Source organism: Papaver somniferum, unplaced genomic scaffold, assembly GCF_003573695.1.
Source record: "Papaver somniferum cultivar HN1 unplaced genomic scaffold, ASM357369v1 unplaced-scaffold_24, whole genome shotgun sequence".
NCBI classification, from domain to species: domain Eukaryota; kingdom Viridiplantae; phylum Streptophyta; class Magnoliopsida; order Ranunculales; family Papaveraceae; genus Papaver; species Papaver somniferum.
This window is the reverse complement of record NW_020634374.1, coordinates 3,754,631-3,826,719: the sequence shown is the minus strand read 5'-3', so window position 1 is coordinate 3,826,719 and position 72,089 is coordinate 3,754,631. Positions and strand designations below refer to the sequence as shown.

At 36.3% G+C, this 72,089-nt stretch overlaps 2 protein-coding genes, 7 non-coding genes and 4 pseudogenes across 9 annotated transcripts in view; 9 read left to right on the top strand and 4 right to left on the bottom strand.

Moving 5' to 3' along the window:
- LOC113340974 (adenine nucleotide transporter BT1, chloroplastic/mitochondrial-like) overlaps nt 1-471 on the bottom strand; it is a 4,068-nt gene extending 3,597 nt beyond the window's left edge. The window contains exons 1-2 of the mRNA XM_026586015.1: nt 291-471; nt 1-144 (exon numbers count right to left, since the gene is read on the bottom strand). The exon at nt 1-144 is cut by the window's left edge and continues 606 nt beyond it. Of these exons, the coding sequence (XP_026441800.1) occupies nt 1-36 (36 nt within the window). The 5' untranslated portion in view covers nt 37-144; nt 291-471. The remainder of the gene's footprint in view (nt 145-290) is intronic.
- Nucleotides 472-19,554: 19,083 nt separating this feature from the next.
- Nucleotides 19,555-25,869, bottom strand: LOC113340879 (annotated as a pseudogene).
- A 4,502-nt stretch (nt 25,870-30,371) lies between these two features.
- LOC113340877 lies at nt 30,372-31,727 on the bottom strand (annotated as a pseudogene).
- Nucleotides 31,728-32,141: 414 nt separating this feature from the next.
- Nucleotides 32,142-37,755, top strand: LOC113340983 (annotated as a pseudogene).
- LOC113341116 lies at nt 33,858-33,960 on the top strand (annotated as a pseudogene).
- Nucleotides 34,109-34,199, top strand: LOC113341108. Its single transcript, XR_003355781.1, has one exon. It is a non-coding gene; the product is annotated as a small nucleolar RNA R24 (small nucleolar RNA).
- On the top strand, nt 34,268-34,358 carry LOC113341107. Its single transcript, XR_003355780.1, has one exon. It is a non-coding gene; the product is annotated as a small nucleolar RNA R24 (small nucleolar RNA).
- On the top strand, nt 34,435-34,524 carry LOC113341106. Its single transcript, XR_003355779.1, has one exon. It is a non-coding gene; the product is annotated as a small nucleolar RNA R24 (small nucleolar RNA).
- On the top strand, nt 34,968-35,050 carry LOC113341114. Its single transcript, XR_003355786.1, has one exon. It is a non-coding gene; the product is annotated as a small nucleolar RNA R11/Z151 (small nucleolar RNA).
- On the top strand, nt 35,141-35,222 carry LOC113341121. The gene has a single exon (XR_003355791.1). It is a non-coding gene; the product is annotated as a small nucleolar RNA SNORD25 (small nucleolar RNA).
- Nucleotides 35,294-35,434, top strand: LOC113341119. Its single transcript, XR_003355790.1, has one exon. It is a non-coding gene; the product is annotated as a small nucleolar RNA snoR134 (small nucleolar RNA).
- Nucleotides 35,532-35,614, top strand: LOC113341112. Its single transcript, XR_003355784.1, has one exon. It is a non-coding gene; the product is annotated as a small nucleolar RNA R11/Z151 (small nucleolar RNA).
- Nucleotides 37,191-39,816, bottom strand: LOC113340982 (aspartyl protease family protein 2-like). The gene has a single exon (XM_026586023.1). It carries the CDS (start codon nt 39,556-39,558, stop codon nt 37,900-37,902), a length of 1,659 nt encoding a protein of 552 aa, XP_026441808.1. The 5' UTR covers nt 39,559-39,816; the 3' UTR covers nt 37,191-37,899.
- Between the last annotated feature and the right edge of the window lie 32,273 nt (nt 39,817-72,089).

Here is a 72,089-nt window from a genome sequence, read left to right as displayed (position 1 = left end):
ACCACCTTCAGCAACTTGTATTCTATTCTTAGCCATTGATTGTCCAACCAACCTTCTTTTCAATAACAAGAGACGCAACAAACTTTCTCTGAACCTAAACCTTGGCGTTGTTCAGTGTTTTTAAGCTATATGCCCCATCTGAACCTAAACAAAATACAAACAACAAAAATGGTGTTTCAAACAAATGGGTTTCTGTAAAAACACCATAGAACCTTGAAAAGAACTTTTCTTGTTATTAACAATTAAAAAAAAGCAGAAGTAAAAAAAATCAGAAAAACTATGTCACATACCTGAAAAAGGACCGGTTTTTATTGCAGTAATGGATTAATCTGAGTAAAGGGGGTGGTTTTGGAGAAGAAAAATAGCAGAATCAGGGTTTGGGGGGGACTCTGTTTGCTTCTCCTTCTCCTTCACCCGCACAAAAATTGAGAATATTTTTTTTTCCTTTTTAATTTTATTTTTTTGATCGTCTCGATGGAGATATACAGAGTAGGTGTCCCTTGTGGTTTCAAGAAGTTGTTAGGTTTCTAGTGGAGTGATGGAAATTTACCCAAAAGGGTAATAGTTTTGATTTAATTACAATTTGTGTCCAATTTAATTTCTTACCAAATTGACAATTGGACATGTGTTTTCAACATTTTTGGTGTTTGGCAGGCCAATGATCAACTGAATGGCATGAATCTCTGTGTACTGAGTCAACTGAATGAATGGTACTTGCTTGACTCAGATGGCATCAGCCAGACTGTCTGGTGACTCAAATAGCATGAGCATGGTTACTGGTTAGCCTTAGTAAGAACCGTCCCTCGCAGCTGGGACAACAGTACTTGGTCCAAATCTGGGATAAGAAGTGGCACAATTTAAATGATTGAGATTAGTAGCGGGCTCGAGAGGAGAACTAGGATCGAAGGTTAAAAGTTAAAACTTAAAAGATTAAAGGAAACAAATACCCACAAACCCAATGGGATGTGGTAAATATGGAAGGATAAAAGAAAAAATTATATTGACGGGTGAAAAGACACTTTCATCCTAACAACAGAGTGTTTGGAAACACTTTTAAAAATAATTTTTCAATTTTTAAAAGCAAAAATATTGGAATTTAGATTGAGACATTATTTTAGAATAATTTATAAATGTAAATTTTAGAATAATTTCTAAACGTAAGAAAATCAATTTTTTATGAAGCGAGATTTTTTTGCATCTGATTTTTGGAATTGGCTTTTGCAAGTGGGTTGATTGTTTAGGAAAGTATGCTAGAAGTTCATAACCAATATGGTAATACTTCTTGAAGGCTTTTGGGGTTAGTTGTATGCTTGTATTTCTGGCATGGATGATATTCCACCGCATTTGAATGCTTGTTAGGGCTATAACAATTTGGCCAGAAGAGGAAAGAAGTTGTAGGCATTGGTTGACAAGTTGTAGAAGTGATGGAAAGCGACAAAATCATTCTTAACGTGAAGCTAGCGGCTTGTGGAGTTCTTCCTGCAAAAATTTTGTGCAGTTCTTCTTGCAAAATTCTTGGAATATAGGAGTGAAACCATGCCAAAAACTTTATTTTGAATATAACTGTACATATAAAATGATGACAATCAAGGTGGGTTGGTGGGAGGAATTCTTTATGAGATTCTTTGAACAAATCCTTTCTTTTTAGCTTTTAGATAAACAAAACAAGAGCATTTCACGCTTTTTCCGGTAGCCAATGAGTAGCAAGTCTGATAGAGACTAATGAGTAACAATGACCATGAAAATAAGAAGATGAGAGCTCTTTTCAAAGTAAAATATGGGCGTTTGAGCTTTTTCTTCTAATCATAGTTATATATATATGAAGCTACGCACCTCAAGCCTGCAATAATCAACGGTACGAAGTTACAATCAATAACTAGAACTTCATGACCCTTAGGCCGGTTCCTATGGCAAATGCCTAAACCCTGCATATGCCATGCCAGGTGGTCTGGCAAACTGGCCGAGCCACTATGGGAGAAAAGGTAAGCGGTCGAGTCTCCACCGAATGGTTGGGACTACACCGCTAGCGGTCGTGTCTACACCGGTAGCGGTGTAGTCTCCACCGTTCGGTGGATTTGAAACCTTCAACGGCTCTTTCTCCACCGCTATTAAAAGGGAAAAAATTCCCATAAAAATTTCCATCTTTCTATCTTTCAAAATGACAAAGTTTGAATCCCAACTTGACTTGGCAACCCAACTTGATTTTTCTGGAGTGGTGCTTGAATCCGCCCTTAATAAGATATGTGAAGGTTTTAAAGAAATAGGTAAAAATCAAAGAAGTATACAAGTTTTGGATATTAACCAAATCAAACCTCCAACTAAGAGAAGACCAAGAAAAGTTCATGGGAAGGAAAATTTGAAGACAAAGAAGAAGATAAACAAAGGAGACTCCGTTCAAGAGCGCATTGATTGGAAGTTTGGTCAAATGAAGAAGATAAACAAGATGGAGAACATTGTCCCAAATTTTTAGTTTTAAAGTCTTTATTGTTAGTTATGTCATTATCTAGATGAATGAAAGAGGTACTAATGTAAATTAAAATTCTAAAGTTTTAATGAAAGATGCACTAGTTTTATATTAATATCTTAAAATTAAAATTTGATACAAATGATAGTTGCATTATACAAACGAAAGACGAATCTAAATTATTCGGGCAGTTACTCTAAACTGGTCATATTTGGGCAACACCCTCAAGATAAGATAACAACTCTCAAAGTGAAAATTTGACCAACTCTGTTGCGCCATTCGAGCCAACACATTTGCTCCACATCATTTGCGTTTTGGACACTTTTTCGGTTTCGATAGCCTTCAGCAAGTACAACATCCCACAACTTCACATCCTTACTGATTATTCTGAAGCGTTGACACAACCCATCTGCAGTTCGATTATTGAGGTTCAATGTTTCTTCTTGAAATCTCTGAAATATGCGACTCCATGCTTCCTCTTGATGTTGATTTTGTCCACCATCGACCATATCTTGCATAACAAAAACATAATGCCTGTAAATGGATTCATCTTCAGGTATGCTAAATTTGCGAGTTCGAACTCGAACTGCCATATTGGATTTGTGGAGTGAAAGAATGGAGATTGAATAAATTGTGTGAGTTGAAATGAAATTTGATATTGTATTTATAGGCAGATGAAATGATGATCGTTGGATGACATGATACCAGCGGTCTAGTCTACACCGCTGACGGTGGACATTACACCTAGCGGTCGAGTCTCGAACGCTCGGTGGAAACTTGACCTGGCCTGGCTAAGTGGCAAATTTGCCACTTAGCCAGGCCAGTTTGCCAGTTTTCCCCTCCATAGTGGGTGCTTAAATGGCAAACTCTTTGGTTTTCCAGACCCATAGAAATGGGCCCTAGGAAGATGACCAAGTGGTCATGTATGGAATAAAAGGTCCACACTCCACAGTTATAACTTTTTTTTTCTAAGAGCATCTCCAATGTTTGGGATTAAAGTCTATCTGTATGGAGATCTTATTTTTTTTTAAAATTGGGTTTAAACCCCAAAGGTTATATTAAAGTTTAAACCTCAAAGAAGTATACTACCTACAAGCCCAGGTAGCTAGGAAAAGAAAGAGAAAAATCCCCCACCCAGATGCTGAAGAGTTTCGTACTCAAGTCGCTGATATCATCAGCCAACGACTTTACCACTACACCACAGTGACACTTGTTGCGGAGATTTTATTAACACTTTTTTTAGTGGGTAATTATTAAAAGATAAAAAAAAATTGAAGATCAAATTGTTCACCTAAAGTTCATCTTCAACCTGCAAGGTATTGTCTAGAAAATTTTGCTTAAATTTGGAAATATACGATGATATGGACATAATATCCAAGATTATGAAGAAAGTCTAATATAGACTTTCTCATTTACCCCCACTTTGCCATATCATCATTTTTTATGATCTTCACCTTTGCATTGGAGATGAATCTTTAGAGAAAAAGGTCTGAAATATTAGGTGTCATGCAATTTTAGGACCTTGACCCCTTGTATTGGAGATGCTCTACGGATTAGTCAAGTGCTCTAACTAAAAGTTATATATAACTTAACATCTTACGAAGACCATCTTTTCTCCGATTTAATCGGTCTTATTATTCTTGTACTAAATCGTTTTTCGGAATTTTCTCTCATTTCCTTGTTGAAATTTTCGATCCCGCACCATTTCGGGCATGTTAATTTGATTACATGTATACTTTTAACGAATAGCCGGAACTTTTATATTAAAAAGATAATTAAAAAATTAAGTTAAATAAAAATAATTCCTTTAAATCCTAACCTCTTATAGAATGTATTTAGTTTGTTGGATTGAAATTTTTGGTTTGCTGAATTAAAAATATGTTGGATATACACCCACTATATTAAAGAGATTAAGGGGATTTTTTGGAAACTAGGGGGCAAAGTAAAGCGTGATTTATGTCATTTTGCTTCAGTTTAAACTGTTAAGTACATCTATATAGGTGTAATAGCAGATTACTAGTTAGAAGTTAAACTATTTTTAAAGATATTAAATCTTCTGTCTTTTTCAAATAATAATGATCATAAAACAAATAGTCGATTGGGTTCACCAACCTGATCCGCTCATCTATTGGACGTTGGATTGGACACGGATGCTAAATTTGAAATCCACACAAACTAAATTAGATGTAGATGAGGCTAAATCTAGTAGATTTCGCCTGCTGCTCATCCTTAGCAGTTACAAAAAAGGAATTGGGGCTCGCATGATTCTCTAGTTACAAGCATTTTAAATAAGATCGAGCGGCCCATCCTATTTGTTACATGGTTTGGGCAGAGTAGGCCAGACCATCTAATTAGATGAGTTTGAAAAAATAGTTGTGGTTAAATAATATGTATCCTTTTTTTAAGCATGAATATGCCTTACTTTGGTGGCTTAGGGCAATTACCCTCCAAGAGTATTTTTAAAATTGATCGGCTTTTACTAGACGAAGATACATTTATCATTTATATTAATACCTTCTCATATCCGGTTTTCTCTTTCGCTTGCTGGCTCACTCATCTTCAAACCTTAAGAATGTAAAATTGCTACTCGAAATATTTAAAATCAGAATAGATATCAAATCAGAAACTCATATTAGAGATTCGAAATATTTAGTAATGACACCGAATGAAGAAGAATCTATAGTTGAAACCTTGGAACCATCATCGTCGATTAACGATTATTGATTACATCTCAACAAAAACAATAGATTGAGTAGAATATTAATGGAAAAAATAAATTAGTACATTCAGGTTCTTAATATTCTTCTTCTTCCTCTTCCTCGCCGTCGTCAAGTTGCCTTTAATAATATAGAGATAACAGTGTTTGTTGACTCCGGAAATAGAGGTGACATTGATTGTTAACCTCATAATCGAGTTGCCTTCTTGTATGGAGTCAACGTTGGTTGTTGGATTCAGTAATAAAGGCAACAATATTGGTTGTATATAAAATCCAAAATCAAGTTTCCTTCTCTTCTGGATAATGTCTGTTGACTCCAAATTCGAATTGTTTTTTTTTATGGAAACAACATTGATTGTTGACCCAAAAAATAGCATGGAGAAAACATTAGTTTTTAACTCCAAGATCGAGTTGCGTTCTCTTACGGGGACAACAATGTTGGTTGACTCCAAAACTGGAGCGAACATTGGTTGTTGAATCAAAGATCGGGTTGTTTTCTCTTATGGAGACAACTTGAAGAAGATATATTATTTGTAATTGTAGTCGAAGGACAACACTGACAATTTCTCTTCTTCTTTTTTGAATTCCCAAGTTACCATAATATTGTCATTAACCAAGTGGCTAAGCTACTAAATTGCGTAACGATATATCAAAGTTTTGAAGATTTCAAAACTGTGAATATTAATGAAAGTGTAAAAGTGAATAACTTTTCAAGGAGGGAAAAAATTGGTACACTAAGTTAAGAAAATTCTAAAATACCTAGAAAATGGAGTATATATTTTAATAAATTTGACATGTAAATGCCAAAGTAAAGAATTGGATATGGTTAAAGACGCGGGGGTATTTGTCATTGATAATATGCATATAACATTTAGTTTGATAAATTTGGGTCTTAAGGAAAGAAAACAATAAATGAAAAAAATTGGGCATTTGTCAAAAAGGGAAAAAAAAATTAAGTTGGGTTGAGCTAGGCTAGGAAAATAGCCTAGGGTTCAACAACAATTGAAACAAATTCTCTTACTATTGTCTAATATCTCAGAACCACTCCCAAACAACAATTGTAACAAAATAAAAACTCCTTTTGAAAAAGAAAAAAAAACACCACCAACTTGGATCTAAATCAAGATCAATAAAAGAACATTCAATGATCCAGAACACCCATCATGAATTAAAACCAATGAGGCAAAAAAATCATTAGTTGGATCATAGAGGCAACAAATAAGATAGTTGTCAAATTTTTACATTACAGAATTGCAATCAATATAACAATTCGAAGGTAAATAAATATTTAAAACTAACAGTTATACACATTTATACCGCTGCATATTATAATTTAATTACCCTCTCTAAATTCACGTAAGCATTTTATTCCCTAACAAAGGATTTTCAAAACATCCATATCCGAATGCAAAGACCATCACAAGTCTTCACCAGCATGTAACTTGAAAAAAATCTAAGTTGATTTGATAAGTGATCTAAGTTTGGTTATCATATTTTAGTATCAAAACTCATCTAAAGTCGCATGATTAATTACTAAAGTCAATTTCGTTTACGTTAGACTAGAAAGTCTAGGAATGTTGAGACTTACAAGTATTACTCTGAAGACCTAAAGAATGTGAAGAAGTAACGACTGCAACGAAGACATCATCCTTCCACTTGAGGTTAGTAATACTGACTTGACTTTTTTCCATTCCTAATTTTTTTTCAAGTCTATTTATATTGAAAACATAACATGCGAAGCTATATTTATGACACTTTAGTGATTCGACTTAGTCATAGCATTGCGATCAAAGTGTCAAGGAATTATATTGAATTACGAAGTATAACGCTTATCTTTTGAACTTCGTAAGTACGACATCAACATAATCTATGTATTTATTTACTTGATTATGTGTGAGATATAGGTGTGATTTTAATGTAAAATTAAGAGACCAGTACAACCTGGAGGTTGTAAGAGATGATAAAAAGAAGAACATGATGAGAAACCAGATGAACTATAATAGATTTGAAAGGAAAAGAATATAGAATGTTTTGAAACAGAGTTACATTAATTGGCATGATGATAATAACATGTCTTCCAAGAACGACATAAACCTAATTATATAAGCATGAAAAAGAATCTAAAAATAGAAAAACTCTAAAAGAAGAAATACCAAAAGACCAAAACAGGTAAAGCTAAACTTGATAATCAAGTTTAAGAAGAATCTAAAAATAATGTACAGATGTTCTACCCCACCCACCCACCCACCCAAAAAAAACAACAACTTACCCTCAAGTTGAATCATTAATCAAACGAGATCATTCTCTCCATGGAAGGTAAAAATTTCTTGGACATTGAATATGTTAGAAATATTCCAGTTGGAAGGAAGATCCACGACATAAGCGTTGTCATTTATTTACTTCAAAACTTTGAAAGCTACATATTTATTCATTTTAGTTTTGTTGTATGTGCGAACTAGAAACCTTTCTTTACTAAGGTGTATCATCACCAACTCTCATTCTTTAAGTGTTTTAAGTCGCTTATGTTGATGGGAATTTGCCTTGAATTTAGCATTAGAATCTTTCAACTTAGTTTTAACTTCTTGATGAAGCTGAGAAGCTTTGTCAACCAGTTGATCATCCTTTGCATGAGACTTGGAAGGTTTAGGTAACACAACCAAATCCAGAATATGATTTGGTACTTTATAAAAAACAATAACAAATGGTGATTTACCTGTAGAACGGTTTACATAGGTATTGAATGCAAATTCCATATGAGGAAAAAACGTTTCCCACTACTTTTCTTGAGATTCAGCAATCATAGCCTGAATTAAATTTCCCAATGATATGTTTACAACCTCGGTCTATCCATTTGTTTGAGGATGAGCAGTCGTAGTATATTGTAGTTTAGTTCGCAACTTCATCCAAAGAAACTTCCAGAAATAACTGAGAAACTTGGTGTCACGATCTGACGTGATGGATTTAAGCACTCCATGCAATTGAACAACTTCTTTGAAAAACAAATAAGCTATATTTGATGCATCTGTAGCCTTCTTGCAGGATACAAAGTGTGTGATTTTAGAGTATCTATCAACAACTACCGTTACGGAATCATTTCCGTTAGAAGTACGGGTTAAACCAAGAATTAAATCCATACTTATATCTACCCAAGGTGCATCAGGAACTGGTAAAGGTGTATATAAACCAGTGTTTTGAATAGTGCCCTTGGAACGCTGACAAACCATGCACTTTTGAACAAAGTTCTGCACACCTCTCTTTAAAGAAGGCCAATAGTATCGTTCTTCAACTAAAGTAATAGTTTTATCACGACCAAAATGGCCTCAAAGACCACTACCATGCAGTTCATGGATTAGATAAAGATTCAAAGAACCTTGTAGAATACAAAGACGAATACCTTTGAAGAGAAATCCATCTTGGATAAGAAAATCATCAACCCCAGAAGTCATATTTCCACATTGCTCCCATATTGTCTTAAAATCTTCATCATCAACATATAAGTCTTTGATATAATCAAAAGCTACACTCTCATTGCGAAGAGTGATAGGAAAGTGCGCACGCCTACTCAGTGCATCGACTACTTGATTGAATTTATCACTCTTATGTTTAATAGAGAAAGTATATTGATTTATGGCATATATCCATCTATCATGCATACGGTTTACTTTAGCTGATGTTTGTAAAAACTTCAAAGCTTGATTGTCAGTGTTGACAACAAACTCACTATGAAACATATAAGGATACCAATGTTTTAATGCTTGAACAATAGCATATAATTCAAGCTCATAAGTGGACTATTTCTTCTTAGGTTCTGAGTTTTTTCTATATGAAAAGCAACTAGGTGATCACTTTGAGATGGTATAGCTCCAATTCCCACAATGGATGCGTCACAATAACTTTCTAAAGGTTTAGTGACATCTTGCATTGCAAGTACTGGTGCGCTTTTTTCCTTAAGAAGATTAAAACTCTTATCTGCTTCTTCAGTCCATAGAAATTTTCCTTGCCTCAAATAATCAGTAACTCCAGTAGATATAGAGCTAAAATTGCGAATAAAACGTCTATAAAAAGATGCTAAGCCATGGAAACTTCTAACATCTTTGATGCACGTTGGAGTATTCCATTCAGATATGACTTTAATCTTTGAATCATCATCGGAAATTCCTTGGTCAGAAATAATATACCCTGAAAAGGTGATTGACTTGGATAAAAAGTTATACTTCTTAAAATTCACGTAAAGTGCATTATCAGCAAGTGCTTGAAATACTTGAGAGAGATGAAAGAGATGTTCCTCTTAATTACGATTGTAAACCAAAATGTCATCAAAATATTGTCGATATTATTTTGATGACATTTTGGTTTACAGTCATAATTATTTTATCGACATTATTTGAACATGTGCATAACTCTTATTATTAATTGTTCAAAGATATTCCTTGATGCCCAAGGTGATCCCAAACCGAAATATTGTAAAACATTTAATTATGATTTTTAATTTATATGTTTTAATTACCATCAATTAAAGCATAACCTCTAGAAAAGGATTATTAGTTAAATACGTACAACCTGTGATATTTCAATTATAAAGATAAAACAATATAATGCGGAAAAGAAATAACACCGACTCCAGAGATTTTTGTTAACGAGGAAAACTACAATCTTGTGGAAAAAACTTTGGACCTAGTCAAGATTCAACAATTACCTACTTCCAAATTTTGGGCTAGCTGTGATACCAGCTTCAGTTGTATTCGCACACTTGTGACGCTCCTAGCAGAACACCGATTCTATTTAGGAATTTCTCTTGTAAGTCTTCTAGAAGAACACAAATTCTCTTTAGAAGATATTTTTGAAAATCTTCTAGAAGAATGTTAATTCTCTTTAGAAGATGCTCCCCACCAATTAGGTTTTACCGTTCGGTAACCTATTGATTCTTCCCTCACAAGATCACCTAGAAATAATCTAGAGATATCTTCATCTATCAAATCTAGGGTTTATGAGAAACACCTAAAAATAGCTTCCGTCACTATCAAAGAAGATAGTAGGGGTGTCAAAGGACCATACTGATAAGGTTCCGATAATATCCGGTGGAGCCCAAAAATCCCAATCCGACAAGGTTAAGGTTAAGTCCAAAAATCCCAATCCGACAAGGTTAAGGTTAAGTTATCGTATATCGAATTTTTTCCGATAAAATCCAATAACTGGGAAAAAAACTGAAAAGAAACATAGTTTTTGAGTTCAAAATGTTGTAAAAATCCACAGGAAAAGTAAGAAATTACAAAGCAACACAAACACAATTTTTACTCCCAGGTCTCTCACACATCACCACACATGAAAAGAAAGTACAAACTAGAAAGCCGCACAAAAAACAAATGCAAACTGAAGTACACAACATCAATGTCAATAGGCTAGTGCTTGGCTGCATCAGTGCATCAACTTCAATCTGTGATTTCCATATCTGCATTAGTACACAAACATCAATTGAATTAGCCTCATCTCGGGGTTCCATTCCATTGGATATTGTTATAAGGATTTCTGACCAGGATCTAAGTATAGGAGACTTTTCTGTAGCACAGTGCCAAATCCGAACTTGAAAATCACTAGATCTTTTATAAGGTGAGATTATAGCAGTTGTAAAATTTATATTACATTGTTATATACATGATCTTGCAATTGGGGGTTATATTGTGTTAATCATAATACAATGGCGTACATTCCATATGTCCTATACAAGTCTAGCTTCATTGTTACTATAAACTAAGAATCATAATGATACAAATACCAAAATTATACTATTATAAGTCAGTACTGAAGAAAAGATGTTATATTACTAAGTCACTCAACTTCCTAATAACACAAAAACCAACAAGGCCATTGTATTTGTAAGCGTATCATACTTAAAGGATATATGAATTTGAAGATGGCAACTATCCTAGCAGTAATGATTTTCAATGGAGGAAACCTAAATATTTTCAGAAAGTTTACCTTATGAAATAGGTGACACTGAAATATAAAGCTTGAATATGTTTGCGTTCTATCACTAACACTGAATGACCTTTCTCGTGTTAGAACAACAAGCTAAATATTTTTATTCTATAGGATTTAAAATATAAATCCTTTACAAATACTCTTTTCCAATTTATTTAAATACGCCTAAGGGGTACATTTTAAGTGGATAATGAAAATGAACTAGTATTTTTTTGGATAATGAAAATTAACTAGTATGTTCTTGACGCGTGAAAACGTCAACCCAACCTCCTTCGAAGATTGAATTGACTTAATATAATTATAGATGTGTCAAAAACTAGACCCTAAAAACTTAAAATATATCCCTTAGGGGTATTTGTGAAGACTCTTGGAAATGAGGGCTATTTATTCAATTTCCACATTTAAAAATGTGAAAATAGACGCATCATTGCATTAACAAATTATCTACCATATAATACATTCTTCTAAACAGATAATAACACATTTCCACATGCCAAGAACCCAAAGCTACGGAAAAATCAACCAAGGAAGAAACGAATACTCCAGCAACCATTACTAACAGTAACACCCTAATTTGATAGTAAAAAGAAAACAAGTACTCAAATTGATAAACCCATTTCTCAAAATTGTTAAATCCAACTGGACCAACTTTCCCTTGCTTGCATCAAACATGAAACACAAAATCTACATAGTAATCATGTCAATTTCATGCTTAACAACAATAATAACAACAACAATCAAACACCAGGCAAGCTTCAATCGATTTGTGAAAAAAATCAGAACCTAATTTCAAAATTCTCAATTTCAGATATCCACAAAACCTAATTTCAGAAACATCAATCATGAGTTGATTTTAACAGATATAAACAAAGGGTTTAGATTGGTTACTTGTTTTCTGAATGAAAAAATAATCTTCTCTGAGAATCTCTGACCAAAATCAAAACATCACCGTCTATCTATTTAACTCATGAATCACGATTCAATCTTTCTCTTACTCTCTAGCTAGCTTCTGATCAAACCCTCTATGACTCTATCGATCTTTATATACCTCTCTCTCGATCTAACTGACTAACTCCCTCAGTTTCTTGATCTCTCGATCTCTTTATGTTAAGAATGAGAAGAAAAAAATGTTAAAGACCAAAGAGGCTAGCAGGATAATTATCGATATCTAATACATGGGGTTGGAAACTACAAGCACACCCCTATGCTATTAGATGTCAGATATTAGCCTTACATAATGAGCTTCATCCGGTTCCGATAAGGTTAAGAGGAAATATCCGATAGCATATCTTGTTCTGAAATCCGATAAATCGGATTAAATCCTATAGGATGTCGAATTTTCAGAAATTCGGAGATATATTGACAGCCCTAGAAGATAGCTTTCCTACGCTTTACGATCCCCAAGTAAAGTATTTTTAAAATCTCACTCTTGTTCGTGAAGAACAAATATATGGAAAACAAACGTATACAATACACACATAATTTTACAAGGGATGGTTTGTGTGGTTACACAAAACCTCTATTTATAGTGAATGATCAAGCCTAGGTTGCTTGGAAACAAAGCTAAAGCTACCTTGTCTAGTAAAGGAAACACCAAGTACTTGACTACAGATTCCCATGAACGAGGAAGACTATGCAACAGAGTAGAGACTTGCATCCTATCAGGTATGGGGTTTCCTGCAGCAGCTAGTTCTTTTGCAATCACAGTCATACGGCTACATTGATCAATAACAGACTCATTTTCTTTCATGCGGGGTAGTATTAAACTTCTCAATCAACAACTGTATATAGGTCTCAGACTGTCCCCCATAGGATTGAGTGACAGCCTCAAACATATCTTTTGTTGTTTGATAGCCTTCATATATAATTTCTAAATCTTGATCCATAAATATTAACATAGTTGATCTAGCTAGCTTGTCATCTTCTAGAAAATGATCATAACTATGTTTAACAGCGGGACTGGGATTAACAGGTTCTTCGGGAGTAGGAACACCAAGCACATATTCTACTTTATCTTGAAACAGTATATGCCTAATACGTCTTTTCCAAGAAGAAAAATTAGAACCATTCAAACGTTCAGTTTTGCTCAATTCATGACTCACAGCTTTGGATCCCATAGATAACTATTGACACTAGTTTTAGTAAAGGGTGGATTACTGACCTCAATTTGGAATAAAATATAATTCCAAAAAAACAAAACCTTACTGAGAGTCTGAGATGGAAGAAGTAATCAATTAAGCTGGACTCCTATCGTTACGCTGCGAGAAAGAAGGAATTAAGCAAGACCCCAACTTGAATGTTTGAATTGATCCTTTGTATAATCAAAAATGTGAATGAATAAAGAACACCACTTTCCCCTTTTCTCACCAGTACACCTCTTGCAAAAATCAATGAAAATAAAAAATCACTTTTCCCTTTTCTTTTAATCACCGGCAAATGACTGAACAAAATCAATTAAGTGATTTTGTCTTTGATTCACTCAAACCTCTCTCGCCTAGATTAATTGATTGAATTATTGATTTCATTCAAAACTCCCCTAATCCGACCTAGCTCTGATACCAATATTGGATCAACAATATTGATTAGGGAGTAATGAAACAAAAAGCACAATGAAAAATGATTCAGAGAGATAACAAAAGAAATTAAGAAAAAATATATTAGAGATGGATCGGTCGGTTCTCTACAAAGCATGGATTTTTGGTTTCTCAGGAGTGTGAACTTTATAGTGAAGGAAACCTAACACGTTCCCAACTCTCTCATATTATTTCTCAGGATGTGCAATCGTACTATATTGTAGTTTAGTTCCCAACCTCATCCAAAGAAACTTCCAGAAATAACTGAGAAACTTGGTGTCACGATCTGACGTGATGGATTTAAGCACTCCATGCAGTCAAACAACTTCTTTGAAAAACAAATAAGCTACATTTGATGCATCTATAGTCTTTTTGCAGGATACAAAGTGTGTGATTTTAGAGTATCTATTAACAACTACCATTACGAATCATTTCCTTTAGCAGTACGGATTAAACCAAGAATAAAATCCATACTTATATCTACCCAATGAGCATCAGGAACTGGTAAAGGTGTATATAAACCAGTGTTTTGAATAGTTCCATTGGAACGCTGACAAACCATGCACTTTTGAACAAATTTTTGCACATCTCTCTTTAAAGAAGGCCAATAGTATCGTTCTTCAACTAAAGTAATAGTTTTATCACGACCAAAATGACCTCCAAGACTACTACCATGCAGTTCATGGATTGGATAAAGACTCAAAGAACCTTGTGGAATACAAAGACGAATACCTTTGAAGACCAATCCATCTTGGATAAGAAAATCATCAACCCCAGAAGTCATATTTTCACATTGCTCCCATATTGTCTTAAAATATTCATCATCAACATATAAGTCTTTGATATAATCAAAAGCTACACTCTCATTGCGAAGAGTGATAAGAAAGTGACCACGCCTAGTGCATCAGCTACTTGATTGAATTTACCACTCTTATGTATAATAGAGAAAGTATATTGATTTATGGTATATATTCATCTATCATGCATACGGTTTACTTTAGCTGATGTTTGTAAAAACTTCAAAGATTGATTGTCAGTGTTGACAACAAACTCACTATGAAACAGATAAGGATACCAGTGTTTTAATGCTTGAACAATAGCATATAATTCAAGCTCATAAGTGAACCGTTTCTTCTTAGTTTCTGAGTTTTTTCTCTATGAAAATCAACTAGGTGATCACTTTGAGATAATATAGCTCCAATTCCCACAATGGATATACCCCTAGGCTATCGGATGTCAAATATTAGCCTTACAGAATGAGCTTCATCCGGTTCCGATAAGGTTAAAAGGAAATATCCGATAGCATATTTGGTTCTGAAATTCGATAAATCAGATTAAATCCTATAGGATGTCGAATTTTCAGAAACGGGTATCGGATTTCAGAGGTATATTGACAGCCCTAGAAGATAGCTTTCCTACGCTTTACGATCCCCAAGTAAAGTCTTTTTAAAATCTCACTCTTGTCCGTGAAGAACAAATATATGGAAAAAAACGTATACAACACACACATAATTTTCCAAGGGATGGTTTGAGTGGTTACATGAAACCTCTATTTATAGTGAATGATCAAGCCGAGGTTGCTTGGAAACAAAGCTACCTTGTCTAGTAAAGGAAACACCAAGTACTTGACTAAAAAAACCCTTTATTCGTGTATTTCCCGTTTTACTTCACGAACTTTTGCCAAAAGTTCGTGTACGATTTCCTTTTCACGAACTGCCTTAGCGACACATAATAAGTGTTGCTTTAATAAATCACTCATTACTTCTTCGTTATAACTCAGAATTGAGTGATTCTTGTCTGACTGAATTCGTATTCTCACTCACTACAACATAAGGACCTCTCTAGGGATAAATGTCACTTTCATAAAAGTCTTAGGCTCAAATAAGCTCTAGTGTATACATAAATGTACATTTACCGTCATGTGAACTATTCCATAGAGTGAGCACTTGTTTTTCTAGATAGAGAGATAGAGTAATCAAGAGAATCAATTATTTGTTACTAACTTTTAATGAAGTTCTACAATGTGTCTTCGTGTTGTCTTCAATCTCCATTCTTCAAGAATATACTCTACTACTTAAACCTAATCTAGTCCGAAACTGACTTTAGTGACTAAGTCAAGAATGCATTTTGGCATCTAAATTTGATAACTAACTTGACATACCAATACTAGTGGGTTCAACCAAGAAATGTTCTAACACTAAGTACTTATTTATAGTTTAGATATGTAAAACTATTACCTTAACTAACTAAAAAATTTGATTGTATCATTAGGGTTTACAAACTGTTGTTTGTTTCGTTACTCTTTTTCTATACACCTTTTTAGCTTGTTAAAGTCCATTCCCATACACATTTTTGTTGTTAATTCATTTTTGTGGTGTCTGAATGAATAATCTAATTATGCTTATGCCATCGACTAAAAATTGGTCTATCAAGAGAGTGAGGATTGTTTTTGACAATGGGCAATGCAACAGGTTGACGTACAAGACCAGGAGGAAGGTGCTCTCTATACTATATGGAGGTTACGAGAAACACGACAACTCGGAATGAAAGCTCTCATTTAATAGGAGCACGCATTTGGTCGTCATCGCAACTGGATTTGTGTTTGACAATATCTGGATTTTTGTTTTTCATCCCCCACCAGAGAAAAAATATCACAATCTGGCTCCAATTTGTTTTAAGAATGTGAAAATAATCGTTATGAAAAATCCATGGAATACAAACATTATGTTTATTTATTCAGTCAGATTTATATTATAAACCAAAAAAAAAAAACAGTCGATCGAGTGTTTGGACACTTAAAACCGACCCCTAGTAAAATCTATACTTTTTTCTGGTGGATTTCAATCTCGCGGGACCACTCTCTTTCAATACGGGATACCATGCCAAAAATCTCATTACGTATAAAATAATAATGATCAAGAAATGGGTTGATGGGAATTTTATATGCATTTCTCTATACAAATTTATTCTTTTTAGCTTTTTTGGATAAATAAGTCTAATAGAGAACCATCAAGTGGTCTGATGGTTCTCATGCTCCCTCCCACTGCGGAGGCCAGGGTTCGAATCCTTATAATTGCTTAAAATCCTAAATGAATGAGATTTAGGAGTAGTCTAGGGACCACTGTACCAAGCTATCAAAAAAAAAGAAGATAAATAAGTCTAATAGATACTAATAAGGGCTATGAAAGTTAGAGACGAGTGTCATTTTAAACGTGAAAGATGGATGGTTGAGCTTTCTTTTCAGAGGGGTAACTAGACTCATGTTTTGCCATATATGCACCCATTATGGGTATGTCAAACTGCCAAACTCATATGCCTATATGTCAGAAATAACATATAGGTATATATGACAGACTTTCCAGCGAGCGATAGAGTGTCCATCGCTCACTGGTCAATCCAGCACTAGCGATAGTCAAGATGTCGCTCACTGCTCTGACCAACTCTTATCAAATCTTCAACCAATGGCTACCATTATTTCCCTCGATAAATACCTAATTTTAAACTCATTTCAACTCACACCAGAATTTCTAAATCTCTCTAGAATTTCTCAATCTCCAATTCCTTTCATCACTCTTCCAATTCTTCAGAGAGCATGACTGATAATATGAATTTAGCTGAGTTCGTAGCAAACAAACATGCTGTCAAAAATCAAAGAGTTGTTAATCGTGCCAGTGTGACAAGTGAAATTAGGAGAAGTAAATTTAGGAGAAGTCAAATTAGGAAAGTCAAATAAGGCGAAAACCAAAATTCACTATTGCGGAAGATGAATGTATTTGCAAGAATTATATTTCGTCTAAATGCATTACATCTCGAAATATTATGGCAAATGATTTTTGGGAAATTTCAAGGAAAAACAATGAATCTCAATAATCGTGATGTTTCAGAGTTGATTCAACGCTTCAATATAATCAATAAGGAAGTTACTAGGTTTGTTGCTTTACTTCATCAAGAAGGTCCAAATTTGAGGAATGGTGAGCCCATGATGGAATTTCAACAAAGGCGTCGTGCGGATGGTGCAACTATGATGGAACTTCGACATAGGTGTCGTGCGGAATATCGTCGCATCTACGAAAAAGACTTCCAATTTGAAAATTGTTTCGAGATTTTAAAATATTTGCCCAAATATTGTCCAATATTTATGTTTTAATTTCTCGATTGTCCACTTAAAGTCTTATGTTTTAATTTCATAATTGTCTAAGTATTAAGTTTTAATATTTGTTTAAACTATTAAATGTATCTCTAATTAAAATATAAGATTGGATAAGAATAAAATTAAGCATAATTTTCAACATTACTCGTCAAATTTCAAATTCATTAAACTTCGGTATAGTCATTAAATAGTCATTTTACAAGACATAAAACTAGACAATAATTTGAAACATAGACTTTAAAAATAAAAATTTGGGACAATGTTCTTCATCTTGTTAATCTTCTTCATTTCACCAAATTTCCAATCAATGCTCTGATGGACAGAGTCTCCTTTGGCTTCAAATTTGTTTTGCCTTGATTTTCCTTGCCTTGAACTTTTCTTTGCCTTTTCTTAGTTGCGGTTTTGACTTGGTTGATATCCAAAACTTGGAGACTTCTTTGCTTCTTACTTATTTCTTTATAACTATCACATATCTTCTTGATGGCACCTTCAAGCACTACTCCCGAAAAATCAAGTTGTGTTGCCGAATCAAGTTGGGTTTGAAATTGTGCCATTTGGAGAAGTAGAAAAAATAAATTAGATTGAGAAAGAGAGTAATTAGATGGAGAAATGGAGAAGAGAAGTTTTTTGTGTAAAAAAATTTGGGGTAAGTTTTGCATTTTAAAATTACTTATTTATAAGCGATGAAGAACTATCCGTTGGTGCTAGAGATAATATCGTTGGCGTTATTCATAGAAGCGCTGGCGATATAGTCTTTTTGCTGGCATTGTAGACAATATCGCTATCTAGAAAGTCCGTCGCTCAGTGATTTTCCCATAGTGGCACAATTGGTTTGCCATGCCACCTGGTATGCCAAACAGGTTTTTTTGCCATGTGCATAGGAATAGGCCTTATGATTATAGATAAAAGTACAGATAATTACGAGTGAACATAAGCTAGAAGATAACTACTGCAGCCACATTGGATACAGTTTCTTTAACATTTAACTTCTGCCTCTCAACAAGTACTGAAGTTACAATAAATACTTTTCAAACCCTAAAGAAAGAGACTAACATTGACGCCTTACACGTGGGCTTATCAGTGCCACTGATTCACTAATTGGCTTAAGGCCTAAGTAACATGATTAACTAAATTTAAACGGCTAACTGTCTTAATCTAATACACTGGCATCCCAAAAACTGTTATGGGAAGTCATGTTCCACAGACACATGACAATACTCCCATCTTCAAGTCACTCTTATCCTCAAGGATGAAATTTGGGAAAATGAGCCTAAACATTAGCGACATCCTCCCATGTAGCATCAGCTGCAGATGTATGTGACCATTACATGAGCATTTTAGGAACATTCATGCGTCCATGTGTGATTTCTCTAGTGCCAAGCATAACAACATGCTATATAATAATGGCACCATCAGTATCAGTTTGTGGGAGAGTTGGAGCAGTGATGGCAGCATTGCCAATGCGTTTTTAAGCTGAGAGACATAGAAAATAGGATGTATATGTGAAGAGGAGGGAAGTTGAAGTTTATATGCTACCTGATCCACCTTTGCAAGCACAGGGAATGGGCCATAATATCTTGCTGAGAGTTTAAAATTCCTGCGGAAAGTAGTAGAAGATTGTCTGTATGGTTGAAGTTTGAGATACACCGAGTCACCCGCCTCAAAGGTTCTGTCAGATCTCTTCTTTTATACAAACACCTTCATCGTCTCTTGCGCCTTGTGGAGAGAATCTCTTAGTAGTTCCAACATGGTATCTCTTTGTTGGAGGTAATCTTCAACAATAGACACAGAAGTGAGGACTTTATTGGGAAAAGCAAGGTGAGGTGGAGTGTAACCACAAAGGGCTTGAAGAGGGTCATGTTCAAACTGGTATGATGGTTGGTGTTGTACCGGAATTCAGCCAGAAAAGGCCACTTAATCCAGTGCTTTGGTTGATATCCAGTCATCCACCTAAGATAGTTTTCCAAACAAGCATTAGCTCTTTCTGTTTGACCATCATCAGATTGTGGATGATAAGCAGAGCTCATGTGCAAGTGGGTACCCATTGTCCTGAATAGTCCCTGCCAAAAATTGCTTATGAAGATTTTATCTCTATCTGAAACAATTGAAGAAGGGAGACCATGCAGCTTGAAAATATTGTTTAAAAATTCTTGAACCACTTTACAAGATGTAAATGGATGAGTAAGATCAATGAAGTAATTGTACTTTGTAAGCCTATCAACCACAAAAAGAATAACATATTTCTTATAGGATAGACGTAAGTCTTCAATGAAATCCATGGTGATGTGTTGCCATACTTGAAAGGGTACTGGTAATGGCTGAAGTAAACCAGCTGGAAGAGTATGTTCTCCTTTGTTTCTTTGGAAGATATCATCCGTGAATAACAAGGATCTGATGTTGAAATGAGTCCGGCTGATGTTGCTGAGCACTTGATGCCCAAAAGCATGAACAAAAATTCTCAAGAAGATTGCTTAAACAACCTTATTAATTCTCTTGAGATGAAACGCAAGGAGGCTGAGATAAAATCGAATACATGATTCGCAAGTTTTTTCTTTACTTTCATTTCCTTTGTGGCAGTTTGTTTTAGTTTGAACTAGTACTAGTTTCTTTTATTTTAGTTGAGATTTTCTTTACGAAATGGAATAAAATTCGTACTTCATAAATGTGCATTTATTTTTATTTTTCTTCTTTTTCGGATATCTATTTGATGAAAGGAATGACTGCCGTCATGTCTTTCTTTTGTTTCGCCACCCTGGTGAGAAGCAATGGAGAATAAAGAAAATTATTTTTGTATTGTAACATTTGAAAGGGTAGATCGCTTCCAATTGGCCCAAGTCAACGGCACAAGAGCTTTACTGGTTCAGGGATTAGCCGAGTATTTTGGACAAAACCGACTCCTCGTAATAAAATCGACTTTGTCTGGTGGATTTCATAATTGCGGGATCACTCTTTTTCAATACGGGGTACCATGCCAAAAGTAACATTTTGGAACATAACCGCACGTATAAAGTGATTACAGTCAAGAATTCGATTGGTGGGAATTCTATATGTATTTATTTGTACATATCCTATATGAATTCGGTTGGCGGGATCACCCTTATTGTTTAGCCAGTAATCCAATGAGCAATAAGTCTAATAGATACTAATAATGGCTATGAATGTAGGACATGGGTGCCATTCTAAAAGTGAAAGATGGATGGTTGAGCTTTCTTTTCAAATGAGTAATTAGACTTAACTCCACAATGGCAGACCCGTGATAAAATAGAGCCTAAAAAATATTAATGAAGACATCACAAAAATGAGAATTAGATTAGATTAGGGCTGCCAACGGGTACCCGATTACCCGGAATCGAACCGGATCCGGATCTATCGGGTCCAGTTCCGGGTCCTAAGATTGGACCTATTAGCAAAATAATTAGTCGAGTAAACCCGTTAAGAACCGGTAAGCTTTCAGGTCCTAACGGGTCTTATCCGCCGGATACTCGTCGGGTATCGGGTACCCGAATATTTATCTTTTACTTAAAATTGGAAGACTTTGTGTAATTTCGCTAATTTTTTTTCATTTCTCCTCTATTCTCTTATGTTTAACCTTAATTAGGACAATTACATACATATAATAATAATTTTATATGAAAAATTATTAGATTCAAGCTAATGTAAAAAATATAAAAATAGATTATAAAAAATTTTGGTTGATTTTAAAGGACCCGATAAATACCCAGATCCGACGGGTATTTAAGGTTTTTATCGGATCCGGTTCCGGGTCCATCAAAATAGGAACCGGACCCGGAACCGCTAGGACCCGGAACCGATTAAAATTACCGAGTCCAGTTCCAGTAGTATACTACCCGGACTCGTTGGCACCCCTACCCATTGATGTGATACAGTTTGAATTGTATCCTTTCCTCCTCCTTTTATTGAACCTTCTTTATCCATGACAGTAAATTTGCTGAGTTTGGAACCCTAGAATGATTACATGACTGTTTCCCATTAGTTTAGTTTCATGGACTTGAACGTCGGATATATGCAAGATCTTATTGCTGAAGAACATTCCCTGGCTTTCGTAAGCTTGCTTCTCTGCTTTACATCTCTCAATTAATTCAGCACTACAATTCTTCTTCAGTGTTTCCACATCACCTTTGAAATAAGCAATAAGGGTCGTCCTGATCATTTCTTGAACTTCTGCAACAAAATACGGTAACGAGGAGGACGGGTCCCGACGATGTATTTCCTTGAGCGTTATGGCAGCATTTGTTTCTCCAAAAACAGTTTCATGAATTTTGCAAACAACAGGGTGATCACTTTTTTCTATTGCGTCCAGCACATCCTCCTTAAGCTCTTGACTCATTGCTACAACAGGCTCACTAATCCCACTTATACGCTTGTTTACAGGGTTACCTTGCATCTTTTCTTTGAATGCTTCCCAACGTGATTGCTTTGTGGGTACAATTACAATGTCAATTTTTGTACTTGTTTCTCCTTTGGGGTAAGAGGAGGCTTCTTCATGTTGCATATAACTTCTCTTACTAAGTTTTCCACTTAATTCATCTTTCACCATGGCAAGTACCTTTGTTTCCTTATAATAACATGTATGTACCTTTGCGTTTTCTCTTACATTATCTCAGGTTAGTTTGGTTTATTTCGAGTTTGTGTGCGAGTGACTGTGCGTGCAAGCTCAAGTCGCCTCTTCAAGCCCCCTTGAGCTTGAGGGAGGGTAATAACATGTATGTAAGTGTGCGAGTGACTGTGCGTGGTGTAGGTTGTGAGTGTGTGCAGCACGTGTGAGTGCAAGAGAGAATTGAGTCGATAGAGAGTATAAACTCATGTCTTGTATCTGTATTTCATTATCTTTCTTATTATCAATCAATTGATTAAACCGCAGCAATGTAGATATCAGGTTTTACCTGTGTTACTATGGTATCAGACTCAGAAATCAATTTTTGAGGGTACCGATCCTAGCCTGTTTCTTCATCAAAACCACCATTACTTTATCTTCAATAATCTTCACCACCATTAATCCATCATCTTCTGTTGCTGCTACTGTAAATCGAAATTCGAAGGCTGATTTGATTGAATCATCTCAGATTTGCGACTAATTTGACGGATCTATTTGTTTTTATCTACATCAACAGCATCAATAGGTAATTTTCTTCATCCACCTCCATTAATGGTGTTTTCTGGTAGAAATTAAGGTTTTGATTTGGTTTGATACCTCTGCTACGTCAACAAACAGAATTAAGCATGTATTTTAGATCTAAAATTCCGTTTAGGGTTTGAGCTCTTGGTTATTTCAATTTCCTTTTTGGTGTTTGGATTGAAATCTCTTACCTCATCAACTAAAATTGAGTCTCTGCTGGTAATCTCCAATTTCATGTTTAGATTACTTTAGATGTGTTCAATTTCTACATCACTTGCTCAACTACATCCAGTTTCATCTTCAACTGCTTTATACATCATAATTAGCATGTATTTTGCATATAATTTCTTCATCAAGATATGTTGTTCTTGATTCCTGATGCTGAGATAGTCTGAGCGCGTTCTATTCCGCTACACCAAGGTCTAGTTAGAGCGAAAACTTAAAGTCGTTCCACCGATTGGATTCAGCAGAAGATTGAGAAGTTGTTGGTCTCATATCTTACTTCAAGGAAGTCCTCACATATGTGTTGAAGAATCTTGCGTTTTTTAATGGTGTTTCTGCGATTGAACATCGAATTGGAGTTGCTGAGTTACATTAAGTACAGATTGGAGTTCTTTGTTGAGTTTGTATACACTCAGTATGCAACCTAGTTTTCAGCTTGCATATGTGTTCAATGTGCAACCTGTGGTTCTTCTATTTTTCATACTCTTCGAATAATTCAGTTGAAGTTCATCTTCAATACCGGCAATAAATGGATTCAGCTCATGAATCTGTTCTTTCCTTTGTGTGTTGTTTACTTCTTGGTTTAGTTGGCTGAAGCTCCCTATCTGCAACATGTAGTGAATGGATACATACAATAGCTGGAATAAGTGAGCCCTGCTGCAATGACTAAATAATGGGAATCATCTATAATGTTGTCAGTAATCTATGGTATCAGCAATAATGTTGAGAAGCTCTTCAAAGTGATTCTCTTTGTCACTGTATTATTAATTCTGATTTGAAGCTTCTTCCAGCTAAGTGAAGCAAATCTTATTTGGTTTGGCTGCTTATTGCTTCTTAATGCTCAATCTGCTTAAGTCATCAGGTGTGAGTTCAAGTCCTCAGTATTGTCTGCATTATTTTACTCTCAATCAGTTCAAGGCTAGCAATGTATGTGGATGAATATTATGTTTTGGTGCGAGATGTTTTATCGGCCACTTGTCCAAGTGCTTCATGTCAGATTCATCTTATTATACTAGCTGCTACCTCATGCTACTTGATATGGTTCACCTGATCCTGTTCTACATCACCTATTATTGTTGTACCTTTATTTTGATGTGCCTGTGACTGTGCCGAAAGTGTTGTTTTCTGCTTATGCTCTGAAGACAAATGCTGACCACCTACTGCAGCACTGGCATGCTATTCCTATCTCTATACTTCTATATTCCATTTGGTTCAGGGTCTTCAGAATATATATACATGCATTTCTACTATGAGCAATGATATACTTCTATCAGATCTATATGTGTGTACTTCAGCTGAGTTGTTCAATGCTGCTAAGGCTATTACTGTTGGCGCTGATCATTTTTCCACCGTATATGTCTTAAGTTCAGCCACGTTTCTTTTGCTAGCAAGATAGTGTGGTTACAGCTTTGGATGAACTTGCAGCTCAATTCTGGCAGGAGTAATGTTACAGAATACAGTGGTGCAGAATTTCTACGTATCATACAGGGGTGCCAATTCTTATGCAACTCATGATGGCCTTATTACACTGCAATGAACTATTTCTATTGGAGCTTGATATTTCCACCTGCAACTACTACATCCACCTACAAGTGTGAAAGCTTCCTATATACTTCAGTTGCTACGTGCTACTGTTAACATTTTCACACCTCTGAAACAAAGATTATGCATCTACAACCTCCAATTTGGGCCTTGGTTTGTCACAACTGCACCACCTACTATTGTTGATGCCTGAATACTTTTGGTTTGCCTTTTCTCTTACATTATCTCAGGTTAGTTTGGTTTATTTCGAGTATGTGTGCGAGTGACTGTGCGTGCAAGCTCAAGTCGCCTCTTCAAGCCCCCTTGAGCTTGAGGGAGGGTAATAACATGTATGTAAGTGTGCGAGTGACTGTGCGTGGTGTAGGTTGTGAGTGTGTGCAGCAGGTGTGAGTGCAAGAGAGAATTGAGTTGATAGAGAGTATAAACTCATGTCATGTATCTGTATTTCATTATCTTTCTTATTATCAATCAATTGATTAAATCGTTGCAATGTAGACATGAGGATTCTCAATGTTACTACCTTAATCTTTTGGAAGGCCGAGGAAACTGTTGGAGCAGCAGAAGAGACGGCGGATTTGAACCTGTTGAAAAATGATTGTTGGGAATCACCAGATTTAGCATTCTGAGATGTAGCTTCTCCGGATCCTGGAGAATCTTGCTTTCCAAGCCCAAATGTTTCTTTGACCTCCCCTTTTAGTTTCTCAGAGAATTCATTGAAAACAATCAATCGACGTCGAGAACCCAGTAAACCATTATTCGTTGAAACCAATCGTAATCTCGAACTTACAACCTGTCGACATTGCAGTGGAAACACAAGTTGAGATTGCAGTGGAAACACAAGTTGCTTATCTAGGAATCTTCTTCCCATTGATTAAAAAAAAAAAATCTATCTTCGATCGTAAAGGTCTTTAAATCTGTGAAGAAATATCTCAAATAAAGATTTAACCTTTGAACATTGGAGATTCATACAAGTTCAGATAAACCCTTGTACAAGGTTAAATCAATGGGGGGAGTAGAGAGAGAAACAGAATACCAGTTCTGACCTTCAACGAGAGTATCAGACAAACAACCACTCTTAAGACCCATATTAGCTGCCGGACCATGCCGTGTTCATGCCAGCGAATATAACGTGATCACATTTATGAAATATGAATTTTATTGTAGAAATTGACGTTTAATCCCATATTAGTTGGGCTTTAGACACTCTAGTCCTGTCCTCTTAAGCCTAGTACCAAGAGGTCCAAATTTACATAATGAGGAGCGATTTCGTCCTTTTATTAACGATTCGGTCCAAAACTCTCTTTTTTCATGCCAAAAATATCCCCCGAAAAAAAATCGTATACTGTATTCATTTTTTCACAAACTAGTTCTTCACTTCGTTGTCATCAATCAGCAGAGCTCTGCAGCGATAATGAAATTTTATTACTCCTTTTTCAAATTAAGGATTTGTTTTTCCATATCTTGTTCTTATCTGTGTAGTTTTTCTCTGAAACTATTGAAATCGATCGGTGCTGAGGTTCATGTACAAATTAGAAATGAAGAGATTCAGATCTTCTTCATGTGAGAATTAATGTTCATTTGATCAATTAGTTTTGAGGTTATTATTTTAACTACTTTGATTACTCTTTATCCGTTAATCTTAATTCGATTTCATTTTCTAATCGATTTCGGATACTTACTTTTCAACCTTCTATCACTATTTTCAATTTAATTGAACAAAACGTTGGTTGTTTTTGTAACTTGATGATTCAATTGTTTTTTGATTTTTTTTTCCTGATTCGATTTTTGATTTTAGGTTTTTTGATTTTGATAAAACTTTTTTCTCTTTTTAAAGCTTAATTCAATTAATAGGGATTGGAATTCTTATATGTGATTGAGATCCTTTTTTTTAGTAGCGTGTTTTGTTGATTTTTAGATCCAATTGGTTCTTTTTCCAGGTGGAACTAGAAGAGGAATATTATGCGTAAATTATTTAACCGGATTTGGTCTTTAAGTTGCCTCTTAAGGTCACGGGAAAAGGGAGACTGGCAAAAAAATTGCAGACACCAAAGATGTCTCAGAAAAACAGTGGGAACTCCCTTGTCTTGTTTGGACTTCCTTTCAGCAGAGGTACATAAAGTTTCCTATCACCTTGTAATATTTGAATTCAGCTAGATAATCAAAGTATTGAATTACAATACATTATATATCTTAATTTATACGAATGATTTAGTGACTATCAAGTTAAATATATTGATCACAATACTGGAAGTTTTTATATTAGTCTCCAACACTTGAGAGAATGAGTTGTCGGGATCTTATTTTGGGTACCCATTTACACTAGCTAATGTTCATGCTTAATCGTTTGGTACACATGTTTCATTATTTCATAATGGTCCAGCGAAAGAGGGAAAAAGCAGTGCTCTCACTAGCTAGTAAAATAGCTCCAAGTGTTATCTTTGTTGATGAGGTATGTTGATTAGTTTTGAATTTTCTCGTTAGAGCTGGCAAACAATTTGAGATTAACTCATATGAGGCTTGTTATTCATTCCATGTATTAATCAAAACTTAGTTGCTCACCGTTGACTTTAACTTATAACTCAAAGCAAAGTAATCGTTTAACCCACGGGGAACAACCAAATTGACCAGGGGGACTCCCTGATACTGGTTGGTCACTAGTTCGAGTTTCATGCCGGCCTTTGCCAACAATTGAAATTCCGGGTTCGATTCCCATGCTAGGCATTTTCACTGTTAACTCCAATGACAACAATGGTTCATAGTGACTTCTGTTTCTTGGTTTTGGTGATTAAAACAGTATGTTCTCAAGGTCGGAGAGGGAGCAGCAGCTCAGTGCATTAGTGGATTTACAGCTTTCGATATACCTGCTCCATGTGGCCCACTCCTTGTTAACTCTACTTGATCTTAATTATCCTAGAAATATTTGTTCAGTTGGCATTTTAGCTTGGTGGAGGTTAAGAACTGTTATTTATCATTCTTTGGGTGGGATTCTTATTCTTTGCAGGATCTTGGGAGATATTTTCATGGGTAACTACCACACAGTGTTCGACTACGGCAACATGAGGATTCGATTTGCTGAAGCATCTTGATCAATTTTATTGAGTGGGTTCTGTCTCTATGGGCAATAAGCGTTTCACGTATCCTCGTATATATATATATATATATATATATATATATATATATATATATCCCTACTCATCTTCCTTTCTTCCTTGTTTTTGTGGAGAAGATTGTCATCAGGGTTTTAAAATTGTCGTTGCTCGACTGTTAGGAGTATTGTCTCTGACATGCATTGTTTTATTTTAGCTAACTTTTTTATGAAAAAGTGATCCCACAGTTTATTTTCTCAAGAATTGCTTTAATTTGGTCTCGATTGGATTCTTCTCGTATAGGTTGACAACATGTTGAGTAGACGTGAAAATCCAGGGCAACATGAGGTTATGCGCAAAATGAAAAATGAGTTTTAGTAAACTAGAACGGTCTGAATACGGAGGACAAAGAACGTGCACTTCTTCTTGCTGCTACCAATAGGCCATTTGACCTTGACGAAGTTGTTATAAGGAGGCTTCTTCGGAGGTAAACTCGTCTGGACACTTAAATATTTTATCATTTACCTTATTTTTTTAATGAAATGCTAGCTAACTACTCATTAAGAGAGTAGAACAGTGCTCCCTTTATCCCATTTATTTAACATAGCACCCATGTGTCCTCTGTCAATCACGTGCTTAGGTTTACTTCCTTAAGATAAGGAGCTGCTACCTGTTCTGCCGTAAGAAGTATATTTTATGTAAGGCAATATGTGAGCCAAAGTTATTAGTGTACACCAATTGATTGTTAACGTGTACATAGTTGTAAACCTGTTTGTCAATGTGTACATAGTTGTACACCTGTTTATTGTCAATGTTTACATAATTGTACACATGATTTTTAATGTACACATGATTTTTAATGTACACATAAATGTACACATGTTGACATAGCTGTGTACAATCTAGTGCACATGATTTTTATTCCTAACTATAGGTCGGTCTTGATCAAGATGTTTTCTCCTTATGGAAGGATCGAGTCAGAGAATTTTTTATGGCACACTCGTGGTCCAAAGCGAGGAGATCCACGAGGTTTTACCTTCATTCAGTTCAGTACCAAAGAGGTATATCATTCATTTCTTTCAACTACTATAGATTGTTATAGTGTGTACATTCTTTCTAGGAAGATTGGAATGCTTGAATAGCAATGTAGAAAGAGAGCGAACAGGTTCACATAAACTATAACCAGGGTGTACAATCTAGTGCACATTTGAAAAAATGACTTCATAAGCTTTTCCTGCATAAATAACTTGGGTGTGCAAATATGTGCACATGAGAAAAAGGTTGACTTGATAAGCTTATGCTGCAGCTGCATAGATTTTTACCTTTAAGTGTAGTATCCTTTTCTGGAGTTTTACAGATTTGTACATAGCTGTACACCATTGTTCATTCTCATGGATGTATGTCATGTTTAGTTGTATGGACGTTGGATTTGCTAGGATTTCTGTAGAGGTGTACATGTCTGTACAGTAGTATATGTTTTTGTTTATATAGCATGTACACTTTAATGTACAACGTATATATTTTTTATTTATGTGTTTGTAATATGTAGGGTATCAACCATGTTGGAGAAGGTTGTGTATGCTATTATGAACCATGGTGAGCGTTCAGTCATATTTTGGTAGACGTGTGCATATTTTCTTCACTGAAATTCTCTGTGGTGAATGCAGGGATTGTTTTGTTTGAATAAATACGCTACTTTGTTTTTTTTTGTAGATTGTACATACTTGTACGCTGGTATTCTCTATGTGTGGCCTTTTCCATAGACCCAAGTAGATTGTGTCTCTTTTAAGTCAGTAACTGATTAACTTTTTTACTTTGATTGTTTTCTTGCTTTGTTTTTTATATGGTTGTTGGTGAAAGGTTAATCCCTTCTTTTTCAACCCGCGATTTCTCATGTTTTATCGTTTTATCCTCTATACAGGTTGACTGCTAAACCAACTTCTGGAAATACGGCTATTATCTAACTAGAGCTTGGCGTGGTTGATATTTTTGTCGGTCTATATAGACTAGAGTGGGCAATCTGGCTATCATTGATATTGGATTTTCTGATTTTTTTGTAGATGTGTATATAGATCTATACTAGTGTATATTAAAAAAAATTAAAAATGAAAACTATATAGTCATATGGGTACTCTTTTTGTAGCTCTTGGAAAGAGCTTTCCGAATATATAAAGTTTGTGAATTTTGGACAAACGATTCGTAAGATAAATTGATTTTTTTTTATATTATATAAAACTGATGACATCATCATGAGTCACTTTGGACTAAATTATAAATCAGGAAGGTTATTTGTGTACATTTCATAAATACCTAGTTGAATGGGTCGGGACTAACTGATATATTTAGATGGATTTTGGACTGAACCGTATTTTTCCCAATTTTATTCCATTTCGTTAAGAAAAGCTCAACTAAAATAAAAGAAACTAGTACTAGTTCACTTCAAATTAAAACAAACTGCCGCAAACAAAGCTAGGAAATGAAAGTAAAGAAAAAACTTGCGAATCAAGCTTTGGATTTTATCTCATCAGTCTCATTGCATTTCATCTCAAGAGCATTAATAAGGTTGTTTAAGCAATCTCCTTGATAATTTTTGTTCATGCTTTTGGGCATCAAGTGCTCAGCAACATCAGCTGGAGTCATGTCAACCTCACGGATCAGTGAACCAATCGGTTCGAACAAGTCGTGCGAGTCAAGGTCTAAATAGTTCTTTGCCAGTGTCTTGAACCCTTCAAAGCAACAGTATGACATTTCAATGTGTTTGTCCATTCGGCCTCTTCGGATTAGGGCTGGATCTAACGTCTTTACATGGTTGGTAGTGAACACTATGATCCGTTCTTTATCGGATGCAGACCATAACCCGTCGATAAAATTCAATAACCCTGACAAAGTAACATTGCTTTTCTTGTCATTACTTCCTTCATTTTCCTTATCGTCGTCTGACTCGTCCTCATCTGACTCGACCTCATCTTCTTTTTGTTGCTTCTTGCGTTTACCCGTGAGATCGAGAGAACAATCAATATCTTCTATAACGATAATGCATTTATCTGTTGTATCCTGCAACAACCTTCTGAGCTCGCTATTATCCCCAACAGTTGTAAGTTCAACATCATAATTCAAGAGATTCGCCATCGAAGCTATCATACTCGATTTACCAGTACCAGGTGGTCCATATAGGAGATATCCACGTTTCCACGGCTTACCGACTTTGGCATAATATTGTTTTCCATCTATAATTTCTTTCTTTTTCTCTGGATCCATGGCAAGGTGATCAAATGTCACCGGATGATCAAACACCCCGTTACTCCATATTGATGGATTATCCTGAAATCTACCTGTATTTGGGTTATTTGAGTAGAGCTTTAACTGTCGGCTTTCTCGAGAAATGGTGGTTCCTTCTCTGATGACATGATCTAGATAATCATTCATAATGGTTTCACGATGTTTGTAGTGAAACTTAAGCCTCAATTGCCGTCGTTCGATCGCATACTGGTGTTTGACGTCCTTTCTGTGTAAATACCACCAGATTTTGATACCTCAGAACTCATCGAGAATTTCTTCATAATCATCCATGCTAAAGATCAGCTTCTTACCCTCCTGTGGCAGTTGACACTTGATTCGTTTCGCGGGTCTGGAACTTTTAGGATTAAGATAAGCTTCCACTAATCCATAAGCACGATTTATGCTCAAAAAATTGGTGTCAACTATTTCGTTAATGCTAATATCAATATATGGATCTGTTAACTTGGAAATACGACTTTGCAGCAATGCGACGTAAGAATAGACTGTTTGCGGGACAAACTGCTTAATGAGTTGCAGGATGAACATAAAACTACTCAGTTGCATCCACATCTGATGCATGTTCGACATCATCATGAACAAGAAAACGAGAGCAGCTAATGAATTTTTTGCGCCAAGAAAACCTGGAGAAGCGAGGTTGAGATGTATCTGACTAGGTTCTGTGAAGGGGTATTTATACACATCAATAAGCATCTTCCTATGCAAGTCTGAAATCAGACTTCTTCTTATGCAAGTCTGAAAATGTGCTTGTTAATTCAGAGCCTGTTAAGGAAACATGGAAACCTCCAGAATCTCATTTTTACTTAAAATATAAATACTGAGGCGTCTTTTGATAAAAAGAAATACTGGTAATTTAGTTGGACCATGGTGCTGCCTTTGGCACCGGTAAAATGTGTCTGCGCTTAAATGATCTCGTCTGGCCCATATCACAATAGGCCTTTTCCTGTGTTGAAGAAGTAGACGCCGGACCAGACCATTATTTGTCTGCTAGGTTTTGTTTTTGAGAAGGGAGAAAGAAAGAGAGATGAAGATCGAAGAAGTTCGGTCAACAACAAAGAAACAAAGAGTAGCTACTCATACTCATATCAAAGGACTTGGTCTTGAGGTATATCCTCATCTCTTGTTACTTTCTCTTATAGAAATCAGATTTTTTTTTAGGGTTCAGGGTTTATGAACTTGGTTTGTTCTTGGTTATCTGCTCTGGGTTTTCTTTATTTTGTTAGATTAGATGAATTTTTTATTTTTTAGGGTTTAAGAAATTTTTTAAAAAAATGGGGTTTTAGGGTTTTAAGAAACTGAATGTCTAAGAGTAATTTGTTCTTGTTTGTAGCCCAATGGGAATGCACTTCCTATGGCTGCTGGGTTTGTAGGTCAGATTGGTGCAAGAGAAGCAGCTGGTCTCGTTGTTGATATGATTAGGCAAAAGAAAATGGCCGGGCGTGCTTTATTACTTGCTGGACCTCCTGGTACTGGAAAGACAGCATTGGCTCTAGGGATATCTCAGGAGCTTGGAAGCAAGGTAATTTCAGATTATCTCTATATGTATTTACTTGTGGAGAATTCATTTTTTTCTGTCATTGTTCTGTATTTGGGTTGAACATTTGTCTTAAGATTTTGATTTCCGCTTGGAAGGTTTTACAGTTTTGTGAAGTTTGGTCCTCATTCTCTGTTGCATAGTCAAAACTTGTTTTGGGTTTGCATTTCTAGTTGTTGATACTTGATGGGTTCTCTGTGTAATCAACTTTTACAGAAATTTTGTATTTTTATTCTATGTAGGTTCCATTCTGCCCAATGGTTGGATCAGAAGTATATTCATCAGAAGTAAAGAAAACTGAGGTTCTGATGGAAAATTTCAGAAGGGCTATTGGTTTACGTATGAAGGAAAATAAGGAGGTCTATGAAGGGGAGGTAAGATACTCGCTAATTTAGCTTTGACTATTCTTTGTGATGTGAACTGAAATAATCATAAGACTATGTGCTGTTGTCTTAGGTCACTGAGCTCTCACCGGAAGAAGCTGAGAGCATCACTGGTGGGTATGGGAAGAGTATTAGCCATGTCATTATTAGGCTGAAAACTGTCAAAGGAACTAAGCAATTAAAGCTGGACCCAACCATTTATGATGCTTTACTAAAGGAAAAGGTAATGGCGTTTAATTCCTACATTCCAGTCATTTTTGTGTATCCACATCAAAAGTTTCAGCAAAGTACTTTCAGCTTTCATGAACTTTTACTTATACTATCTTTGATGAGATTTAGAGTTCATCAAGATTAATTCTTACATGACATGTTTATCAAATTCTACAATTCAGGTTGCTGTCGGAGATGTTATATATATAGAGGCCAATAGTGGAGCAGTGAAAAGGGTGGGTAGAAGCGATGCTTTTGCTACAGAATTTGATCTCGAGGCAGAGGAGTACGTTCCACTTCCTAAAGGAGAGGTCCATAAGAAAAAGGAGATAGTTCAGGTTAGTTCTAAATTTCATGCAATTTACCATGTTCCTTTTTTGCGAGCATTATGGATGTATGACAACCCCTTGATCTGCATTAGGGTTACCCCTTGTGTAACACTTGATCTGAGGAATTTGTTTCCCTTGATGTTTAATAGTAAATTTCTGAATCTGTTATCTAAGTTTGACATTAGGGTTTGATTTTTTATTTTTTCTTTGGGTATAGAGATTGGATTTGTTTTGTGTCATCAAGTGATGAAATATGAAAGTTATAATCTTAGGACACCTTCCTACACAGCGTAAGCCAATGCTGTGAATGAGAAAAACATTTCTATTCTGATGATGATTTATAAATAAATCCCTTTTGTTTCGCTTTGCAACACTCTTTGATTATTGTTCTAATGTCTCAATTGACAAAGCGATAAGGGTACTCTTACTTAATTGGCTTCGTGCATTCTTAGTTGAAATTTACTTGTACATAAGGGTTAAACTTATTAAGCGGTGATGAGCAGCTAACATGTAAGGAAAGCTCATGTAGGAAGTGAGGTTTTCAATGAAATACTCTTACGCTTGGCTTCTGAGCTTTGATTCTTTTAAACTTCCTTTGGCAAGTGACTGTAGGCTGCATTGTAGTTCTATTCCGATATGTTTCTAAAAGCAGTGATGAGCAGCTAACATGTTAGAAGATCCCATGTAGGAAGTGGGATTTTCTATGAAATACTCTTACGCTTGGCTTCTGAGCTTTTATTGTTTTGACTGTTATATAGGATCTTATTTCATTTCATATTGGATTAGTTTATAAAAAGAAAGTTTTTCTGTTGTAAGCAGTGATGAGCAGCTAACCTGTAAAAAGAACCCATGTAGGAAGTGGTTTTTCTATGAAATATTCTTACGCTTGGCTTCTGAGCTTACATCCGATCAATATGTGACATGTTTCTAGCCAGGTTTTCTTTTGGTAGAGTCACTATTGAAGATCTTTGGTTTTCGTTATTTGAATGCAAAGTCTTTAACTGGTAAATTTAGTTAATTTAGCTGGGCATGGTTTTTATCTGAGCTTTGCCATCCTGCACTGAACCCCATCGATTTTATTCAGTTTCAAATTGAACCACCATCACCATCAGTGTCCTGTCATCAGGGATAGTTTCTTAATTGTGCTTTGGTACCAAGCTCTCTTAAATCTAGCCTGGAAAAACACTTTATATCCCGGGTGTTTACTTATAATCTGCCTTGCTAAATATTTTGGTTAGCATTGTAAGTTTTCACTAGCAACGCTCTATACCGGTGTCTGAAATACTATGGATTAACTAGGTCGTCATTTCTCAAAGAAATATTATGTCAATAAATCAGATTAAAATGGCTAATGATGATAAATTTTATATCTTAGCGGATTTCAGTGAGATTTTATCAATGATCTGAATGTTACACACACTGAAGCCTAAATCTTTTCTTATTGAATCTACTTCCAAAACTTGCTTCAAGGTTATATTCTTCCAGACACTGGGTTTTTATTTTGTTTAAATTAGTAAAAATGCCGATGATGACTACACATAGACTTGTAATGATTGCGGAGATGACCGCACAATTTGAACATCTAAGGGGCTGAGGCATTTATAATTATTCCACTTTTTTTTTTTTTTGCATTTATAATTATAAATGAGGCATTCATTTATAGAATGCTATTTGCATGTTGCACCCCGAGCTTCGCCGAAGTATACGATGACGAAAAAAGCCCCAATGCTCATGCTAGATATATGCTGTTTAGTGTTGCAGGTTCGCTTAGTTCTTCAACAGCTTATTTGTGTCAAAATAACTGCCACATTCCTTATTGTCTTTGTCTTAGAGAGCTTATTGTGTTTGTCTTGGAGAGTATTGTTAAAAGTTGCGTATTCAGTTCATTTATCTGTCAACGTAGATTAAGAGGCTAACGATGATAAATTTTATATCTTAGCGGATTTCAGTGAGATTTTATCAATGATCTGAATGTTACACACACTGAAGCCTGAATCTGCTTTTGGTCTTCGCCGGGCTTGAGAGCTAATGCTGCTTTATTCCTTTCTTGGATGTCTGAAACATCTCTTACAAACTTTACTTTGTATATTCTTCAAGCAAAATTGGCTTCTTTTTATAATATTTTATGTACTTTGTTGTTTAGAGTTCTCGAGGCTAGATGTTGAGGCTCAATTGCTCAGCAATCAGTACTTGAGATGTCGAGCCTTTGGAATCCACATTTTTCCTGTGTTCATTGCAATTGCTGATGATAATTTTTTTACTTATTCCTTTCTAGACGGTAATTTATTGATTTTATTGATTTATTGATTGCCAAGATGACTGCACAATTTGAATATCCAAGGGGTTGATGCACAAGGGGCACATTAGGGTTACACTCCCCAGGGGTTAGTGCACAAGGGGGACATTAGTGCAAAGAAATTTATTTGCACTGAGGTAGTCAACTGGTTCATTTTGGTTGACATGACAATGATAGATAATCAGTGTTACACTCTGTTTTGGCTTTAGTTTTTAATCGCTTCTTGAAATATTTTGTTTTCTAATTAGTCTTATATTCTTACAGGATGTGGCGCTCCACGATCTTGATGCAGCAAATGCTCGACCACAAGGAGGACAGGATATATTGTCTCTAATGGGACAGATGATGAAACCAAGGAAAACTGAGATCACTGATAAGCTACGACAGGAAATAAACAAGGTACACATCCATAACATATATCTGTGATCGTTTGGGAGATCTCAACCTAATGTGTGGCTTCTTGAGCAAGTCCGAGGATGAAAATGAGACTGGTTTAACTAATAGTTCAATGTTCCTGATAGGTTGTTAATCGCTACATTGATGAAGGAGTGGCGGAACTTGTGCCTGGAGTTCTATTTATTGACGAGGTCTGTACTCAAATTCTAATCTGAACTTCTTGTGTCTGCTAATTTAAATCTTTTTCATGGTTGAACATTTTTTTACGTTGCAGGTGCACATGCTGGATATGGAATGCTTCTCCTACATGAACCGCGCATTGGAGAGTTCATTGTCTCCAATAGTAATTTTTGCGACGAATAGGGGAATTTGCAATGTTAGGTAAGATAGTTCAATTCTAGAGGTTGAAATCTGAGAACTCTTCACTCTTACCAGAAGTGTATTATATTGTGATATCAAATCTCACCTCTTGTATTTTCAATTTGCAGAGGAACTGATATTAGTAGTCCACACGTCATACCTGTTGATTTATTAGACCGTCTTGTTATTATTCGAACTGAAACATATGGACCTGCAGATATGATACAGGTTTGTGATTTATCACTTCAGTAAGGAACTTTATATAAATTAGAGTCTTAGTCATTTACTCAGATCTCTTCTGTTACTTGCCAGATTTTAGCTATTCGGGCACAGGTGGAGGAACTGGTTGTAGATGAAGAGAGTTTAGCTTATCTTGGGAGATTGGGCAGCAGGCATCCTTAAGGTATGATAATATAAGCAATATGGTTGAGATTTCGAGACAACATCTAAACATTTTTTAAAGCCTTAAGATGTGAACTTAAAATTGCAAAATTAGTGCAGACACCTACAATAATATCCACTAACATTGGCTTGGCATCAATTGAACTTAATTCGCCTTGTACATTTAGAGATCTTATTACTCTTAGTTGTTGTGGGTTGGTTGATGGATTTTTGTCTTGTCCCCCCCTCCTTCAGGCATGCTGTTCAGCTATTATCGCCTGCCAGCATCGTGGCCAGAATGAATGGTCGTGATGGAATACGCAAGGTATGCACCACTACACCAAATATATTGTGTTCAATCATATTTGGCCTTTGTTAATCTGTTCCCCTGATCGACTTTTTTCTTTTCTTGGAAGGCTGATCTTGAGGAAGTGTGTTCCCTATACCTGGATGCAAAATCTTCAGCAAAGCTTCTACAGGTGCAGCAGGAAAGATATATAGTAACATAGACTATCTTCTACTGACTTTATTTTTTTGGCGGAGGAGCTGAAAGAAACAACAAGTTATGTGATAGATAATGTGGAGAAACAACAACCAAGAAAGCTAGCTGGTAATTTAGTTGGACTAGGTCTGATTTTTGTATATGAGAGTTTAAGTTGTATTGAGAAAACAAAAATTACATAAAAATCGAACAACGAAAGAAAAAAATAAATAACGAATCTATTGTCATAAATCCTCTTTGTGTCACTTCTCTTTAGAGAAGGATCTCGTCTGGACTAGTTGAAGTATTCTGTACATGGAGTTGTTCTTATTATCAAAGCTGCACCTCCCTCCTCTTGAATGTTTAAACATCAGCACATTTCATTGGTGCAAAGCCTAATCTAGATTTCTTAGTGTCATACAAAATATGAAAGTTTTGTTGTTGATAGTTACCCAATATCGAAAGAGACGATCTAGGAGTACCCAAGATTGCAAGACACACAATTTCCTCAGGATCAAGTCGAATGAAGTAATTCTCCACGGGGAAATCCCACACTGCTCCATCTTTGAAAAGAATAGCAAATTCAGGCAATTCAATCCTGTTCACACCAGAAACATTATAACAAGGAGCCAGTACAGGGAAATCCTTCACCAATGGATACTCCTTAATCTGCTTCACAAATGCCTTCCTTATCATCTCATATGCAGGATCAGCAAAGTAACTAAGAGTAGTGCCCGAATCGATTATCGTTCCGCCGGCCCCTTGTTCTGACAATTCCCATGTTCCTGCTGGAATTTCAAGCACTTCATCTCCAACCCTGATGCCTTTGATTTCGACGTAGTAAAATGTATCGACAGAAGAAGCTTCTTTGTCATTTCTTGTTGCTGAAACCAATGTAGTGTAATTCAGACTGGGATGGCTCAAAAGACTTGGATCTTCACCAAAAATCAGTTTACTGCTAACACTCAAATCGCTGTTTCTATCAACAAGACAATAAGAAAATGTGTGTCCGTAAACCGATTGAAGCTGCGAAGAGAACGATAAAGGTCCTCGGCCTAGGCCTAATAATCCAGAAGCTCCATGGAATAAACCTCTATTCCAATGCCCGCAACCAAACATCACATTCTCAGCTGCTTTGAATTCTGATGCTCCAGTTGGTGTTGTTACATTTACTGTGAAGGTTTCCAGTGAGAAATCTCCAGTGGTATTGGAATTGTCGCCGTACCAGTAGTAATAAGGACATGTCTGGTTGCTGCTGCCGGAATCACAAGTTTGTGGAGGATCTGGTGATGAAACGAGATTACATCTTGGATCATGACAACTGATATTTCTGTAAGATTTTGATTCGTATGGATTATAATGAGGACCGTTTTGCTCGAAACAATCATGACAAGGTGTGCATTGAATCCAATTGAGATCACTACCAGTATCAAGAATCAATGAGTAGTGTTTTGGTGGAGTTCCTATATAAACATCCATGAAATATTCACCTGAACCCAAACTTACTCCTGATTCAAGTGTTGCAGTTAGTTGTTGATAATTTGGTGCTGCTGCTGTTGAATTTAATACCTCTTGTTCCTGCTGCTGATGGTGGTGGTGGTGGTGGTGGTGGTGGTGTTCTTTCTTTTCTAATCTTGAATTTCTATTCTGATTCTTCTTTTCAGAAATTCTTGTATGAAGAGTTTGAATTCTGGAAAGGTCTCTAATTGTGGAATGAATAACAGAATCCTTTTTCCCCATCTGGGTTTCTGCTACTGATCTTCTATGTCTAAGAGGAAGCTTTACTAGTGGTTTATTGAGATTTGATGATTCAGGAATTGGGATTTGAAAATCATCACAATCTGAACTACTACCTGTACTGAAACTTGGGTGATTTGGGAATTCAATCCCAGCTAGTGTTGATTCATTAGATTGAACTGAAGAAGCAGAGACATGAAATCTACTACTACCTGCTGCTAACAAGAAACAAGACAAACAAGACACAAGAAAACTGGCAACTAGTATCTTGTTGAAGAAATACATGGCTTCCGTTGTTACTTCTTCTTTTTTCCTACATGAAAACTCTTCCCAGTCAGAGAACTCCGAGAATTACAGAAAATTTATTCTGAAACAGAACCCAAATTGAAGAAAGAAAAGGGTTTTTTTTTTCTGGGCTTGGGATTGCAGAAAGAAGAACAAAAAGAAAGAAATTTGAGACGGATCAGAGAGATGAAGAGGAAAAGAAGAAGAAGAAGAAGAAGTGGGAGAGATTATAATAAATAAGAATAAAAACGCAGTGTGCTCTATAAAGAAGAGAAATCAAAGAAGGTCTAAATGGAAGACCATTGAATGTCAGAGAGTTAAAAGTCAGTCAGTAGTCATTACTATTGAAAAACGCGGTTTTGATTTGAAAAACATATAAAAGAAAAGAGTGTAAAGTTAGAGGAAAGCAGCAGAGAAAAATTTGATTTTTATTTATAAAATGTGCTGGTAATGGTAGTGTTAGTAATTAAACCTGCTAATTTTCTTCGTCTTCATCTTCTTCCAATTCTGATTTCTGAACAATTTCTTCTTCTTTTCTTTTTCTTCACTTTTGTGGTTTTGGTAGTAGGCTTTGACCTTGCTTAGATTCTTTGCTTTAAATTACTAAGTTTGAATGGATGGAGGCACCCAAAACAACATGCACAGCTCAGACACTGACCGACTCAACAATTTTGAAAAAGAGGACTATTTTTTTGGATTCTTTTGTCCAGATTTATTGACACGTGTGATAATTGACCACATCGACACCGTTGGTTGGCTCTGATTCCTTTGTCTTTTTCTTCATTATGGGAAATACAGCGGCATTATTGTTGGTTAATCAATGTCCAAAGCTTAATCTAAAGTCCACCAATGAAAAGTCTACTAACTTGGTGCAACTGCAAACACTCGAAAGTTCAAAGTTGATTAGTACATCCTGAATCTACTGTTTCAATGTGGGTGCCCCTGCCTGTGGTCAGTCTAAGACCCACCGCCGGCTCCTAAGAGTTCACCGTCACCGGGGGAACAATGGACTGTGGTCCGGGATGATAGGCCAAGGGGTCTGTCAGTATTGCTGCTGCTTCAAGTACTCCTAGGAGACGCTGTAGGACGCTTGGACCAATGTCTTGGTAAATAGTATACCATAAACATTTTACACCGTCGGAGGGTATGTGCAAGTACAACACCTAGTATAGGAGGTTGCGCCATAAATGCAGAGGTAGGAGGAGGGATGTCTGCCATTAACTCGCCTTGATTTTCGCAAAAACCTCAAATCTCACGAGAAATAAATATAGTGGGAAGCAAGGAAGAAGATGGTGAAACATCGGCCCATGTGTGAGCGAGTTGTTTTTGGAGCTTTTGTTGACATCGAAAACAAAACTGATGAACTAGTAGTTTTCTCAAAGGAAAGGAGGAAAGTATTTGCGGGATTGGATTGAAGAGCCAGCAAAAACAAAAAACATTCCCACACTAGGAGGTTGGTTGTCCATCCATGTGATACTTTATTTTCAGTTCCCCACATATCTTCTTCAAAACAAAACACGAGAATGATTTATACACAACCAAGTGTATGCACCGTGTGAGAGGAGGTGGGATTCACTCATGCCTCATCCTATTCCAATGCAGAGAGGGTGACCTTACTACCGTTACGTGAAAATGCCAGTTATGTATGTAGCAAAGCCGAACAAAACAAATGCCAGTTATGTGAAAATCGATATTGGGAAACAAGTAAAGTCTGATATTAACAATGTAGCCGGCATTTCAGCAGCATGCTCTGTAAGGCGGCCCCATTGATCAAATATATGTACAAGACAAAGTCACCACCTATAATTTAATTCAATAAGGGTGTGTTTAGATGGCACTAGGCCACTAGCCTTCAAACAATGATATGCTGCCGGAAACGATTGAAAAACAATATGCAAGGACACCCGGATTTTATCTTTTTCATTTAATGGAAATGAACATGTTCAGACTCCACTGCACACAAGTGAGGAATTTTTCCCAACCAGTGTACAAAAGAATTTAAAAATGCCAGAGAATATAAAGGTAAAAAGTGTATGAGGTGGACGTGTATGTAAGATTAAGCGATAGCGCAGTCTCACCAGGGACGGATTCAAGAAGGATAAATTTCCTTTTTCCGTCTTGAGCAGATTCTCACCAGGGGCTACAAACCTTGGTTGAGCAGATTCTTTTTTTTTTCCGTCTTGTGTACTGGGAAGGCTACCGAGGCTAAAGCCATCTTTAACCCAATGATAGGTCCACCCCTGATTCTCAGTGTATGCAACGGTGCATCTTTGTCATTTAAGATGAAATGTTATTTAACCCCAGAATTCTGAGGGACTTAACAAAACCAAAAATAGACATATTAAACAAGGCCCCAACAGGTTCCTCAGATGAAAGGTGTGCGTGCAGCTGTAGTCTTGTCTATAAGATCTTTGCAATCCTTTTTTTTATAAGAAAATAGGCAAAACAGCCCTCAGGATTACATACTACTAGTTATCAGATGTCCTTCAGTCCCCTCATTTAAGTGCTGTAATAAGGTTTGGACATCCTGATTTCCCCAGTTCTTAGAAATATTACAGACTGAATAGATTTTTGCTAAATTTAAAGCTAGAGAGTTCTGTAAAGAGTTTGTAGTGCTCCAAGTGTAATCTCAAAATACATTTCTTTCTTTTCCTTAATTTTGAATCTTCTTCCAATTTGCTCAGCATGGATACTTCTGGTCAGCTTTATTAGATTGCAGGACTTTGATTCTATCTCCATTCTGCTTCCCAGCTCTGCAACCCAGTTGTATGTCTCCTGAGCAGCTTTCCTTTGGATGTCTATTGTGTTTCCCTGAAGTTTCCCAAAGATCCTAGCCCCTGTGTAGTTCCTTGTAAAATCATGAAGAATTAGGCCTATTCCATGGCAATTTTGTGTTTCATTGTAATACATGGCCACATTTATTTTTAGAGTGAAGATTTCTGGAGGCCTCCAGTTTAGTCTAAATTCTATGACTTGTGTTTCAGACTCGTTTTTTGTGTAGCCTGTGTGCATGAAGTGTTTCCTGTCTTTTGCTTCAACAGCAGCTTTTGTATGCATGAAAGTTTTTATAGCTCTTACTATTTGTGGGATATTAGAGCTAGGTTTGTTGAAATTTATATTACATCTCTCTTTCCATACATGCCACGGGACTGTGACACATAGTTCAGCCCAATTTTCATGGGTATAGTTGTTGTTTCTTCCATTCATCAAATTTGAGAGCCATCCATGGAAATCCTCATGATTACCATAGACCTCATCAGGATTGATTCTTAAATCTCTCCAAACTTGGTTCACTAATGGGCAATGCATAAATAGGTGTGTTAGAGTTTCCCTTTGACAGTGACAAATTTTACATATGCTATCAATGTAGTGGAGATGTCTCCCTATCCTGTCATTTGTTGGCAGGATGTTATCAGCATCTTTCCAGGTGAATATTCTTATTGAAGGGCTAGTTTGTAGGTTCCAGACAACCTTCCAATTCTTTTTTGTTCCATGATGGTTGGATTTGTTCCTTGTCAATTCCTTATATAAGGTTTTGACTGTGAAGTTTCCATCCTTTATCAGAGGCCAAACCACTCTGTCTTCCTGGTTAGGGTTGATATTGGTGCTCCTTATCTTTGCAGCAATATCATTGCTGAAAAGATTTGTTAGCATAGTTTCATTCCAGTGAGTGTTGTTAACTATTAAGTTACTTACTGTGATGATATTTTCATGACAGTTTGCAGGTTTTGCAATGGATCATGTATGGTTGAATATCCAATTATCAGACCATATTAGGATTTTATCTCCTCTGCCTATTTCCCATTTACTCATTTTCTGTATGTTTTCAATGCCAGGTAGTACACCTTTCCAAACCCAAGATTCAATTGGCTTTGGTTTAGTGGACATGTGCATTGTGTCCCCTTCTGGGAAATATTTAGCTTGCATTATCTGAGCACCTATAGTCTCAGGTTGTTTCAACATTCTCCAACCAATGTTAGATATTATTGCACTGTTGAATTTTTCCAGGTTTACTAGGCCTAGACCCCTTCCTCTTTTGTTGTACATACTGCCTACCAAGCTTTTGGGTAGATTCCTCTACTCTTTCCTTCCTCTTTTCCCCAAAAGAAATCTCTCTGATTGTCATTCATTTCTTTTATCACTGTTTTTGGTAGTTTGAAAGTACTCATTTGATAATTTGCCATAGTTGATGTGACATGTTTTATCATGATCATTTTCCAGCATGGTTTATTGTAGTCCCTTTCCAACCAGCAAACCTTCCTTTCATTATTCCAATGATAGGATGAAAAGCTTTTATTTTGGACTTATTTGTGAAAAAGGGTGACTCCAAGTATTTGTCATCTAAAAGAATAGGAGCAATTTGAATTACCTCTATAACCTCCTGGAGCACATCTTTGGGGGTATTTTTACTAAAGAAAGTCCCAGATTTGCTAAGGTTTATCATTTGCCCAGAACCTGAGCTGAATTTTCCGAAGAGGTGTATAATGTTCCTAGCTTCCTCTTTGTTAGATTTGCAAAAAATGATGCAATCATCTGCAAAGAGAAGGTGGCTTACTGAAGGGGTCTTTTTGACTATTTTTATGCCATGTATTTTCTTATGTATCTCAGCATCCATTAGAGTTATAGATAAAACTTCCATACATAGGATAAATAGGTAAGGAGATAGGGGGTCTCCTTGCTTCAATCCTCTTGATGGTTTGTAGAACTCACATGGTACTCCATTTAGAAGTATAGCCAGATTAGTGGTTGAAATGCATTGCATTATTAGATTACACCATTTTGAGGAAAATCCCATCTTGTCTAGAACAGCTAATAGGAAATTCCTTTCCACTCTGTCAAAAGCTTTTGACATGTCAATTTTTAACCCCATCCAACCTTGGTTATCTCTCCTGGTCCTCATGTTATGAATTATTTCATGTGCAACCATGGTATTGTCATTTATTTGCCTACCTGGTATGAAAGCAGATTGATATGGGGAGATAATCTTGTGCAACAGAGGCTTCAACCTTTTTGCCAAGATTTTAGATATAATCTTATAGGTTGTATTGCATAGTGCTATTGGTCTGAAGTCTACTGGAGCACATGGGAATTGCAATTTAGGAATTAAAGAGATTAAAGTAGAATTCATCTCTTTTAACATGAAGCCAGAGGTGAAAAAATTTTGCACCATTTTTATAAGGTCTGGCCCAATGGTTTCCCAGTTATCTTGAAAAAAATTTGGTGGGAAACCATTTGAACCAGGGGCTTTGTTTCCTTCCATGTCAAATAGTGCATTCTTAATTTCCTGTGGAGAGGGGATTTCCAGAAGTTTTTTATTTTCTTCCTCAGAAACCACTTTAGGGATAAGGTTTATCAGATCATTATCCAAAGTAGGATTTAAAGTGGTAGCAATTTCCTTGAAGTGTTCAGTGAAACAATTAGCTATGGAAGTCCTATCTTTTAGACAAACTCCATTTTTTCCTTTGATGGAATCCACTCTATTTCTTCTGTATCTTGTTCTAGCAGAGTTGTGGAAATAAAAAGTATTTCTGGCACCCAAATTTATTTTGTTGTTTCTACTCTTGGTTATCCAGAAGTCTCCTCTATGTCTTTCCATTTCTATAGAGATACTTCAAGATTTTTAATAGTAATGGGACATCTATTAATATTTTGAGAAAGTTTCTCTATACTCTTTTTTAGCTCAGAAATTCTGTGCTTGATGTTTCCAAAAACATTTTTGTTCCACTTTTTAAGAACAAACATGACAGTACACAAATTTTTGGCTAAGGAATAGCTAGCTGATCCATTTTGGTTTGAATTCCATGCTTCCATTATTATTGTTTTGCAGTCAGGATGTTCCATCCATCCTCCAAAATATTTGAATGGATAGGAACCATCTTTCCAATTTGGATTAGTTTTTAGAATTATAGGGCAGTGATCAGATCCTCTTGCCACTAGATGGAAAAGATTTGATTCTGGAAATAAATCTATCCACCCTTCATTACAGAAGGCTCTATCCAGTCTTTCTTCCACTCTAGTGTTATCAGGTCTTTGATTACACCAGGTGAAAGGGTAACATGTGAAGCCTATGCCTTGAACATTCATGTTTGATATGATATCCTTGAAAGTGTCTGCCTCATTTTTATCAAAGGGCCTGCGCCCTTTCTTTTCTTCATTGGAGAGAACAACATTGAAATCTCCTATAATGAGCCAGGGTAAATTGTTGGTATTTGCTATCTTTCTCAAATGTGTCCAAGACTCTACCTTTTTAGAGTATGGGATGCCATAGAAGGCTGTTACTAGATAGTTTCTTTCAGTTGTTATATCAATTATCTCAGCATTTATGATGTTATTCCCATGATCTTTTATTGTGACTTTCATATTATTTTTCCAAATGAGTGTCATCCCTCCTGCTCTTCCCTTATGAGGGACAAGCCAATAGTTTTGAACATTCTTTTTTTTTTTAGTATGATATGCATGTTCTTGTTTTGTTTCCATAAGGCATAAAACATCAGGATTCTCATAATCAAGGAGATCCTTTAAATAATTCTGAGTTTGTTTTTTTCCTAGCCCTTGACAATTCCATGCAAGTACTATGACAAATTCCCAGAAATTAGATATTATGGGATAATCTAACACCTCCTTATAATGTATGATATTGCTTAGATTAGATAGGTTTTGGTTAGCCCTATGAGTGGCCTCATAAATGACTTTATAAGAGCTGGTAAATTGATAAAGTTTAGGATTACCTCTCCTGCAGTTGTGCTGTACCAGATATTTGGGCTTTCAATCTTTGGTTCTGCAAATTCAGGCTTCTTATTGAGCTCTTGTGTGCTTTCAATCCCATTTTCTATCTCCATGTTACGCCTTTTCTTTTTTAGACAATTTGGATTAGTTTCCCTTGGATCTTTGTCTTCAAAAGTGGTGAGAAGGTTCCTTGGTCTTTGGTACTTTTGGATACTTGGTGAAACATTGCTGGCTAGATGATCTGGTACCATCTCTTCAAAACCAGGTGGTATTGATGGTGGGCTGCTTTTTAGCAGCTTTTTTGATTGAGTTAGCTTTGATGATTCTCCTTGCTGTTTTGGTAGTGCTAGTTGGTGTAGTTGAGAAACCCATGTTGAACATAACTTCTTTTTCACTTTGTTCATAGTGTCTCTTGTTTGGAAAATTGAGGAAAGGATCTGCTAGATCAGCAGGCTTTAGAGGAGCTAGCATATCTCCCACCGAGCTTTCATCTTCTGAAATGATATTTGCAGTACTGTTTTGTTCTTCAGCTTCCTCTGTGGTTCCTTGGTGTTTTCCAGTGAAACCCACAATCTTTAGAGCTCTTGGTATTTCATTTCTTGTAACCTGAACTGATATGTGATGGGAGTCAGAAGATGATGAATTAGTGTCTTCCTCCTCTGCGTCATTTGCAGTTGTTGTCATCTTTTCCTTTCCCTTAAGTTCTTGTAGAGATTTTGCTTTTGCTTCCTTTTCCTCACAGATTAGCAAGCTGTGATCTGGGATTCTGCATTTTTGGCATAACTTTGATGTGATTGCATAAGAGTACTCAATCCTGGTTTTTGTAGCTCCCACATTAGCCCACATTCCTGTTGGCATCTTCTCTTTCAGGTTTATTAGGACTATAACATCTACATTCTTCACTTCATCTTCTCTTCCATAAGGCTTCTTAGTCTCTTGTAGAACCCCTGCAGGTCTGCAAATTTCATATAAAGCTTCCCATGAAGTCATTCCTGTTGGAACTCTTTTGAGATGAATTCTCTAAGTATGTGGTTGAAGTAGTCTAGATTTATCTCATTTGGACCTTTGACTAGGATGGCATGAATCACCATGTAGCTGTTTAGAGCTAGCCAAGGTCCTCTAGTTTGGAGGTGTTGCTTGTCATCTTCAGTATTAACTTTGATTATGTAGAAATTGAATCCCTTGTTGTATCTAGAGAGATTGAACCCATTTGCTAGATCCCAGGTTCTTTTGATGCAGTTTGTTAGATCCATCATGAGGGGTGTTTTTGGGTTTGCAAATCTTCCCAAGAAAGATAGTTTCCAGTCTTTTTTTTCAGGCTTTTTGAGAAAAGATGGATCAATCTCAATGCATGGTTCATCATTCTCATCAATCTTTGCTGCTTTCTCCATTTGAGTGGCTAGATCAGTGATATTGAGCTCTTCTCCTTCTGTTGTCATTAGGATGAAGATGAATTTGAAATGTCTGTTTTTGGTGTGGGTAAGGTTCAAAGAATTGATCTTACTAGAGAGGATGATATGTGTAATTTATTTGTGGTTTTGAAATTAGAATTGGAATGAGCTAAGAGGGTTGTTGTTATTTCCCACTGAGTTTTCATAGTACTTCTGTTTACTAACAAGTTTTTTTGTTGTTGTGCATTTTGTGGTTTTGTTTGATTTTCCTTGCCATAGGGTTGCTCTTCTGTTGAAGCTTGTTGTGTCTCTTTCCCCAGGCTTACCCTAGTCAGGGCTTCAGTGTTTGGGTATTTTTTTTTTGTCAGAGCTTTGAATGATACTGACCATTTCTCCTTGGATACTGTTACTAGTTTTTTCCTCTCAGAGTGAGGAAAAGTGTTGCCAGTTTCAGAATGTGTGGACTGCCAGCTAACCAGATTACTTTTCCATTGAATTTGGATTTTCCAGTTTCTGCTTTTACTTGTATTCATAATGGTAAAAGTTTCCACCATATGTATGAAGATTTTCACCATCTCAATAGCATGGATGATTATTGTTTCAGATGTTATGCTCTTGTGAGCTATAGTGGTTTTATCTGCATTGCATAAATAAGTTTTGATATTGTAAGAGCTGTGGAAATTATAGTATTCATTAAAGTCTACAATGCCATTTGGGTATAAATATCTGATCCAATACCACAAATATGATTTCAGCTTTATTATATCATTATCTTGTTTCAGATAGATAAGCCAAGCGTAGTACTTCATTGTACTCTTTTGATCAGCATTGCTTACATTTCGAGTTTGTCTCATGCCTCATGTGGTCCCAATTTGGTGCGACCTTGAGCATAGATCAGTTTTGTTCTTATTGTCGACTATGGGCCCAAGATCTTTAAGATTAATTGGATTTACCATATTACTGGTAAGCCAGAGTAACAACCTTAAATAGTATATTATTTTCTTTCTTAGAAGGTCATGATTTTGCCGTTGAGGCCAATATGTTGAAATTGTTAGGTGAGGATTTCCCCTCCATCTTAATTGAATTACCCCTTGTTTAGCAGTCCACCCAATGTGGCTTAGTTTAGATACCAGTCCAGTGGACCTGATCTTTGGCATTGTGTACTGCTGGTTTTTGATCGTTGGTTCCCTTAGACCCGTACTCCCTGTGAAGAGAGTCGTTGGGTGTTGCATCGATTCACCAACTCTGAGTTTTGCCGGTTTTAGGAATGAAAAGGTTTTCCGGTTCAAGTACCGAGTTATCCCATCCTCCATTAATGAGGTCTGGTTACTCAATAGCGTGTACAACTTCTCAGTTTTAATATCATTCATCATGAATGTGGGCAGGTAAAGAATCTTGAATTTGTCAATGAATCGATTATGCTTCAATTCATTAAGAGTGTTGATATAAACGATGAGAGTTAGGTTTGCATGAGCCCTATAAATTGAATTCCTCTGATTTTCCTCAGACTCATCCCCAAATAGGTAGAAACAGTGATCTTTATAGAGTTGTCTCTTAATTCCAGTACTAGAAATGATGGTGTTGAAAGTAGCACTGAGAGTGTACAAATACTTCCTCCCCCTTCTCCTTCTCCCCCAATTGAGATAAGTGATGGTGAGGGAGATTAACAGGATATTGAAAGTAGTAGTACTTACCTCACTGGTGCTCCATCGACACACCATCATTTCTCCAGTGAGTGGGTGAAACTTGTTGGTACCGCTTCTAGAGGATATCAGGTAGTTGGAGTTGGAGATGCACTGCGTGTTCATAGTGATTTTTGGTTTGGTGGTCCTTCTTTTCTCTACCTGTCCCCTATCATTCCCAATCATACTTCCTATGTTGAATCCTCTATTGGTGTTTCTGGTAAGATTCTTGATGTTCTTGATCGTAACGGGAATGGATACTTTCAGGGTGTTCTCCCAGAAGTGAATCCCTCTCCTCCTCTTCCTCCTGCGCCCGAATCTGTTACTAATGGTAAGGTACGGGTTTCCACCGTCGAGAAAGTTTCAATGAGTCGTGAGGATGCTATTTCTTCCAAGACTCGAAGCCGGTTTGTGCTTGCAGTGATTCACCATACCAGGGGAAGGAAAGGAAGAAAGGGAGGCAACAAGAAGAAGAAAGAATAGAGAAGATGAAAAGAGCCAAAACCAGTGATGGATCTTCGCAATCCAAATGACCCCATAAAGAGAGAGAGAAAAAATGATGGAACATAAGTAACTTAAAATGGTAAATGGTGCTAATTTCGACCATAAATTGGAGAAATTTTTCTATATAAACAAATGCAAAGGCGGCTTTTGGCGGTTTCGTAAAAAAAATTGTAAACATGTTAATAGGAACCGTAACAAGGCTGCGAATAAGTTCACAAAATTAGCTTAAAAAGTTCTTGTAACTCAGGTATGGCATAATAATCCTGTTGATTTTATCACTGCTAATCTACATCGGGATTCGGGAATAACATTTTTATATTTCGTTTTCCTTCAAAAAATATGTTGACCCCATAGATAAAATATTTTGTTTTCCTTCAGATTGCAAAGACCACTGCGTGGAAAGATGACGTTGCCCACTCTGAACCCGCAAATAGGTGCATGAAAGTCTCTTCATCAGCTGAATATAGAATGAAAGCATATCCCATCGACAAATCCTCTTTCTTAAAGGAAGCGTCAATGAAGATTATCCAATATGAATTTATATTGGACCAAGAGTAATTGGTTGAGGTTTTCTTTTGAGTTTTCATATTACTTTGAAGGGTATTTGACGGGGAAAAATGTAAGAAACTATTGATTTTCCCTATTAAATTGATTGGGTCTGGGATTATTTTCTCAAAAACTATCGAGCATCTATATTTCCAGATGAACCAAAAGTATGGTAGAAATTTTTACCAAACCAAACAGCTCTTGCAAATGGGCACTCACAGAAAATATGCTGACCCCATAGAGAACAATATGTCAAACAAAAATTATTTGCAATGTTGATGTTATGCACCTATATAATGTAGGTCGATTCCCCAATCAGTATCTACCAAGGAATAGACCATATTAAGGTATTTGCTTAAAGTCAAGATCTAGGTTTCGAGAATATTTTCTTCAATCTTACTGAACTCTAGGTGATTTTAATTAGGCTATTTAATGAACGCGCAATTGAGGGATATCAAAACTAATTGGGGGATAGAGGGAAAAGACAAAAATTGGATCCAAATATCAAATCAGGATCACCCCTTATCTAAGTATTTTTTTTAAAATCCTAATCCACCCCTCACTAATCAGGTTTAGTGGTTAATAATAATTAGTAAAAATCTTAAGTATTTGTTAAATGATTAGTATGTATTTGTATTTAGGTGAGTGAGATGAGAGTAGAAAGATGGGAAAAAAAATTTGAGAGAGAATTTTTTTTGGTGAAAGTGGAGGATGATTGTGAAGAGAGAATTGCTGCTGAGAGGTTGAAAATTTGATTTTTCTTTCTTTGAATCCACCATTGTTGCAGCTGAAATAGCTCGGTGCCGGCATTGTATTCAACCGAAAAAACCATGTCGGCATTTGTTGGAAATTTTCATAAATGTTTGCCACTATCCGGGGGGTCCGGGGGGGTAGCCCCTTTTTTGTTTTAATCAGTCCACTTCCGGCACAATCAGTTAATTCTCGAGCATGTCGGTACCTATGCCGGCATAGTATGTTGGTTAAATTTCTATGCCAGCACATGATGAAAAGTATCCAGAAAATTGATTTTTTTTCACTTGACTACCGGCATTGATAGATTTATATCGAGCATGCCGACATTTAGTTCCGGCATTGAATTCGTCAATTCCAGCATGGTCTTCATCACTTCCGGCGATGTAAAAAAATATATTTACGGCATGATCTTCATCACTTTCGGCATGGCCTTCGTCATTCCCGACATGTTCTTCATCACTTCCGGCATGGTCTTCATCACTTTCGTCATGGTCTTCATCATTTCCAACATGTTCTTCATCACTTCCGGCGTGGTCTTCATCACTTCCGGCATGGCCTTCATCATTTCCGACATGGTCTTCATCACTTTCGGCGTGGTCTTCATCACTTCCGAATGTGAAAAAAATAAATCGTTTTCAAAGTGAGGAGCCGACAGAGAAGAAGAAGAGAATTTGAAAGGGAATGGGGAACATTTGGGTTTCAAAGATTTAACCCTAAAGGAGATTAATAAGAAGTGGAGATGGAAATGGGGATATGATTTTGTTTTTTGATTTTAAGTTTTTTGATTTTTATTTTGAGGGAAGGGTACTTTAATATTTTTGCCCCCAAAAACACCCCTAGGCAGACACTATTGGTTGGGGGAAGTAATTCATATCCCCCAATTGGAGTTCAATTAAATGTTTGGAACTCAGAGAAACTCGAATACCTAGTTTTGCTACCTAACATTTAAGATATTAAGGGTTGATCGTCAAAGATCATCGTTGACCTTACTCGTTTTTAATCATAAACTTTATAATTTCTTTTTTATTAATTGTTATCCGTTTTCCCATATTTCCCAACTGGTGTACACTATTCTTTTTTAGTACACAATTCTAATTAACTCTGTCTCCTCCAAGTCAAATTTTCTGCACACTACTTTAAAGAGTGTGCACAAAACAAAACAACCAGGTTAGTTGTTTTAAAACAGACGTTTTCTACTTAATAAATTTAATTTTTTTTTATGTAAATTTAATTTTTAATCTTAAAAAAAGGACAAAAAATATATATCATATCTAAAATAACTATGGGTTACAAGTGATCCAAAAACGTGATGACTAGTTTGATCATCATGCTATTAAAAAAAAGTATTGACATTGGTATCAATAGTAGTACTTCTTGAATAAGTAATCTGATTTATCCCACTTGAAACAAAACCAGTGGTTTGGGTACAATGAAATAAAACAAAATATGATTAAGGTGTAAGATGTTTGATCAATCAAAAGTTGATGCTCAAGTCTTACCGTGATGATTTCACAAATACAACGCGCTTAACTTTTAAACGACCCTTAAAAAGGGTCTTTATTATTCATTTGGCGAGATCAAAGTAACATCATGATGAATATTAAAATGTCTTCGTCATAGTTACATACTAAGTTGATAATAAAAGTACAAAGGTAATTGTCTTTTGTCATGATCAGCAACAACTAACTGATAAAGGTAATTCAGTTTTGGTCTAATCAAAAATTCTCCAATTGTTTGCAGATAATGTTATGTTATTTGGTAATACTGATACCAAAACTATAACCTCAATCACTTCAGTCCTGCAACAGTACTACAACCTCTCTGGCCAACTGGTTAACTACTCAAAATCCTCTATACACTTCAGTAAAAGTGTCTCTGATACTTATGCAGAAGAAATTTTTCCAGAGCTGGGGGTTAAGAGAATGCAAAAAGAAAAAAAAAATACTTAGGAGTAAAAATTCTTCAACAAGGGAATAGGGTGTCAAACTACAACTTTCTTATACACAAGTTTGATACAGGTCTTGCAGGTAGAAGGAAGAACAACTTATCTCATGCATGAAGGAAAATACTCATCCAATCTGTCCTAGCTCTCATTCCAATTTTCTAAATGGCAACTACAATGATTCCAAAAACAGTTCACAACAAATTAACTCAGACAATTAGAAACTTTTGGTAGGGTCATAATAGGGACAAGAGGAAAATGCATTTCTTAAATTGGGACTGGTTTAATATGCCAAAGGAAAAAGGGGGCTTGGGCCTAAGATCATTGTCAAAGCTAAACTATGCTCTTGTAGCCAAATTAACATGGAGGTTCCTTCAAGAACAAGATGCCTTATGGGCACAAATTTTGTGTGCAAAATACCTAAGAGACATTTCTTTCTGGGAGGCCAAGAAAACAAATAAATGTTTCAACTACATGGGATGCAATGCTTGACATCAGAGAAAAACTGACGAAATGATGCATTTGGCTAGTGGGAAATGGTCAATCTATTAATATCTTTTCAGATCCATGGATCCATACTGTACCGGGATCTGTACCTGACAAGTTATCTGATGGAAACATGGATTTTTCAAAAGTCAGTGAACTGCTTAAAAGCACAACGGGACAATGGAACTTGAATGTACTTCAGCAAATTACATATCAACACACTTGTAGCCAAATTCAATTAATTTCTCAAAATGTTGCGTCTGAGGATAAGCTGATATGGAAGTACACTACTCATGGAAATTTCACACCTCAGTCTTTTCAGAAAATGGTACAAGAAAACCAAGGAGAGACATCAGCTTCAGGTGAGAACACTTTCCCATGGAAGAAGTTCTGGGCAGTAAAGAAAGTAGCTCCAAATATTAAGACTTTCATGTGGAGAGCGCTCCATAAAGGTCTTGATGTTTCACAGAGAACCGACAGATTCATAGAAGGAGTTTCGACCGGTTGCAACATTTACAACACTGACGAAGAATCTGTAGACCATCTCCTTATTCACTTCATTTTTGCCTAGTTGTCTGGTTTGTCTCCCCTCTCGGCTTGAGGCTTAAAGAAAATCATCAGATGACCCTCACAAACCTTGTGGAACTCCTTCTCATAAGAAATGACAATGAATCTTCTCCTGCACTTGGAATGGCTATCTGTTGGGCCATATGGAAATGTCGTAAATGCAAAAGTTTTTGAACATTAGACCATGAATGTCCATGATGTTCTGACAATTACTCTTTACTGGTACAACCTTTATTATAACTTCAGTGAGGAAGGTGACCTTCTCGTGGTGGAAAGTAATCATCAAGTTGATGCAGAATTTACCAACGCAACCTGGACACCTCCCAACCATCCCATCACTAAGATTAATGTGGACGTTGCTTGAAAAGATGAAGCTTATGCTTGCGCAGCTGTGGCAAGAATTGCAATAGAGTCTGTCGTGGTGCTAGCACAACTTTAAGAAGATCAGATTCAGTGATTTATGCAGAAGCAGTTGGATTCCAGTTAGCTACAGAATTAGCTTTGTGGTTGAATTTAACTAACATCATCATAGAAGGAGACAGTCAAATAGTTGTGAAGAGCTGAAAAGGGAGAATTGTGAAAGACCCCTTGGAAAATCTGGAGGCTGAAAGATGATATACCGATAAGATGGCTACTCTCAATAGTGGTGGTGCTTACAGTTTTGTCCCAAAGCCGGCTAATAAAGCTGCTCATTCACTGGCAACTTATGCACTCACTCATAACGTCCATCACAAGTGGACCAGTTCGAACCTTCCGCCTAGCATTGTTAACCTCGTTGTAAACAATAGATAATCCTTCTTTTGTCTTTCCCTTTTGTATACCAAAAAAAAAAAAGAAAAAAAAAAACTCAATTTTCTCTGATCATTCGTTTTTAATCATTCGAACTCAAGCATTTTACTTTGACATTGTTTGTAGTGATTATCCACTCATAGTCGCTCTTCAATCCATGTATCTCATGAAAACATATTGTTACTTCCCCTTTTAAGATGGAGAAGTTAATCATCAATTTTCTTTAGGTAAAAACTTAATCATAAATTTATATGTAGCCTCATTTATATTGATCATATCGTTGATATAAGTACTACTTACTTCGATGGTTGATCTTATGGTAATTATTTTTAAGGGTTTTTGTCTTTCGATATGCTACGTATATGTGTAATCGAGCACGATAATCAACTGATCATCAGGTTTTGTCGTATAAATAAAATATAGATGATTAACACGATTCATTTTAGGTTATGGTTAGGTATGATTTATCCTCCTTACCTTTTAAAAATTAAAATGATAATTGAATTAAATAGGAAAAAAATAGATAATTGTATGTTTAAAACAACTTGCTTTGTTATGTGCACACTCTTTAAAGGAGTGTGCACAAAAATTGGACTCGTTTCTGCGTCCTTCTTCCTTGTCGTCCCTCCCTCTTCCTCATCTCTCTTCACCGCACCCGAATCTTTCTTTTACCAACTCATTTACATATGATTCCTTCTTCCTCATCTCTCTTCACCGCACCTTAATCTTTCTTTTACCAACTCATTTACATATGATTGATTTAAATTATCTTTGGATGAACCCGCATCAATTCCTACATTTTTTCTGAAATTTGGTGATCGGGTTTTGTGATCCTTTCTCAATGGTGATTGATAATTTGGATTTAGGAATTTGGGATTAGAAGTTTTTGCTGGTTAAGTATGCAAATAATAATAAATTTAAGAGTATAATTGTAAAACCTTAAAGTTTGCTATAAAATCTGAATTAATACCTGGTCAAACAAAGACTTTGACGGTTTACCGCTACCAACCCTTAATATTTTAAATGTTTGGTACCAAATCTATGCATTGGACATTTGTTGGGTACCTAACGTTAAATAGCAATTTGTTCAAGTGACCTTCTTCTTGATTATAGTCTCTCACGATAGGTGTTGATTCATTTTTTCTATATTGATCCTTTAAAATGAATACTTCTAGTGAAAATCGCACTCCTTTAAAATGATTATAATCTCTTTTTTAGTTCAATTTATTCTCAATTCTACTTCTTATTGAGTCTTATTTATCTGATTCAAGGATATTGTTTAGTTCAAGTCTCACTTCTTAGCTTACGAAAAAAATTCGCTAGCTCAATTTTAACCTGGCATTTTTAGGGGCCACTGAAAAGGATTTAGGGGCCAACAATAAGACAAAAAAGGTCAGCCAAACGAAAAATATAGCCAGCCCTTATCTCGCGTTTTTCGTAATGGCGGAATTACCCTTACACATTCGGACGCTAAAGTACCATTTGTATCTCCCGAATGAATTCGGGAGATAAAAAAAACCCAGACTTCCGATTATGGTCGGTGAAATATTAGAATGTATTTTGTCTCTTTTTTTTTCATTTCTTTTCATTTTTGAGTAATAAGAGTGAGAGAGAAGAAGGTGGAGGAAAAAAATGAAAAACCAATTTTTTATTACAAAGATGGATTGATATGAAGAAGAAGGTGAGAATCATGGCGAAGAACATAATGTTGAAGGTTCACGTCCGTTTAGAGATGACGATTTGGGGTATACGATGAACGATCCAAACTTTTGCGGAGAGGAAACCCTAGACGACGCTTTCATGGAAGAAAATGGAGAATCACCCGATATTGAAGCTAATGATGCATCTAACACACATGTATTGTGTTAAGAAACTCAAATACCCACTTTGTATGCGTTTGTATACGTTTCGAAACAAAAAAAGAACGATTTTTGCATGCATTGAATGCCATGAACTACCCAGATTCGGGAGCTAATGTCTATAAATATCTTCTAAATGTAGCTTCCTGTGCAAAATTTATGTACATTCGGTAGTTTTGTTGAGTACATTGACTTCCGAATATAAGAAAACCCCCAAATTGGTTTTCCACAATTTGGGGTCATTCAGTAGTTATGTAGAGTATATTTTCTTCCGAATGGCCCGAAAACGAATTCCTCCAAAATTTCAAAACTCATTGTTTTCTTCTTTCACATTCGGTAGTTTTTCATATTAAAATATCTACCGAATATATCCTTGGCCCCAAAATATAATTTCCTCATCTTTGAAAATCGTAGGTACGTTAATTATGTTAACTGCCGAATCCTTATATTCGGAACAAATTTATATAATTTGGCTTCCGATTATGTTATATTTTGTACTCAGTGACCTGTATAAATTCATTCGCATTAATCGGTTGTTTAATGGAACCAAATATCTCCCGAATGTTGTCTATTCAGAAGTTAATTGTAGTTAATATTCCGATTGTTGTAAAATAAGTTGTTGCTTTCATTTGCAGGCCGTTGTAGAGTTTTTCGATGATTTCTATTTGAGGCCCGATACTTCCCTATACTACGCAAACGTTTTGGTATACTCATTACTACTCTTTTCTTTTCTTTTTTCCTTTTTTGTATTTTAAATCCTTATGCTTATTAGATATTGTTTTGTTTTATGCACGTTTAGACATTTGGAAGTAAGAAGAAGGAAAAGGAATGGCTTTTTAACAAGGAAAAAGATAACATGTTCGTGGTAGTTCAAAACAATCATGTGAGTGACACTCGATTTGAAATGATTTGTGAGTGGGGAGGGACGCTAAAGAGTCACAAGGAAAAGAATAGTAAGTACGTCCGGAAGACGAATAGGAAATACCGAAGAAATACAAAGAAGATAGGATCCCCATTTAAGATTGTCTTCTATAAGCCCAATGGTGGTGAAGGTAAAGAGTATAAAATGTATAAAGTTGATAATGTTTGTCACAACCATGATGATCCGGACACTCTAATTGGACATGTAATGGTTTCCAAGTTAAAACCACATCAAATGGAGACGGTGAGGTCTATGCGGATTCAAAAGGCGAGTGCGATCTTAAGTAAAATAAAGGCGTACGACCCCGAAAACTTGTCTTCTTTTTCTACAATAAAGTCGGCCCTAGCTACGATCAAAATGACGAAATGGGATGGTAGAACGGTCATGCAACAATCAGAGTGGTTAGCGGAGTTACACGACTACACCTTGAGAAGGGAAGAAAAGGATGGTAAAGTAGTTCGTATTTTCTTGGCACATCCCGAAATGATCCAATTGGCTCAATGCTTTCATCAAATTTTGTTGATAGATGCTACTTATAAGACAAACAAGTATAACATGCCGTTGTTGAACATTGCTTGTCACACTTCCGACAAAAACATGTTTACGGTTGCATGGGGTTTAATGGATCATGAGAACAACGTGAGTTTCATTTGGATGTTGGAGACGTTGAGGTCAATTTATTACGACGATGATTTTCCAAGGGTTATTGTAACGGATAACGATCAAGCCCTAATGCATGCAATAGCGGTTGTGTTTCCGGAAGCCCAAAACTTGCAATGTACATGGCATATTCAATGCAACCTCAAACTAAATTGCCATCGTCATTTCCAAGATAAGAAGCCAAGGAAGGGTACCAAGTGGTCGAAGGAAGAGGATGAGCGCATTAGTAAATTAACCGTGGAAGAACAAGAGGAAGAGAAAACGTTATTTGAAGAAAAATGGAAGGATGATGGAATGATTTGGAAAATGTTCATGAAAGCACGGGACAAGATCGTTTGGTTGAAGACGGAGGAAATTTATGAACATAAGTTGAAGAAATTTGAGGATGAATATGGCACGAAATACAAAAAGGCCGTTGCGTATTGTAAAAAACAATGGTTGGCACCGCATAAGGAGAGGTTTGTGTTTGCATGGACATATGAGTATCGAAACTTCAAGAACGAGGCGACAAGCATTGCGTAGGGGTCTCATGGAAGATTAAAGAAAATACTACTTGGTAGTCAAAATGGAGTTGTGTCGATCCAAGAAGCAATCCATGAATACACTAATCGTGATCTCACAAAGATTAAGGGTTATATGCAATTTAGTGTACATCAATTCCCTACGGAACATGAGAAAGAAATATTGCTTCTAAGGGTCATTGTTCATAAAGTTTCGAGATGGGAAATGAATCACATGATGGAACAATTGAAGTATTATAAAATACGATGACGAGAATACGGTTTGTGTTTGCAAGGATATGATAGGTATTGGACTCCCATGTCGTCATAAGTTGGGTAGGTATGTCGAAGTGATTGACATCAATGATATTCATCCATTTTGGAAGCAATTAAATTTCACTCCAAGCACCCCGGTAGTTGACTGTCCGTCGTTCTTGGAGTCGGAATTGTGTGCACGAATAGTGGAGCGTTATGCTACAACAAATGGCGCCAAGAAGCAAATATTGATGCACCATTTGGAGGAAGCTCTTCACCCTCATTTAAGGTAGGTTGATGAACCTATTAAGCAAAAGGGGGCGGATTCCACGAATGTAACATATTCAGATATATAAAAAAACATTAACCTACGGAATGAGAAACATTTGTACACAGAAAAGTCTGAGTTTTTCACCGTATATAATCGGAAGCAAACACAAAACATGTACTTACAAATACTCAACATTTGGAAGAAAAATAAAAAACTAAACCTACTGAATATGTAACATTTAGACACAGTATAAACTGAAGTGTTCAACCTGAATAATCGGAAGATAAGTTTGACGATAAATTCCCGAATACATCATATTTGGAAGTAAATGGAAAACGTATCTGACAAATACTCACATTCGGGAGACCAAAAGATATGTTTTCTATCGAATATTCCTTATTTGGTAGACAAAAAACTCTAAGTTATTAATCATATTTTCTACCAAATAAGCATAATTATTATTGGAGTAATAGAGATGATAAAAACCTGCAATAGGGACACGTTCCCTCCAACTTGGCTGGTTACTAGCCTCGACGCCTTTCTCAACTCTTCCATAAAATATGCAAGGCATGCCGTGCCCCAAGAGTAATCACCGACTTCATGGAGAGGATTAAGAAGTTGTATAAGGTTGGCGTCAATACGGTTTCCAGTAGTATTGGGGAAAATGACACATCCCAATACAGAAAGGAGATAGGCGGTGGCCACTTGGTTCACTTCCTCATCGGTTAACGTTCCCTTCTTTTCTTTATCCAAAGTGCCTCGGTACATACTCATCAATTGGTTAATGTTGATCTGTCTTGTTTTGTAAGATGCATGCCTCATGAGCTCAGTTGTTGTTGTCTCCTCAACCCAACCTAAACACTTTGTAGTTAGACCATAAAGTTGTGTCCAGCTTAACTGCTTTGTGTAGTTTAACTTGACAGATGTTCCTTGGACAGGGAGGTTAAGAATCTGCACAACATCATCCGGGGTAATCTGAAAAAGCGGGGGTCTAACAACACCACTCAATATTTCGCTTAGCAATCTGTATGGACAAACTCCAATATACTTTTTATGAAAATCAACTAGACAGTTAGACTCAATTAATAAAAAGATATATCAAAGAGTTTATATCTCAATCTCTCGATTTGATCTTTACTCAAGCAAACAGAAATCTGCGAGTCTTTATCAAAGAGAGATAACTTGGACGGTACCAAAGACCAATGCCCAAGGATCAATCAATATCAATCAACAACCAAAGGTTGGATTTCCAATTGATGATCTTTAACGCACAACCTGTATTATTTCAATTATATAAAATATAATGCGGAAAAGAAATAACACAGACACCAGAAGTTTTGTTAACGAGGAAACCGCAAATGCAGAAAAACCCCGGGACATAGTCCAGATAGAATACACAATATATTAAGCCGCTACAGCCATTAGCCTACTACAAGCTAACTTCGGACTGGACTATAGTTGAACCCCAATCAGTCTCCCACCAATCCAAGGTACAGTTGTACTCCTACGCCTCTGATCCCAGCAGGATACTGCGCACTTGATTCCCTTAGCTGATCTCACCCACAACCAAGAGTTGCTGCAACCCAAAATCGCAGACTTGATAATAAACAAATCTGTCTCACACAGAAAAGTCTAATAAAGGATAAATTTGTCTCCCACAGATAAACCCTATGTTTTGTTCCGTCTTAAGATATGAAATCAAGGTGAACAAGAACCAATTGATAATCCGGTCTTATATTCCTGAAGAACAACCTAGATTAATCAATCACCTCTCAAAAATCCTTCTTGACTACACAAGCGGTTTGTCGAGGAATCACAAACAATGATACGAAGATGTTTGTGACTTCTTATTTTGAGAACTCTCACGATCTCAAGCCAATCAAAGATTATACTCGTACGATAGAAGATGCAAGATCATATCACACAACTACGATAAAAGTAGTCACAATCCCACTGAAGTCTTTAAGTCGTTAACCTGATTTTAGAGAAGAAAACCAAAGGTTAAAGGAGAATCGACTCTAGCGAGCGCACTAGTATCACACAGACGTGTGGGGATTAGTTTTGCACAATGCTAGATGTCTCTTTTATATAGTCTTCAAATCAGGGTTTTGCCTTAGTTACAAATCAATCCATACTCACCGTTAGATGAAAATCTGATTTATATTCAAGCTAATATTTCTCAACCGTTAGATCGAAAACCTAGCTTGTCACACACACTTGGGTAGACGTTTACTGGGTTTGTGAAAACCATGCCCAAACGTGTACGTGTATGTTGGTTCAACATAGTAACCCAAAAGGTTAACCATATGAGCATTTCATATTAACCTTTCTTCTTCACCATAACTAGTTTAATTGACTCAAATGAACTAGTTAGAGAGTTGTTCAATTGCTATGAGATCTTATGTAACTATACAAGACACAATTGAAACAAAGATGATTCGATTCGATTGAATCGGCTCATGAACTTTATAGCCACGGTTTTCATAAAGCATTCCTTAGTACTTTAAGTTTCATGCTCAAAGCACATCTTTAGATCATAACCTCTTAAGCTCATAAACAAGTTCGCGGACTTAAGACAACCGGTGGATTTTTCCAAACTCAGCAGATTATCGCGGCAAAGAGACTTTCGCCAGTTCGCGGACTAGGTTCGCGGACTTACATGCAAACGAGTTTTTGGAAAATCCTAGCAGAAATTCTTGGTACAAGAACTTCTGTCAGTTCGCGGACTGAGTTCGCGGACTTGGCAAATCCAATTCCTCCGGTTTCTCTCAATCAACAAAGTTCGAAAACTTCGGATTAAGGAATACATGGTTATGTAATCTAAACTCTCATTTCAATCATTGAGACATTCTCAGAGGACGTTATATAGTCGTTATTCACAGACCGTTTCGCGTCAGAGAAATTCTCAAAGTAACTGAAACTTTTCATGACTTTCGTCACTAGGTGAAGATAAACTTGATCAAAGCGAAACGCTTTACCAACACATGATTTCGAGATAAGATAGGCGATATCGCTCGAAATGTCAAATGTGTATGATCCAGTCTATATAGCATACGACTTTTGTCTCATAAGAAGTAGGAGATAGAAGATAGACTTTTGAGTGATAGATAAGTTCAAGTCTCCACATACCTTTTTGTTGATGAAGTTCCACGGTTCCTTGAGTAGATCTTCGTCGTTGTATGATGAATCGCCATGAAGTCCTTGAGCTCAACTACACTTTTCTATCCTAGTCCGAGACTTAGCTATGTAGGCTAGAAATCAAGACTCATAGTTTTGATCACTAACATTGACAAACATGCTTGAGATAGCAACGCATGCGAGGTCGACCGAGCTATGCTCTAACAATCTCCCCCTTTGTCAATTTTAGTGACAAAACTATTAATACATATGGAATACAAAAAAGATAAACTTTAGTGGCTCCTATTCCATAGTCTAATCTTCAACGTTCCTGAAATCTTCGTCCTTCCAAGTACTCCAATGATCCCAAAGGTTGTAAGTTTAGCACACCGTTGTTGAAGATCCGTAGCTATAACAATGAGAGAAATCGAGATTCTCGATCATTATTATACAGTGTCATAGTATTATTATGTAACATCAAAGTCCAATTGCATCACGACTTTAACAAAACTATGGTGATATGTATCACTCCCCCTTAGTCAATACTCCATCTCGATCATGGAAACCACTCCCCCTTACACAATGATCCGAAAACCATATGTATTTAGTGTGAACTACATATTTCTCCCCCTTTTTGTCAATAAAATTGGCAAAGGTAAAGAACGGGATCATAATGAAATTTCCACAAGAGACATTTCATAGACTAAAAGAAAAATACATACCAACTTAATTTAGATGCAATCATAAAGCCGAAGCTAAATGCATTCATCAAGGAGTTTTAAGATACAAGATAACCCCTATAAAATTCCACAGCCGCACACCCCGCAAGATATTACCATTAAGCACAAGTTCAAAAGAACTCTCCCCCATTTGATGTCATTCCCGAAAGAACAACAAGAGCGACCTTAATTTCGAAAGAAAAGAAGGATTTTTTAATTGGACACCAAAAACCATGGAAATGATTTTTATATCCAAAACTCAACCAAATTAATCACAAGTAAACCCATGATTAATTTAATCGGAATAGCAACTAAATCAAACCACAAAAGTGATCAATTTAATTGATTGTGCTCAACATAAGAAAACTCACGGAGCTACGACTAAGATAACCACACGGAGATGACTACCTTAATCGTTCAAATACTCAACATAAGGAAAACCTTACGGAATATACGACTACATCAACCAATAGAACATGATTAGTATAGCCGTTCATATACTCAACACAAGAACTTGTGGAATATATGAAAAACTCAACGATTAATTACAAGAGAACCTATAATTAATCTAATTGGAATACACAACCAAACTAATCACCGAAGCAATCAATTTAATTGTCAAAATTTTTGCTCGACAAAAGAAGACTTTCGGAGCAAATAACTAAATAACCAATCAATGATTAATTTAGTTCAAGAATGCTCAACATATAGCATCTCATGGAACAACCAACAAGGCCAATTAATCGACATAGTTGTAAGGTGCTCAACATAAGATACACAATGGAGCCTTCACGGTAAAACATAACAAAATGGATCAATGAAGATCAATACCGTGGATAACATACAAGGATCTATTCTATTTTCCATCACTATTTGCATAACGACATAATAGACTTTATCCTTGTCAAACAAAAGATTTCATCCTATTTTCCATCAAATAAATGACTGCATAGGCATAACTTTTGTATTTGTCAAAAGTCCATTCGTCCTTTCATCAATACGAATACCAATTTATGAACGACTTTACTTTTGACACATATGGGACCTTCAAGTTCACGGACGCAAACAATACATATCCCATAAACAATTGCAATATCACAAAATCATAAAGATTAATACTGCAATAACAATCTTTTCCCTTAGAAGGTAGAATCAATCTTTTTCGCGTGGATTTATACCAAGAGTGGTTACCAAAAGCGTATAAAAAGATTTCCTTAACAAAGAAGAACATACAAAGTCATTGACGACTATGCACCATAGTTCACATGAGATGATTGTGAACACTCAAGAATATATAGAAATGTGAACTACTACCCATTCTCGAACTTCCTTCTTTGTGATTCACCAACATCACTCTTTTAACAGACACAAAATAGCTTAGAATAAGATTTCTCCAAGAATCCCAGTGACCAAGTCTAAGAGAATAGAACAAGTGCAACCAAACGGAGCAAACACTAAAAAACAAGAGACAAGACAAAGACCAATATTAACTCATCCAAATTCAACAATTCTCATCTCCATTTTGAAGGGAATTCAATAAGGAAGAGAATGCAAAAAGAATGAGGTAAATCCGAGTTCGGACGAAGAAGTTACGGCCAAAACAAGTTTACCGAATATCGACGTCAAGTATGCATACGGGTTTGCGAACTTAAACCCCTGGATTTTGATTTTGAATGCTGTTATGCATACTTGGTATGTGTACCATGTAGTCCAAACATCCCGAACTATTATTTTCAAACCTAAACATTTAAGAACCTTAAACACAGATCAAGTTAGGTAGAAATGAACGATAAGCAAGATTATTATAAGTATTCTAAGCAAATAAAAGTACAAATCTTGCTCAAGTTTATAGACATACCTTTTTAGATGAATCCAATCGAATTCTACCGCCTTACCGAACATAATCTGTGTGCCCCAATTCTTGTGCTTCCCTCACCGTATACAAAGCAGGGCATTCCTTGGTGAGGATGCACTTCCAACACAATCAAGTTGCGTTGGGGTGAACAAAGTCTTGCTCACCACAAGTGACCTTTGGATTATCATGAAAGAGATCACTTTTAGAACCTTTCACATCCAATTCCATTTTTCCAAAAAACTTGTTAAGTTCCAACATCATGGATACTGCCTTTTCCATAGTCATGGAGTTTTCTGGAAGATCATTCCTTTCACACTCAAAACATCATTGTCTTTCTTCGGTATCCACTTCTGAGTGCGTTTAGGAACAGTCGGAACCTTCTTCCATCACTCTCTTCTAGAATTCTTGGAAGAGAATTGGATTGACTATTCTTTTGCAAGTTAGTCTTTCTCCAATTGGGAGCATCGGATCTTGTCTTCCTCTTTATGAAGTTATCCTTTTGATAACCATTAGGATTATGAAAAGGATTCGTACGACGTTTATAGGCAAATCTAGGTCTATCATAGCACTGATTCCTTTTCCTAAAGGTTGGACAATTACAACCTGTAACGTTAAGAGGATCAGTCTTAACGTATGATCTTGGTTTCTCAACTTCTTGTGATGCCCAAACAAGAACATCATGAAGTTTTTCATTCCTTATACGGAAACGACATATCCTTTCCAGGTGACCTTTATTTCCGCAATAGTGGCAAACATAAGGAATGTTCTTACCTCGATCCGTGTGTGCTAACTTTGGAGTTTGATAAACTTTGCTCTTTTGAACCTTAACTGCCGGAGAAGGTATTTCACTTTTTCCATCAGTGGAAACCTTTTGTTGAGAAGAATCATTAGCCTTGACAAATTTTACCTATTTGCTAGTACTTGGAGCATTTATTCCCTTATAGCCCAATCCTCGTGTATCACGATGATTTTTACTTGCTCCTAGCATAGTAGTTAATTTGCTTGAATTAGTATTGAACGTTTTTAAGTCATCTTCCAACATCTTGATTTTATCAAGAGCAGCAGCTAAATCAACCTCAAGGCGTTTTTCTCGAGTGAGATAAGCGCTTTCTCTGTCGTCAAAACTTGTTTGCTGGAAGTTAAACCTTGCTTCAGATTCTGCAAGTTTCTCTTCCAACAAAAAGTACTTTTGATAAATATTATCACATTCAAGTGACTTCATACGTAGGTTTTCCTCAGAATCCTTAAGGATCGATTCGGTAGAACGATTCAAAAAATAAACACCTGTGTAACACCTTCTCAATTTCTTGTTTTCTCGATAGAGAGGAGTCAGAAGAGGCGTGACATGAGAAGTTGTAATCTTCTTCATATTCCACGAATCCAAAAACTTAACATACTCTGAGACTTCCTCATCAATATCTGAATCACCTTCATCAGAAAGTTCATCCAACTGTTCTTCTAGGAGAGTTTCCCAATCAAAAGTTTTTTCAACAAGAGAATGTTTGGATATTGACTTAGATGTGACAGTTCTCTCAGGTGAATCCAAGTTTTTAGAATCATCTGGTAATTTCTGAACTGGTACGTTATTAGAGATAGACTCGTCCATAATCAGATCGCTACAAGCACAGACTTATAAGGTATTTAACGTGTTTGCCTGCTCTGATACCAATTGAAAAAGCGGGGGTCTAACAACACCACCCAATATTTCGCTTAGCAATCTGTATGGACAAACTCCAATATACTTTTTATGAGAATCAACTAGACAGTTAGACTCAATCAATAAAAAGATATATCAAAGAGTTTATATCTCAATCTATCGATTGGTCTTTACTCAAGCAAACATAAATATGCGAGTCTTTATCAAAGAGAGATAACTTGGACGGTACCAAAGACCAATATCCAAGGATCAATCAATATCAATCAACAACCAAAGGTTGGATTTCCAATTGATGATCTTTAACACACAACCTGTATTATTTCAATTATATAAAATATAATGCGGAAAAGAAATAACACAGACACCAGAAGTTTTGTTAACGAGGAAACCGCAAATGCAGAAAAACCCCGGGACCTAGTCCAGATTGAATACACATTGTATTAATCCGCTACAGATACTAGCCTGCTACAAGCTAACTTCGGACTGGACTATAGTTGAAACCAATCAGTCTCCCACCGATCCAAGGTACAGTTGTACTCCTACGCCTCTGATCCCAGCAGGATACTGCGCACTTGATTCCCTTAGCTGATCTCACCCACAACCAAGAGTTGCTGCAACCCAAAATCGCAGACTTGATAATAAACAAATCTGTCTCACACAGAAAAGTCTATCAAAGGATAAATCTGTCTCCCACAGATAAACCCTATGTTTTGTTCCGTCTTAAGATATGAAATCAAGGTGAATAGGAACCAATTGATAATCCGGTCTTATATTCCTGAAGAACAACCTAGATTAATCAATCACCTCTCAACAATCCTTCTTGACTACACAAGCGGTTTGTCGAGGAATCACAAACATTGATACGAATATGTTTGTGACTTCTTATCTTGAGAACTCTCACGATCTCAAGCCAATCAAAGATTGTACTCGTACGATAGAAGATGCAAGATCAGATCACACAACTACGATAAAAGTAGTATCGGTTTGGCTTCACAATCCCACTGAAGTCTTTAAGTCGTTAACCTGATTTTAGAGAAGAAAACCAAAGGTTAAAGGAGAATCGACTCTAGCGAGCGCACTACTATCACACAGTCGTGTGGGGATTAGTTTTGCACAATGCTAGATGTCTCTTTTATATAGTCTTCAAATCAGGGTTTTGCCTTAGTTACAAATCAATCCATATTCACCGTTAGATGAAAACCTGATTTAGATTCAAGCTAATATTTCTCAACCGTTAGATCGAAAACCTAGCTTGTCACACACACTTGGGTAGACGTTTACTGGGTTTGTGAAAACCATGCCCAAACGTGTACGTGTATGTTGGTTCAACATAGTAACCCAAAAGGTTAACCATATGAGCATTTCATATTAACCTTTTTCTTCTTCACCATAACTAGTTTAATTGACTCAAATGAACTAGTTAGAGAGTTGTTCAATTGCTATGAGATCTTATGTAACTATACAGTACACAATTGAAACAAAGATGATTCGATTCGATTGAATCGGCTCATGAACTTTATAGCCATGGTTTTCATAAAGCATTCCTTAGTACTTTAAGTTTCATGCTCAAAGCACATATTTAGATCATAACCTCTTAAGCTCATAAACAAGTTCGCGGACTTAAGACAACCGGTGGAGTTTTCCAAACTCAGCAGATTATCGCGGCAAAGAGACTTTCTCCAGTTCGCGGACTAGGTTCGCGGACTTACATGCAAACGAGTTTTTGGAAAATCCTAGCGGAAATTCTCGGTACAAGAACTTCCGTCAGTTCGCGGACTTGGCAAAGCCAATTCCTCCGGTTTCTCTCAATCAACAAGTTTCGAAAACTTCGGATTAAGGAATACATGGTTATGTAATCTAAACTCTCATTTAAATCATTGATACATTCTCAGAGGACGTTATATAGTCGTTATTCACATACCGTTTCGCGTCAGAGAAATTCTCAAAGTAATTGAAACTTTTTGTGACTTTCGTCACTAGGTGAAGATAAACTTGATCAAAGCGAAACTCTTTACCAACACATGATTTCAAGATATAGATAGGCGAGATATACTCGGCTCGAAATATCAAATGTGTATGATCCAGTCTATATAGCATACGACTTTTGTCTCATAAGAAGTAGGAGATAGAAGAGATAGACTTTTGAGTGATAGATAAGTTCAAGTCTCCACATACCTTTTTGTTGATGAAGTTCCACGGTTCCTTGAGTAGATCTTCGTCGTTGTATGATGAATTCCCATGAAGTCCTTGAGCTCAACTACACTTTTCTATCCTAGTTAGAGACTTAGCTATGTAGGCTAGAAATAAAGACTCATAGTTTTGATCACTAACATTGACAAACATGCTTGAGATAGCAACGCATGCGAGGTCGACCGAGCTATGCTCTAACATAATCGTCATTTCCCCAAGAGGCATGTGGAAGGTGTCGGTCTCAGGATACAATCTCTCCACAAACGCAGATATAGCCACACGGTCATGTTCCAACAAAGAGTTCTCGACAGCAGGATACAACCCCGAGTTGTTTATAATCGTCTTGAACCTTTCACATTCACCGGATAAAGGTCATTCCAACATTTTCTTTTGTGGGGCGGTGCGTTTGAGAAGACGAACAACATCTTGATGAAACTATGAAAAACACGACAAATTTTTAGAGTAAATATTACGATAGAACACATAGACAATACGATAAAAAAAAGATACGATTATTACTACCTCGATTTCGTATATATCTTTGGCCCAGGAGTCTTTGTATCCAAAAAACAATCTTCCTCCATCCTCCGGTAGCCCAAGGGTTACGCCTTTAGGAATATCCTGCACCTTCAAGTGGTTAGGGACAAGATGTGATGCTTTCTTAGCAATATCCTTCTTTTCACCTTGTACACCTTTTTTGCCTTTCTTGGTACCACTAGGTTCTCCTCCTTCTTGGGTTCTACTTGGTTGTCCTTCTTCTTGTACTACTGGAACAATTTCATCTTGTGGTTGTGGAGCACTTTCTCCTTGAGTGCCTTGTGGAGCACTTGCTTGTGTAGTTTCTTGTGGAGCACTTGCATCTTGAGTGCCTTGAGTTCCTTCTGGAGCACTTGTATTTTGAACTTGTAATGTGACCTGTGGAACTCCAGTTTCTTGAACTTCTTCAGTGCCTTGTGTTGCACTTGGATCCACGACTTTTTGAGTGTCTTGTTGACCACTTGGTTCTACACCTTTATCTCGAGCACTTGAAGTTCTTAGCACTCATTTATCTCCTACCACTAGTCGTAACTTTCTTTTTTCCTTTTACACGAGCCCCTAGGTCAGGTTTCTTAGCTCAACTTTGTCTAAACAACAAAATAAAGAACAATAATTTTAAAAAGTACACAATCGGAATACAAAGTAAAAATACAATACCCGAATTTAAACATTCGGAAGCAAAAACAAAATCATTGTCCCCGAATACACAACATTCGGACGGTAAAACATAATATTATCTACCGAATATGCATCAATTGAAGTTCAGGAAACTCTAAAGTTTATAGCCTATATAATCGGACGTAAATAATTATATTTTCAACTGAATACACTATGGCCCCAAAATGTTTTCAGTTTGAAGAGTTTACATTCGGAAGTATATCACATACGATAAACTTCCGAATATACACCGGCCCCAAAATGGGTTTTGCCAAAATCACCATTTTTGACTATTTATCAAAGGATACATTCGGTGGTAACATAATCTCCGAGTACTAAGCCTCTACATCAAGACATTCAGGAGTAAAAATAAATCTTAACTTCCAAATAAACCAAACAAAAGTTAAAGGAAGAAATAGTTCATGACATTCGGGAGTATACCTAAACAACTATCTCCCGAATACTCTCGATGTTGTTCAGAATTGAAAAACACGATTACATTCGGAATTCTACAAAACATGCATATCTCCAGAATCTGGTTAATATCAGAAAACCCTAGATTTTTTTTTAGCGATTCGTCGAATTGAAGCGACATAAACCCAAAAATTGTTAGAAGCTTACCTAATTGGAGCCATCTGAAGTTTTCGGAGTGTTTGACTTTCAGATTCGCCGCCATCAACTACTCCAACCGCTGCAACTCCTTCCCTGTCGTCGTGGCATTCTTCGTCACCAACAATCTCTTTATTTCTTGCTAAAATTCCAATTTTTGGATCTATACCGCGAGGAACGTTTTTAGTTTTAGGTCTGTTGGGTTCATTTTCCTTACCCATTGTTTTATAAACGAATCAACGATGTTTTACTTTGGCGATTCACGACGAAGACGATGAATTGAAAAAAGAGGATTTTTTTTTCCTCCACAATCGGGAGTGAAGGGGGGAAGAGCCGAAGAAGAAGAAGAGTTGAAATGTGAAGAAAGGATTTTGATTTGGTTTTTATTTTCTTTTTACTACAAGGGCATTTAGGTAACTTCAAATGTGCTATAAGGTATCCGTTAACTAGTGTCCTTGGCTGGGTATAAATTGTTGGCCCCTAAATTCTTTTCAGTGGCCCCTAAAAATGCCCGGAATTTTAATAGCCTGGTAGTTTATGTATTTAACTTTGGTTCCTTTAACTTTTTTTAGTTTATTTCATCTACTTCTGTTATCTTAACGTGAGTTCCATATTAAAGTCCCTTTTCCGGTGTGATTTTTTCAACTCTGCTAGTTGCATTGTCTTTTTATTTTTTTATTTTTATTTGCAGAGTTAAGCTTGTTCAATTTTTTTTAATATAAACTTGAGATTGTTGTGTTTTTATTTTTGTCTTTCGCCTTGGTTTTTCTATTTTATTCTCTCATGAAAATCTTATTCTGGAATGTCCAGTGCATAGGACTTCCTTGACTAGAGATCATCTAAACTATTTGTGTCGGTGTTACAAACCTGATATAATTTTCTTAGCTTAGACTAAGGCCTCTTTGTCTCGCATGGATATGCTTTTAGAAAAAATATCATTTTCACGACTGGTTCATAGTTCCGTCTGTGGGAATACTAAAAGGGTTAGTCATAGCTTGGCACAACAACATGGAAATGAAGTTAATTGATTCGGTATTTAATGCGTTTCACTTTGAAATGTCTTTAGGGTATAAGAAGATTTTAATCACTTGTGTTTATGGAGCAATAAAATCAAATGATAAAATCGAACAATGGTCATATATTGTTGATTTTGCTCTTCAGGTAAGTAACCCTTGGTTATTAACTGGGTATCTAAATGTCGTGTTTGAACCGGAAGAAAAGCAAAGAGGAAATAAAGCGTCTTCGAGCAGCAAACCTTTTATAGTTCAAACAATCGTGAAAGAATTGATACCAATGAGCACCTTTCACCTGGTCAAACAACAGACATGGAGAAGCAA

Coding starts and splice junctions, on each gene's coding strand:
- LOC113340982 (XM_026586023.1), bottom strand. CDS start 39,558: ATGTATTTCTTCAACAAGATACTAGTTGCCAGTTTTCTTGTGTCTTGT.